Source organism: Solanum pennellii, chromosome 11, assembly GCF_001406875.1.
Source record: "Solanum pennellii chromosome 11, SPENNV200".
In the NCBI taxonomy this organism is placed as follows: domain Eukaryota; kingdom Viridiplantae; phylum Streptophyta; class Magnoliopsida; order Solanales; family Solanaceae; genus Solanum; species Solanum pennellii.
Genome location: NC_028647.1, coordinates 38,361,522 through 38,425,053, shown reverse-complemented (window position 1 = coordinate 38,425,053; position 63,532 = coordinate 38,361,522). Strand labels below are relative to the sequence as shown.

The 63,532-nt window shown below is 34.0% G+C and overlaps 1 long non-coding RNA gene and 2 pseudogenes across 10 annotated transcripts; 1 reads left to right on the top strand and 2 right to left on the bottom strand.

Annotated features, from left to right (window-relative positions):
- Positions 1-18,722: 18,722 nt before the first annotated feature.
- On the bottom strand, positions 18,723-29,882 carry LOC107005056. 10 transcript variants are annotated; one of them, XR_003575237.1, is made up of 9 exons: positions 29,695-29,864; positions 29,430-29,577; positions 28,819-28,967; positions 28,474-28,503; positions 27,917-28,229; positions 27,687-27,779; positions 27,172-27,243; positions 19,796-19,867; positions 18,723-19,320 (listed from the first exon to the last, which is right to left on the bottom strand). It is a non-coding gene; the product is annotated as an uncharacterized LOC107005056 (long non-coding RNA). The 10 variants fall into 10 exon arrangements; XR_003575233.1 differs by having other exon boundaries at positions 27,172-27,779; positions 27,917-28,033; positions 28,126-28,229; XR_003575234.1 differs by adding an exon at positions 21,793-22,037 and having other exon boundaries at positions 27,172-28,229; positions 29,695-29,866.
- A 2,752-nt stretch (positions 29,883-32,634) lies between these two features.
- Positions 32,635-42,878, bottom strand: LOC107003830 (annotated as a pseudogene).
- Positions 34,597-35,286, top strand: LOC107003544 (annotated as a pseudogene).
- Positions 42,879-63,532: the final 20,654 nt, after the last annotated feature.

Genomic DNA, 63,532 nt, shown 5'->3' with positions numbered 1-63,532 from the left:
CACAATATTCAAATATATTAAATAAGAATTCATGTACTTAATTCATTGAGAAAGAGTAAAATCCAAAAGTTTGCTTGATTAATCACCACAAATCACCAACAATCAATGATAATCAAAAGTCTAACACTAACACAAAGAGTCTAATAATATGATGTCTAACCTAACAGAGTCTAACAGTCTAAGAGTCTCTCAATCTAAGAGTCTCTCAATCTAAGAGTCTAACCTATAATACCGAGTCCAACCTCAAAAATGAGGTTTTTCAAACTATTTATAAAAAATAAAAACCTAATTAAACAAGGACTCTATTTGCTGGAAATCTGCCAAAACGCGGCTGGGGCGATGGACCACGCGACGGATCGTCGTGGACACGACGGACCGTCATGGACTCCGTCGTCCCATACTTGCGCAATTTCTTCTGCTGCTCTCTTCACCACCCTCGACAGCAAGTATGACGGACCGTCATAGACACAACGGTCCGTCGAGGGTCTTCGTTCCAAAACACTTCAACACTTGGAATATGGGTACTGGGATTACTTCTCTGAACTTCATGACAAACCTTTAGGACGGACTGTCATAGACACGACGGACCGTCACAAGCTTCGTAACCCCACACTTGGTCAGACTTCCCCATCTTCCTTCAGCAACTGCACTACGCTGCCACCTACGGACCGTCACAAGCACGACGGACCGTCATAAGCTCCGTAGGTGGTCTCTTCTGCATTTCTTCGCTCAAAATCTCCGCATTCAGCTTTGGACAGATTTCCTGCAAAACAAAGAGAAACTTATATAAAATCAGCAAAAAAGACTTTCGGACACACTAAACTTAAGGAAAAAGTATTAATTATACCGTGAAACCACGGTATATCAAGTACTCCTTGGAGTTCACCAAATTGTCAAAGTATTCTCCTTTCAGGTGTTTACCAAAGGTATAGGATGAGTCGCTTTGTTATGCGAGTGTTAGATGGTTTGATGGCAGAGTGTCATTCGGCAATGCTCCATGACAGTATGGATATTTCTAGGTTGATCGTTTATGCTCAACAAGCTGCGGACACTTGACTGAAGAAGATGAATAAAGAGTTTAAGAGGGCCAAGTCTTATAAAAAAGGCTGAATATTCCTCCACGGGAATTCAGCACCTTTCATTGTCATGTTCACTCGGTGCTAAGCTAAGTCACTTTTTTAAATGTCTTTATTTAAAAATCATAACTTAGATTAGGTCATAGGAGAATAGCCCCTCGTAGTCATAGTCATTAGCATAATAGGAATTGCATGAGAATACCCTTTCAATAAAACCCTCATATGTGAGATTAGCACATTAAAATCATCATATCATAGTAAGGCACATAGGTGCATCATAACCAACCTTATATCATGAAATATTTAGCATAATCTCACAATCACATAATCAAGACATTTCAATTGCATCATCATACCACACCTACTTAATCCAATTGCAAAACATACATCAATTGAACTTCCTTACCAAGTACAAACCATCACAATTGAAGTAAAGGCTTAGGATAACAACTACTTACCCAATCTACTTCAAAATTCATCATCATGTTCTTAAAATCAACAAACAAATTTCATCCAATAATAGGTGTAGTAACATCATTCCATAGTAAATAATACAATAACAAGATCAATTGAATCATCACTACCCCAATTAACTTCAATTCATAACCAATGGTTATGAGAAATAGGGTTCATTATAAATTCTTCAAGAAATAGATCCAATCCCAACAATGAGTTACCCTAGGCAGTCCGTAGATGAATTATAATAGATAAAACAAGTCTAACAATTGATAGATTATCAATTCCCGTCAATTTATAAGCAATATCAAAAATTTGGGGAAATTGGGGAAAAGGACTTGATATACATGAAATTACATCAATTAAAATCAGCTATCCAACAATCGACACTTGATTAGTCATAGGCAATCACAATTTATCATCAATTTGAAGTTTAGAAGAAAACCAATTAGAATAGGAAAACTCTTTGAATTGGGTGATTTAGAAATAAACTTTGAAAGGATCTTGGGGATAGGAATCCCAAGATTGAAGAACTCAAACCTCAATGAAGATTAATCCATTAAATTGGAGGGAAATCGTAGAGAAATTGGTCTTCTTCTTCAAGCTTTCTTGCTTATTCAATGGAGGAATTCATGATAGAGTAAGTAGAGAGAGACGAGAGATTTTGGATTTTATTTTGATATTTATGTTTAGGTGAGTAAAAAGGACTTAAGCTGACACTTAGGGTATATATAATAATCCACTAAATTACCCAAAATATCCCTCACATAATTGGGTCTTTTTGTATCGCCAAAATGCTTTAAAAACGATTTCAACGAATCTGGCAAGTGGTTGCGCATTGCGTGGCTAATTTCACATTTTATTTTTGAAATCCAGTTTTACTCACTGAGTCTAGTGGAGTTCACGTGTCGCGAGACAACTTTTTTCCTACCACGTGTTGGATGCGTGTAGCCTGCTTGCCCATGTTAGGGTCCTCCTCAAGGACCCTTCGGGTGGTCCTTGGTAGGTCCTTGCCGGACGTTTAGACCCTATATACTATATTTTACTTATTAAAGTCATTTTACTAGATTTAGACTTCATATTGCGCTCCTAATCCTTCACCAAGCATAGGGATATCAACTAGTTCAATTTAGCTAGTTTCCGGACAACATGGATGTTTCTTGACGCCTTGGCTCTAAAACTTCATAAATGGTTTATAATTTTTTTTTGGATTAGAAATAGTGTATTAATGTTTAGTTTATCATGTGATCCTCTATCTTAGTTCATGGACTTTCAGAGTGTTACACATAGGAGGGTTCATCCTAGTGAATTCCCTTAAGCTGGAAGTCGTGGTACTGGCATTTTGTGGAACTCGGGGTCCAACCTCCCTATTTGATTGATTTGCCATGGCTTGAGCTTGAGTGGATACCTCTTGTGCTTGGATATTCATAGATTGAGCCATAGTCAAAAATGCTGACATTATCTCTCCATCCGTCATATGTTGAGGAATGACTGGAGCTTATTATTTAGGACGCACTTGGTTGCTTTGGGGACGGACTCCCGCATTAGCCAAATCTTCCTCCACTCTCGTTCTGGCTGCATGTCTTGTAGTCATATCCTTTATGCACAAGAAAAGGAAAGAATAAAGAGGACACAACACAAGTTTCATGATTACCAATAAGTGGGAAGTCCTAAGAGTTACATAGCCTCTCATTCAAAAGTCTAGCACGCTTCAAACCCATGAACAAGACTCTACATAGATATGATTCAATGAGACATCAATCCTAAGATTTCCTCAACCTCATGCTCTGGTACCATGTGTGTCACAACAAGGGAACCCCCCTAGATATAACATGCGTCGTTGTCCTCGGTAAGGAATAAGACTAGCCTCTTAGCATTCATCATTACTATTCATAGGTTAAAAGGTGCAGAAAATTTAAAAATTTTCATACATGTCTATGTAGTAAAGTTTACATATACCTCTGGCATACTACATAGGGAGTTTACTTAGACTCCTCACATATGAAGCTTACATAGGCTTCTCATTTAGACTACATAAGATACATCGAAATTAGTCTAATACTTCTCTTCACATTGAATCATGAAAACCTAGTACAAATGTTGGACATAGCCAATATAAAGTCAATACGCCATTATAGACCTACATAAATATTCAAATGATAAAGGAGTTAACAATGTCTTTATGACAATACAACTTCAAAGCTAGATCATAGAGAAGGTAACATCCTCAAACTTGAGGACCTACCAATACTTGGAGGAATGAGTTCAAGTCTTCTTCAATCAGCCTCTTAGAAATTCAATGAACGGAAGCTACATATTTGCATAAAACGTAGAGATATGGGTTAGTACACCACTTCTACTAAGTATGGAAACATATGAACATCAAACATTGAAATTATGCTTAAAGGGACATTTGTTCAAAACAATGTTATTTTATTTTGAAAAGCCTTTATGCACAATCAGGAGCACATATGAGCCAATGAACACATATTCATAAAGACAAGACAATATAGAATACAAGACTAGCATTATCAAGTAAAGTCAAGTCATAATGTATAGTAGCATATTCGAGTACATAACCAAAACAACTCCAACATAAGGTCTTTAGAATTAAGCATGCATAAGAGTTCATAACATTAGAACATATGCAAGACCAACACTTATAACTCATTACCAAGCTTACAAGTACAATGATCAAGTGAAGTCCTATCACCCCACACAACCAAGTAAACCTAAAAAAGGATCACAAGCAATGTCCAACTTCATATAACATAGCATTATAAGTAGTAATCATCATATTTAACAATATAGATCAGTAACATGTTCATAAGTGAGATTAACATCACATAGGTCATCAACATGTAAAATGAACATGGGCATATCATTAGAGTCATAATAACATAAGAACATCTTCTTAAGATTTCCCTCAAGGCCAACTAGTGCAATTCATAGGTAGAGTCTCATACCTCTCCCTAGGCTAAGAAAAACCCCTTGAGTCATCCTAGTTAGAGTGGATATTATTACGTTCATTTTACTTTAGGGAACAATTGCTTTAATCGACATAGACCACATGATCTAAAAGTGGAATTCGGTGTCATGGAACCCTACATCGAAAGAAGGTAGTCTACTTGCCAAGGTGCAACAAAAACCTTTACACAGCATTCTAGGTGGATCCACTAGCTAGTTTTCCTATGGGGGAAACATAGTTAAAGAACTAGGAGACATACTTAAGACCCTCTTTATGCACAATTGCATTTTAATATCTATCTCATGAGAATCATTGTCAACCTACCTTCCAACGTTAGGAAGGGATACCACTAATAACTACTTCACTCGATGCTAAGCTAAAGTCCATTTTTGAAATTGCATGAGAATTTCTTTTCAATACAACCCTCATATGTGAGATTAACACATTATCATTATCATGTCATAGTAAGGCACATAATAGATCCACAATCAACCTTATATCCTCATACCTTAATCATAATCTCACAATCCATATAGTGAAGACAGTTCAGTTATATTCATAATACCATCACCTATCTAATCTAATCACAATTAGTACTTTAATTGAACATCATCATAAAGCACAAGCCATAATATTTGAAGGATTCAAGATAATAGGTCTTACCAATTTACCTTTACAAGCCTTCTTCCATGATATTACCGTTAAACAAACATATTAATCCATTATTGGACTTATATAATCATATAATATTAATTAACACAAGATCTGTTTCAATTGCATCATCACTATTAAATTCAACATCAATTCATAACCTCGGGTTAGGAAAATAGGGTCAATTCATGATTTCTTCTATAGATTTAGGTCTAACATAAAGAACTACGCGAATTCACAAGTAATAAATCATATTATATCCATAATGATCAAATAAACCTATAAAAATACAATTTAAAGATCAATTTCGGATTAAGAATGAAACCATGTTTTATCAATTTTTGGAAATCAAATTTGAAGAACCCTTTGGGGAAAGGAGTCCCAAGGGAGAAGAGATTCCATACCTTATATATTAATAAATATTGATGGAGAGAAAGCTGAATCTTTGTGCCTTGGTTACCTTGAATTGATCTTCAATGAAGTCTTGAGAAGAAGAGAGAGACAGTAGAGAGAAGGAAGAGGATCTTCAGTTTGGGAATTAAAGTGTGTTAGGTTAGTTTAATGAGTGTTCGATCCTTATATAGTCTCTTAATCAACTAAACTAGACACACCTAAAACTTAATTAACCATCTAAGAACCTAAATAATTAAATTACTTAGATTAAAATTGGATAGTTATATCAGAGCTTGACCTCCGAGACCGCGACCTACGATTCGTAAGTCCGTTGACGCCCCGTGCTGCACAACCATCTATAATTCAAGACAATTGGTTTTTGGGGATTTTTGAAAAATATAAGTCATTAACTACGGATCCATTGATGCCTCATCGTCCAAGCGATGTCTCATCTATTGGTTTCGTAGGTAGACACTATCATTTGACATATTTTGGGTCATTTTCGATGGGTCCTCCTCAAGAACCCTTAGGGTTGTCTATGGGGAGTCGTACCCGAAAATTTAGAACCTAAACACTTTCTAATACGTATTAAGCATATTTTCACCAAATTTTACTTGTTTCCGACTCTTAAAACCTCATGACAGACGCCAAGGCACACTTATCTCTATTTCACAATTCACCGGATGTCACCAACATTCCATGACATTTTGACTCAAAAACTTACTAAATGTTTCAAATACATAATTTATGTCTTAAAACAGTGTTACATGGACTATTTCATTATGTCATGCTCTAGATTGGGTCTTACACTCCCTGAGTGTTACACTTGCAAGGCCCAAAATGTTGAGACTCAAAAGTTGTCAAGTTCCGCCAAGGACGAGATGAGTGGATAATTGCACCCCTGGATATAATTAAGTAATAGGTAGTTATTTTAGGTTGTTTGATGTATTTTAAGTTAGTTTAAGCACATAGACCAAGAATTAGACTTCATTTTTAAAAATAAAGATCCTCCCCTCCCAAAGTTCTCTCAAAAAAACTCTATGGAATCTTGAAGTCAAGATAGAGAGACGGTTGTGGATTTCAATGGCTTTCTTATTCAATTATCTTGAGATTTCTTCTAATAAGGAATGAGATTTCTTTATCTCAGACTTTTTATAACCTTAGAGCCAATTTAAATGTTGTTTCAAATGATTTTAATGTTTAGCAAAGATTCAAATTTTCCTCTAACCAAGGGTTCTTGCATAAAACGATTTCAAATAACTACATATTATATTATTTATGTGAAATTGATATTTCTCGATGAAAATCTCCATGAACTCTTGATCTTCTCAAATCCCTAATTTGTCTTATGAAGTGGGTTTATTGCCTATGATCTAATGTTGATACAATTGAGTTTAGTTTATGTTGGATTATTGATTTCTATGGTTATCTATGCTATTATGTTGTAAATTGCTTTAAGATGTTAAGGAATTTTGATCTTTGCTATTGGAAGAGGGTAAGTTGACCTAATTCTCGTACTAATGTAGAATTGATATATAAATGCTATTGTATGGTATGGTAAACTTATGGTGACTGTGTTTATTTGTTGTTCTTATAGTGATGATGGCCTTGGTCAGCATTATTATGTGAATTATAGTAGTATCTATCATGTTACGGTATCTATGAAGGTATATTGTGATTTTGTTTCTGTGAAGTAATGTTTCTATTTAGAAGGAGTTATGTCATATATGAATGTGTAAAGTTAAGGATAATGTGACGTATGTGTGTTCTTGTATAATGTAGATATAATGTTATGAAAGTATATTGTCTTTTATTGTTAATGTGTAATGTTGATGGATTGCTTAGAACCTTATATGATGATGTTGTTTCTTGATTTAGTAGACTTAGATCCCTCTTCTCGATACATGAAAGCTTATATATTATGAACTCTTGCACTTGGTAGAATTAGGTGTGTTAGCCTTCATGTACGAAAGTTATGTGAATGTGAACTCTTGACTTGGTAGGTTTAGACACCTTTGCCATGTATGTGTGAATGAATGAAAGTCTAGGCTCGGTAGACCTAAAGTGGTACCCTTTTATGAATGACTAATGTGAAACCTTGAACATGGAAATAAGGTTAATAACTAAGCCTTTGAGTGGTATACCTAAATGGTCCCTTATTGAGTGGAATGATGTATTTAGAGGTATGTTGGACGAAACTACATGAAACCATCTTTAAGGAAGTCATATTAGCTATCCAAATTAACCTTAGTTTGTAGCCCTAGTTCACCCATCTTTGGAAATGGTATTATGAGTTGGTAGGGCTTAGTGATGCTACCTTCTATAATACAGTTCTGTGAATGAACTTAATGTATGATAATTAAGGCAAAGCACCCAATAGATATGCTTAAGGGAGTAACTCTAGTGAGTATGGGGCAAAAGTACAAAGAAACCTTTTGATATCACCTAAACCATGTGCATACATAGGATGTGTCCTTGTTCTACCCTTGGCAAGTAGAACACCTTCTATGGTGTGGGGTATTATGACACCAGATTCCATACGTAGCTAGTATGGTCTATGACGGTTAATGCCTATTCTCATCACGTGGGATGTGCACTGTAGGTTTGGATAGGTTCTACAACGTGTAGGTCGTGGAATGGGACTTTACATACACATGGAACGAGTAGGCTTTGTAGATACTAAAGTAAGTTTCCTATGTATTCAATAACCATTATGTGAAGTTCCATATTTTCTTAGTTGTCTCTTAAATGATTTTATTGAATAATGTTCACTTAGTAAAAGTATGTTGAATATAAAGGTTCTTATCTAGGGTGGATTTGAGGATCACTTAGGTGTATTTGAAGAGGTTGTATGGGTGGACTTTTCATGACTTACTTAGGTGGGTGTTAGAGTAACCTTAGGTAAATAGTTTAAATAGTGAAAAGGCTTCCTTGATGAACAAGGAATTGAGTCTTATATGTTGGTGTTAAATGAATATATCTTATATGTGATTGTTCAGTTGTATTATTTCTCTTGAACTCTTATGATGAAGGTTTTTTTTATCAAAATATCATGAAAGCATGTTTCTATAATAAATGTCCCTTTTAGCATGGTTGTTGAATCGCTTCCACACTTAATGCCCAAATGTGCTAACCCCTTCTTTTCCATTTTTGACAAATGTTTAGGGATCAGAGGTTTAGTATGCTATGGATGATGGATACGTTTCTAAGGGTTGAAGATGGTGTTTTAGTGAGTCTTCATAGATTCAAGGACAAGATCCACATGTTCCTTTTATGGTCTTTTACTCTTGATTTTAAGTATTGTATGGGATTAGTCCAAATGTTGTACTCTGGAAGTTATTAGATCGTTTCATGAGATATATTGTAAAGTTATATGTTTTAAAAGTCTTCCGCTTTCTTTTTAATGAATGTATTATTCGTGTGTGAATAATGTTTCAAAATTCTTACTTATTTTTAGTATCGTATGCAATAAATGATCTGTGTGGCTTGTATGAACCTTTGAGAGGTCGATTATGCCGGTTATGACTTGGGGGTACTCCTAGGTCGTTAAAAACTTTGTATCTGTGTCACGACCGGGAAAACCTATTAGATGTAGCACATCGTCGTCGACCTCTCAGATGTCTAAGATAAGCCTCTTAGCATTCATTAATTTCCTAAGCATAAAAATAGCAGAAAATTTAAAACTTTTCATAGAACATCAAATGCTAGAATGTCACTTAATATATGTATTTATATATATATATATATATATATATATATATATATATATATATAAAACATCATAAGTACATAGTCTAGACACTAAGTCTCTTTTGTCAACTTAGACTCAACAACATTAGAGTAGAATAGGGACAGGACCCTTAACAACATAAACTATAAGTCTAAGCTATTAAATAAATTTAAAGAACATCTTGACATATGAAATCCTTGAATCATAAGAATCCCTTTCTTTGAACTTGGGAGAATTATCTAAGATCTTCACTTAGGAGACCTCCTCTAGCCATCAACACCTACATTTTGTGTAAAAAGATAAATAAGAATAGCATTATTAAAAGAATGCACTAAGTATGGAAACCATGGGAAAACATGAATTTAAAGAGGACATTTCATTTAAAATCATGCAACATGAATTTTTAGTAAACTTCATCCATTGGAACATAAAACCACAATGTAGTTCACATACATAAAGTAGACATGGATACTATTTATAATCGCACATAAATTCATTTATCATATTTTGAGGCACATTCAATACATACAATACATTAGTTCTCTCTTTACCTAAACTTTTTTCCTTAAGAAGACCTAAAGTGTACTTAATACAATGTATCACCTTGAAGCCATCTAAGATAGTCAATCATAAGTATGCTTCATAAACACAACCACGTATATTCACAAGTCATAAGCACATCATAAACATAATCTTCACAAAATTCATACCATCTAAGACAACCCCTAAGTCACACTTCTGCAATGTTGTTGTACCATCCCATAATACATCTTCAACCAAGTGTACCTAAGAAGTCACCCTAGACTAGGCATAACATACTTGACAAGTCATAACTCCTTCATTTATAAATAGACATAAGGCCACATACTTCATAGCATCATGTAAGGAATCTTTCCTTTACTACAACGTTAGTCATAACTCACTTAGTCCATACCATAGGTAAACCACCCTTACAAACTTCTTAACAAGCTTACTTTTTCAATGTACACATGGAGTCCCATACCCCCATCTATACTATGTAAACTCATTTATAAGCCATAAGTGCAATTCACACACACACACATACGCATAATTCATGTCTTGACAAAGCAAACTCACTTAACATGAATTCATACAATTTATACATAACAAAACATAAGTATTACTTTTATAAAAGTCCTAATCTGATCCGTTCTTGAAGTTCACTTGTTAAATACATGGATAGGGGCCATAGTCCTACCTATACTAAGTAATCATATTAAGGAGTTGTTATTAGAGTCCATATTCTTATCGTAGTACATTTCTTACATTGGAAGACTTAGCCATAGTCCACATAGACCATGTCAGCTACATGAAATTTGGGTTCTCCTCCCACACTTAAAAGAGAGTGTTAATACTTGCCTAAGGTGTAAACAATGGTACATAGTTATATAAGTGTTTATCCACAAGCTATACCCTACAAATCACGTAGTTATGGAACATGGATATTGTTTCTAGAAACTGGACTTACTAGCGTGGAGGTTCCCATCTCATGAGACAACATCTAGGTTGGGAACCCGGACTTGCTAAACGTGAAGGTTCCCCTATAGGAAGACGAAATTACTAACGTGAAGCCCCCACTATAATTTTTCATGTTCACATTGTACTAGGCTCAAACTCCCTTTTAAATATATTTATGCCTTTAATGCATTGGTTCATAAAAAAAAAGATTAAGGATCTTGCTCCTTCACACATCATATAGCTCAAAGGTTTCAAAGATGAGAATATCGTTTCATATTAGATCCTACTTCATGTGTGAATGTCCTTTTACATATTCATACAATCATACATCATGTGTGTGCATACTATGTGAGATCTACCTTTACATAACATCTCCAATCACACATGGTCATAACTTCATTAATCATATTACCATTTACTTATACATCATGAATCTACCTTACTCATAGTCATGCATGAAGTGTTTGTACATTGGTCGACATGATCACATAATGTCTTAACACATAACATTGAGGAATCCACCGTTTAAAGATCACGACAAATGTACAACATTCCTCAAGTGTTAAGTCATACACAAATATAGAGTATTAAGGACTATAGAATACAGACACTCACATTACTTTATAGGAGACAAGAGCATATTCAGTATTAGAATAGAGGACTGCTAACATACTTCGATCACACATTCATATAGGGTTATATATGTAGGGGTCACGCTATAAGAGTATTCATCATCTTTAACCATCTTAAACCACACCTAACCCTAACATGATCATCACATACACACAACATCATCCACACATCTAAATCATGAAACTAGTGTAGAAGACCATTTATATAACATCACATAACAACAATTCACTTAGGCCTGATATTAGATTCTCGGTTACATCCTTCAACTTTCTAAAAATGAAATCATCATTTCAATTCATATTGCATCTAATGCCTTCAATGTAATGATCAAAACACATAAACATGTACAAGAATGTAAACACCACCACCATCACTGGACCATACCAATCATCACAATTCAATGTACATTCTAAGCCAATTAGAAGAAATTGGTCAACTTACCAAATCTCAAATCTAATCATCATGTTTATCAATTCCGAACAATTCATAATCAATTGACGTAAAGGAATATAGAATTAAGCAATTCATTATAATCCAAACATAATCTAATCATCATGTCATCAAGATCACAAGACCCACATTATAGGCCAACTTGAGAAATTAGGAGGATCATGGATTCTTCATAAAAATGGATGGAAATTCATAATTAAAACATAAACTAAACATAAATCCATCAATAGAATGACTTTGAAATCAATTTGACAATTCACCCATGGCTAGATTGTAACATAGGATTTTTGACTTAGAATGTTTGAAAAGCTTTGAAAGGACTCCTTTGATGTATGGTAAACGAAGTATAAAGTATTATCATACCTTATTGATTGAATACCGATGAAAAATTTGAGAAGAAACTATAAAAATCCAGCACCTACCTTGAACTTGAGTTTTGGTCTCCAATGGAGGTTTAAGAGAATTTGGAAGAGGAAAGAGTTTGGGGTTTTGATTTTCTTAATGGGTGTTGGGATTTTTAATTGGGAAAGGGGTTAAATAAAAACAACTTATAACAAACTCCCAAATTTACCAAAATACACCCAAACTTATTTGGATTTTTATACATGTAAAACTTTACTTTAAAAGGACACAACTGAATCTGGGAAGTGGTTGTGCATTGCGGAGACAACTCCTAATTTTTCCTCACTAGATTTTTGATAAAGTGAACCTCTTTTAGGGAGCGTGACGCACAGTCACACTCAGTGCCTTGCGAGCGACGCATGACAACATCCACATCTTGCGTCTTCACACTGCCTTAGGCAGCTTCCTTGTCCAACATTTCAGTCCACCTCAAGGACCCTTAGGGTGGTTATTGGGGAGTATTACCCAGATGTTTCGACCCTTAGAATGTCTATTAAGATACTAGGGTCAACTCCAAACAACACATAAAACAAGGCAACCCTTCAAACACACACTAGTACGTCTAAAGACTAGTTCTCGAACGTCTTGGACGTGCTTGGGCGTTTCACCTCCAAACCACTTCAAATCAACTAGACATGCTGCAAAAAAAAATTATTTACCTTTTAATAACATTTTTAGACACATATGAGGCTCTAGCTACCTTAGTTCATTTAAAAGTTCTTGACAATCAAATCATAAATTTATAGGGTGGTCTTAGGTTGTCTCATCTAGTAAAGTCTTGTTCATAACGTGAAGTGCGCCAAATTATGAATAGGATCCTATTGGGTTCTATCAAAGTTTCACTTCTTCATTATTCAAGTCGTGCCTAAGAGTTTTGTTCTATGTTATCTTTACCTTTTTCCTTATATAATGGTTCTTAGAGTGTGGCTATTGAGAAGTTGGTTTTAAAGGTTGAGGGAGATAAAAGTTTATGTGTTACTTTATAGATGGGATGTAAAAGGTTGTGATGTTGACCTTAGGTTGGATGAGTTCCCTTATGATTGTGATTATTGGTGGAAGAACCCAGCTTGGGGTAATTTGTTCTTTTAATGTAGGTTGGAAGAGATGATGAAATATGGTGTTAGAAATGTATATATGTGATGATAAGAAGTTTAATGTTGTTTTTCTCTAACCTTAGAATGGGAGGAGTTGAGGTTTGAAAGGGCTAGTAGGAATTTCTCCTATGTGAGGGATTTTATGGTAAGATTATAAGGCTTTTGACAGTCCTTAGTGATTATAAGTTAGACTTTGTTGATGTTTCCTTGATTGATATCTTTTGTGGAACGTTCATTTTGTCCTTAGATGGGTTTCTCCCAAGAAGGGGAGTATGGTGAACAGTAAGGGTGTCGGGAGTGAGATATTCTTATCATTTCCTAATGTTCCTATTCAATCAAAAAACTATGAGTTCTTAATATTTTCGTTCATGTTGGATTCTTTTGGGAAAAATGAGCTTCCAAATATTCATCTTATGATATGCATGTTTTGGTTAGATTCTTGTATTCCCTCGTGTTCATGTGAAGTTAGTATAAATTGTCTATTTTATTCATGATGTGAATTTGTAATAATGCCTAAATGTTACATGATTTGACTTTTTAAGAATGCCTAATGAATTATTAAGAATTTTCATGTTGTGACTTTATGAGAAAAATTGTTTTAGATATGCCTTATTGAAAATGTTGCATGACTGTTCTTTGATGAGAAATTGCATGATGTTCTAAGTGATATTTAAATGAGCATGTTGTAACTTGGAGAAGGAAGTTCCTCAAATATCATGAGAAATGGTAAAGCATGATGCATAAGGAGTTTGTAGGTGTAGCTTTAATTGCTTGAATTGTATGAAGTTTTTTGGGCTTTTTATGTGGAGTGATGTCCCTCCTAACTATGTGTATTGTTTACAATAGTGTATGCATGGATATGGCATGTTTTCTTTTGTCATTTTCCCTTTAAAGTGCTTAAATGTCATTCGAGGATGAATGTTTCCAAGTGTGGGAGAATGTTACAACCCTCAATTTAATTAGGATGAACTAGAGCTTCACTTGTGGTTTAAGGGCCGTTTACTTGTTAATTTAATGAATAAATGAGTTTATAGGTCAGTTATGTTGACCTTGAGGTCAAACGTCAAGGAACGACCAATACATTCGGATACTAGTCGTCTATGTGCTAATGTTGCCAATGTGTTTTGATGAAGTTAACTGTGGGGTTTTAGGTCTAAGTTAGTGGTGATTACCCTAGAACCTATATGAGCATGTTTTGGGTTTTAACGTCCTTGTACGACCTCCCCTAGGACCCACGAGGGGCCCTGGAGGAGGACCCCGTCCTCTGGCAAGAATCTGCAAGGCAATATCAATTAAATACACCAAGTGACAGTTCGTCAACAGTGGGTATCAACCAAGGATGAAAGGCCTGCAAATGTTGAGCCTAAGTCACAAAAAACGGACCTCATTAACGGTTCGTCAATTGGTGGGCGTCGAATAAGTCTGCAAAATCTGTCAAGGTCGGCCGAGTAAGGGGTGAGTTGGTAAATTCACCCCAGATTCTAATTAAGTGATAGACGAATATTGTAGGTGTTTTAATGTATTCAATTTTAGTTTAAACACCTTAACCTAGAATTAGACTTCACTTTTGAAAATAAAAACCCTCTCCTCCCAAAGTTCTCCCCAAAATCACCCCATGAAAGCTTGATGTCAAAATAGAGCTAGGTTTGTGGTTTCCAATGGAATTCTTCTTCAAAAATATTAGGATTTCTTATAATAAGGTATGGGAGTTCTTTAGCTAAGGCTTTTTATCACCTTAGAGCAAATTTCAATGTTAATTCAAAGCTTTCAAAGTTTATGGAAAAGTGCAATTTTCACTCTTACTCATGGGTCCTTGCAGGAAACAATTTCAAATCATTAGATATGATATGATTGATGTTAAATTTATGTATTCCAATGAATATCTCCATGAACCATTGATCTTCTCAAATCATTAAATTTGGCTTATGAAGTGAGTTTATTGCTTATGATCTAATGTTTATAGAATTGAGTTTAGTTTATGTTGCATTGTTTATTTCTATAGTTATCTATGATATTATATTTTGAATTGTTGGAGATGTTAAGTAATGGTAATTTTGGCTATCAGAAGAGGGTAGGTTTATCTTATTCCGTTACTGTTTCAGAATTGATATAGAATTGTTATTGTTGGTATGGTCCACTTATGGTAGCGGTGTATACTTGTTATTCATATAGTGATCATGGTCTTGTAGGCATTAGTATGTGAATTGTAGTAGTAAATTCAACATAACGAGCTTCCTCTTTTTGATTCATCAAGCACACAAAAATTATTATTTTGCTTCCTCGGTTAGCTGCTTTGTCGATATTTCTATGCATTCAACATCTCTCGATTATAAATATGTCATTGTCGGTATTACATTTTGGATAACATGCACACATATTTTATCTTCTTCTGCAATTCGTTCACTGCCTAAATGCAGATGTCGCAAGAGAAAAGGCTGAACTTGCCACATATTCAGAGCAAAAGAATGAACATCCATGTTTATTCGGTACAAACACTTAAATAAAATTCAATCGTCACAAAAAAATAAAGAAAATTTGCAAGCTAAAAAAGAGGCATTACTATTACAAATGCGCACAAGAGATCATGACTCAAGAAGACCTCTTTTACAAGTTTGTGCCTTCAATAACTCTGTAAACTCAATATTTTCCACATCTAATTCATCATTTCTTCAAAATAGTCCTCTCAAAATAAGCATTATGTTACGTCAAAAGAAGGTCAGCTAGTTAACTTTATGGTCTTTACATACAAACATCTCTCCTAGAGAATATATTATTTATGCATATGAACGTTCTGGTTTGACGCATTTCATATTTATTTGTTAGCTACTACTTCAAGGCTCATACATTGGTTGACACTTCTACAAAAGGGGAAAGTTTGGTTCCTCCTTTTTGTGTCATTGAAAGAGACGAGTATAACAATCATATTTTTTTTTGTTAGCTTCTACTACCGTAAGGAGTTTGGAGAAAGAAGCGATTCTACGGTAAGAAGTGCTTGGTTCGCCTACATTCGAGAAACTGGAGAAATATTTTGAAGAATTTTGTCATTGTGTTGAGAAAATAGGGGATTTACGAGTGTGGATATGTGTTGTAACAACGAAGATAGAGTCTATCACTATGCTCATAAATTCCAAAGTTCTTCTGTTCATCAGTATGCCCTGTTGTTGTATTCAAATATCATAATTTATATTACTATCTTTTCTTTTTATGAGATTTTGAATTTTTAGCTGCAATTTGAGTTAGAAATAATCAACACATTTTCTAAATTTGAGTTACATTATGTTACACATAGTATCAAACACGGTGCACATTTATATGACTTCTGTTCTTTTTTTTTCTTTCATAGTTTTTAGCCATAATATGGAGTAGCTTTCTGATGACTATAGCATATCTTGCAGATTACACACTGGAACTTGTTGTTGAATTCGAATCTGCTGCACAATTGAGAGTTTCTCAGTTTTCATTTTTCCAGAAAAATGCATGACTTGGTATTTTTGTTGCACTTTGTCATTTCTTGCTTTAGTTACCTTGCTCATAGAAATTTGCTAGCTGCATAAAATATTCATCATTTCATGATTTGTTTATAGACATTATGTTTTGACGAAGTTGTGAAGAACAGACTAATGTCAACTCACCTGAATTTTGTCTTTTAGATTTGTATGGGATTAATTTTAGACCTGTCTCTCCCTTTTAAAGTGCTAGTAGCAAGTAGTTTCTTAATCGGGTTTTGATGGCCAGGTGCTACCAGATGAACTTGTTTTTGAGGTATGCCTTTGTTGAAAACACTGTTACGCTAGGAAGCAGAAGCATATTGATAAAACATACAATAAAGCTGATCTTGTTATACCTGGTTCATAACTTCTGTATATTTCTTTCAACAAGAATTCATCACAAAAAAGTCAAGGATGTCGCAAAGTACCTGAAATTCCGTGCCTCAAATGCTTATTTGTGTTTTTAAAGGGGAGTCTTACATACTATTAGAGGATAAATTAAGTCAAATTCTAACCTTCCTGTAGAAGTCAATTTGTTTCTGGCAGCAATTTCGTTATGCATCGTTCAAATCAAAATAATGGTTCAATTATCCTTGCTTAACTTGATAATGCTTTTGGAATTTAGTTGATATATGTGAAGCTAATTTTGAGAAGATATCTCTCTGCCTTCTCATTTGCAGATTGAAGCTGCTCTAGCAAGCAGTTTGAATGTGTATGAAAACGCAAGTCATAAAATTTGATGAATAAAGGCTCCAGGTAAACTCAATCAATTGGAGCAGATGATAGTGTTACATAATTGCTATTAGATATGGATGAATACATTGTGAAATATATTGCAACTACAGCTAATTGAAATATTCCTTTCTATGTATGTAGTACAACGCATGGTTTTGAAGGTTATTGTAAATCAATATATTGAACTATTTATTAGCTAATTTGATGTTTGAGATCATTTATCTTATACAATTGTGTTATTAGTGAATCTATCCAAACCAATTATTGTTTTTATTAATAATTGTACGTGGCTATAAAAATTCGAGACAACATTGCCACACATTAAATGTTTTGCTATAGGGATGCCAATTTTATTGCTAATTGATTATAAAATTTAGAATATACATTTGAAAAGGCTACACTTTATAAGTATTAATGTTGACGATTTATAAAAAGCTACACTTTTAAATTGTGGCCATTAACAAAGCAAAGGCCACGCTAGAAAGTGTAGTTTTATCAAGTAAAAGTGTTGCCAATGAGATGCTACAAAGCGTGGCCTTTGTAACTCATCAGCAAAAATTTTTAAGCGTAGCTGCTATAGTAAAACTTGAAACGTGTAGCATAAGGTCAAAGGTAACACCTTTTTAGCCACCCCTAAAAAGTGTTGCCTAAAGTCAAAAAGTGTTGCTTTTTATTAAAGGCCATTTTTTTGATAGTTTAGGCCACACTTAAAAAGTGTGGCTGAAAGCTTAAAATGTTCTAGTGACAAAAGATGTTTATGTCAAGTTGCCTCACACTCTATAAAGTTCCCTAAGATCATATCAAGAGAAAGCTTTAATTAGTCAATTAGAGAAATGGGAAAATCCTAAGCGTTGACATGCATGGTTCATGGTAAGCTTATCACACAAGGCAGCGACACTAAATTCAAAAAAAAATACTCAATATTGCTAATATGCATCCGTTATTATAAGAGAATAGATTTGGGAATTGGCTAATCATTATGAGATACAAAGAGTTCACATATTGTATATGCAACTTCATTTGGCCTTGTCGTAGTTGTACATTCATGTGTCTTCGATTGCATGCCCTATTCAAGTTATCAATATAGAACCGAGACTTAAGTTTGCCTAAGAACGGTCACATTTCGAGTACATAAAAGAGGTGGCAGAAATTAACAAAAAAATTATATTTTTCCAGAAGGGTCTAAATCATTTCTCAATCATAACCAAAGGGGAGATATATGCTCAAAACATCCACAAAAGCATATAAAACATTATGTAAGACATAACACCCCAAGTATAAACACAAAAGACAAATAAAAATAGCAGTCACACATAAAATGTTGGCCTTACTCCCTCACAAATAAAAAACTATTTTCCCTCAAATACATATGATCAAATAATACAGAATGTAATCTAAAGAAAGACATCAAAATCGAGAGTGAGGTAAAGAGGGGATCCTATCTATTTAGCCTCTCATCTGTTGGGGTCTTAGTGGGTGGTGTATAAATATCATCTTGGTATCAGTGACTTTTGCTGCTTTGACTTCTCCTTCTGCAACAATGTTATTTTTTATATATTTTCCATATCTTGGTCCTCTTTAAACGTATGTATTGTGTTCCTGACCCCTCAAGCCCACTAAGGAACATTGTGGTCAATGGGGATTCTCCTCCTTGTATTTCCTTCCTTCTTCTCTCTCTTTGCTTTCCCTGCACTCTTCCTGACAATTTTCTCCCTTATGTGTCTGGGTGACATGTTTCTACCTGAGATTTTTGGTCTGACAATATCTGCAACAGATCAGGAATATTAGGAGATGATCATCAAACAAAATCTATTGCCTATTGACTAGCCATTTTCAGCGAATCACCGACCACTTTCGGCGTGCAAAGGTTTATTCGCCAAAATTTTAGGTGTAATAAGGGTTTTAGGGATGTGCGTAAAGAGCGGTAAAAATTATTTTTGGTGAGTCACCTAGTTCTTTCGGAGAACTCAGCTTTCTCACCGAAAGTTACAGACTATGACAACAAATTAATATGAAAATAAGGACGAGAAACCAACAAAATTGTATTCATTAAAAAGCCAAAAATTTACGGGCATTCAATAATCAAGATAGTACAAACAGGAATTCGCATCTAAAAATTGACATTGAGGCAATATATTTATTCCTAATAGAGAGGCCTAGTGTACAAGAATACGAGAAATCCAATTTTCCATAAAAGCACAAAAATTTCAAAAATAGCCTCGGGGTTCGGGAAAACTAACCTTTTATGCCGAATGAGGTGATTTGCAATGCTATGAGGCAATGTAATCCCACGTTTGAACACAAATCGACGACTAAATTACCCAGAATGCAAAGATAATGAAAATAATTAATAGGTGCAAATTTTATAAATTGAAATCAAGGAAAAATGAAAATTTTTAAACTTTGAATCGATTAAACATTAAGACCATCAAGCTTTCGCCAATTCGACGACATTAGTCACAATAATCGAACTACTCGTCATCACACCGAGTAGTCACCTGCCTCACCAAGTTTTACAGACTAATATGCAAATTGGGGTTGAGTCTAACGGTGGTCTAATTAGTGTTCGCCGACCAGTTCGACAATTCGTGGAATGTATCAATAGATTTCCAATCTATAATTGTCGACACTCTCTACATTTCAACCTTTAAGATCAATTCACTATTATTTTTTAATAAAGCAAACATTTAAGGGTTTTGGGTTGCCTCCCAAACAACACCTTAGTGAACGCCATGGCACGGCGCAACTTTACCTTCTAAACAATATACCTTTGTCTCTCGATTTTTCATGCTATCTAAAATATCTGACTTGATTTCGAATTTCTCCATTTTTAATTTAGTTTATATCTTTTTTTTAGAGAGATTTTTGGAAGGGTTCTTATTAACTTAAGCTTTTGTTTGGCATTGCCTGCCTTTCATTTACAATTTGGTAATCTATATATACTAAATTCTAAACCAGCACATAAGTGCGCCTACTGTATACTTTACGACTTTTTAAACAAAACTTCACAAATGGCCGGCTATACGCATTGGCCTTTCAAAAAAGTAAAAGCTATTTACTATACAAAGGAATCTTATCTCTTATTTTCACATTTTTTAAAAGATATTTATCCCTTTGTCTGCCACCTTTTCTTTGTTTATAGCAATCTTTATGTCTTTTTCTTCTTTTGTCTTTGTCGTCATTTTTCTTTGTCTACTATAACTCTTTTTCTTCATCCTTATCTTATTTTGCATTCTTATCTCTTCATCTTTATTCAAAATCAACAACCGGTATAAAGTTATCTTCTCCATTGCATTTGGAACATCTGTGATCTGGGTATTTGTGTCCAATATGTTTACAATATCTAATTAATAAGTCTTCTGAAATAAATTCTTTCTTTAATGCTCGTGTTGTAGATTGTTCCTCTGGCTTTAGTAACGATAAAATCCATCGCTGAACTTCATCCATATCTGCTCTTCTTAATTCCCTTGAGTTTGAATATATCATAACTTGATCTCTAGCGTAATAGCTCCATATGGCATTTCCATTTAAATAATTATTTACTAATTCTTGTAGGATAGTTGATATACCAATTATTCTTTTATTGGCATAAAAACTTGGTATTTCTATCTTTGGTATTTCATTCTGATGCCCAATATCTTCTGGTATGATCATATCTTTTGTTAATCCTATCTTAATAACTTGAATTGGAGATTTTACCTCATATAATATTTCTGCTGGTGCTGTATAAAACTTAATATAAAATAAGTTTTCTTTTGTAACTCTTTTATATGTAATAAATGATTTGTATAACTGTGGTATTCCACTGATTTCTTCTCCGTCATATGTATATACTGTACTTAGTAATCCATAACTGTAACATGTCTTAACTAGATTAGCACTAGTTTTTGGTTGTGCTATAAGTCTATTGTATCCTTGTAATTTTTGAGTTATATAGTCTTGACTTGGATCTTTGGTTTGGTTAGATCTGGGGTTGAGATTTAAATAAGTTTGGATTTTATATATATTTTCAATGTAGGTTTGTGTAATATAATTGTATCTTTTCTTTTCACTCTGATTTTGTATACTCACTGCATAGGTAGAAGTTCGTGGTTCTATGGGTATTTGTTTTGGTGTATTTTGAATAAATGGTTTTGCAAATAACTGGTTTAAATTTGTATTTCGTGGTTTTTCACTAACTTCTTTGCTTGTACCTGCAGCTGTATTTAAACAAACATTATGGGTTTTAGGGAGTTACCCATCGTCTCCTTTTATCTCTGGAATTTTACCGTCTTCCGATCGACGTAGCTCCACATTTTTATAGTCATGCTGCTGATTTATATTAGCTTTAGACTTCAGGTTATCTTCATTAGTCTTTAGCTTTTGTATCTCATTTTCCATACTATCCACTTTAATACAAAGTGTAGTAATGGCTTTGAGTAGCTTTTCAATTGTATCTTCGTCTTTGTTCTTAGTCTGAGTAGCTTTGTCTTGATAAGTAGTCTGCAACACCATTCTTATTAGTCTTTATCACTTCAATTGTAAATGTCAAGTTTAATATATTTAATACCAATCTTCTAATTTCTTTTGTTGTTACTGAATCTTGTATTTTTCTGGTTAACCACCATTTTACTTGTGTATTATCTGTTCTTACAATAAATTTGTTATATATAATATATGGCTCAAATGCTAATAAACATTTATATACTGAAAATAATTCTTTTCTATTTATTTCCCATTTTATTTCCGTATTTGTATATGTGCCTGAATAATATCTACAGTGATATTTTATATTATTATCATTATATTTATGTTTTAATATTTCTCCATAACTTTTTTCACTTGCATCAGTTTCTACTATATAAATAATTTTTTTATCTTTATCCGGAAAATATAATATTGGTAATGTTTTACATAATAATTTTATCTTTTATATTTGTGTTTGATCTCTATTATCAAAATGATATTCTACATCTTTCTTTAGTTTTTGTTGTAACGGTTTTAAATTTTCTGCTAATTTTGATATATATTCTCTTACTTGGTTAACTAATCCTAAAAAGGATTGTAATTTTTTTTTTGTATCTAATTGTTCATTCGAGGTTATTATTTTTTGTACTATATGCGTTTGCATTTTTATTCCATTTTTATCTATTTGTATTCCTAGGAATTCTATTTGTTTTTTCATTATTTCTGCTTTCTTTTTACTTAAACTTATTCCTGAGTGTTGTATTATACGTATAAATTTTTCTAATAATCTTATGTGTTCATCTTGTGTTTTAGAATATAATAATATATCATCAATATATACTACACAATTTTCTAGTTGTTTAAAATAGTTATCCATAAAATGTTGAAATCTACCTGGTGAACTTTTATATCCAAATGGTAATACATTCCATTCATAAAATCCTTGTGGTACTGTGAATGCTGTAAGTTTTTTAGATTCTTCTTCTAACTTTAAATGATAAAATCCTGATTTACAATCAAATTTACTAAAGTAATTATATCCTTGTATTTGTCTTATCTTTCATATTTTATTTGGTATTGGATAATTATATGTTTTAGTTTTTGCATTTAAATTTCTATAATCAATTACCATTCTACTTTTTCCTCTTTTTTGTTCACTATATTTATTAACAATAAATGCCGGACTTTTATGTTTACTATTACTTTCTTGTATATATTCATTTTTTAGTTTTTCACTTATATGTATTTTAAATTCACTTAAATCATTGAAATTATATTTTAATGGTTTTTGTGTTATTATACTATTTTCATCAATCAGTTCAATTTTAACTTCTGTTTTATGTTTTTTCCATCCTTGTAAAGGATCTTCGTTATATAGTAATTCTAATTTTTCTTGGATTACTTTTACTTTATCTATGGAAAATATAATTAATTCTATTCTAGGGTCTTCTTCTTTTATATTTTCTAATTTTTGTGTAATTTTTTCACTGCCTTTAATTCATTATGTTGTTTTTCTTCTTTAGTTACCTACTCTTTTTGCTCCTATCTTTTGTTTACATGGTGTTGTGAATCACCAGTGTGTTTTTGTTATTATATGTGGATATAATTTTTCTAAAAATGGCATACCTAATAACATATCCTTTGTTGTTAATTCAAAATTATATATTTCGTCTACAGTTAATATTTTATCTCATATTTGTATTTTTATATTTTTTGCCTTGTACGTGATCATACTTCCTTCATTATTAAATCCTGTTACTACTATTGGTGTTTTTAATTTTTTCCATTTTTCTTCTGGTAACAATTGTATTTACATATATTAGCTTCTGTTCCTGTATCTATCATTGGTGTATGATATCTGTTATAATATCCTTCTATTATTATCTTCGCGAGTATATATATTTTTCATATATTTTTTTATATTAAAATCCTTTTTATTATGACTTTTTTATTTTGATAATTTATCGTTAGTTGTTTATCCTCTATATTATATGGTTTTACTTGTTCTAGCCATTTTATTCCTAATGTTATATTTTCATTTCCTTGATATATTTTAAATTTTATTATCATTGGTATACCTCCAGTTATTATTTCTTGTTCCGTTGTTTCTTCAATATTTATTAATACTTTCTTCTTGTCCTGTATTTATTAGTATTAAATATTTTCTTTGCTCCATTATTCCTTTATATAATAATGATGTGGTTTTATTTCTTCTTCTATTAATTTTTGTGAAATTATATTTATTCTTTTGGAACTATTTGAAGTACTCAATTTTTATGATGTTTGTGGTATATCATTATTATTTATTCTTTTTTATGTGCTTAGTCTTTCTTGTATTATCTCTAAATCTTCTTCTATATCAATTTCATTATAACTATAGTCATTATTATCTATAACCGTAACTAATTTTTCAAAGGGGTTTTCTATTTTTATTTTATTTATTTTATTTTTTGCTGTTATTTTATGTTTTGTTGTTAAAACATATAAATTCTTACATCTGGCTGTAAATATTTTACTTCCAGGTGCTAGTTCTATTCCTGACATTTTCCAATATAATATTAATGATTTATCTATGTTTCTGTCATTCATTGCTACTGAGTAATTAGCACTTATTATAAATTTAAATTTTTGGTATATTAAATTACCTTTTACTGCACTTATTATACTTTTTTCTATAGGTTGTATAATTCTATTATCTGCTAAATATATTTCTATAGGTGTATCTATTCCTTCTCTAAAACATGCTTTTATTAATATTTCAGTTCCTCCTAAATGTACATATTTAATCGGGTTTTTTGCATATATTTCTTGTATTTCTTTATTAATTATTCTCTTATTTATTATTGGTATTTTAGCTTTTCCTTTGGTATACTTACAATCTATGATATGTTCTCTATTTGGCTTACTACATAATATTCTTCTTTTTGTCTTTTAAACAAATTTTTTATTTTTGGTACTTCTAATATTTTTTCTACACTTAGATCTAATTCTTTTCCTTTTATTTGTTCAAATATACTATTATCAAATATTATTTTTTGTTCTAAAGTTTCTTCATCTTGACATTCTTCTTTATTTATTATTTGTATATCTGCTTCAGTCATTTATATTATAAAATTCATTATCTGATTCTAATTCTATGTCATTATCTATTTCATTTTCTGATATTTCATATATATACTATCTTCACTTTCTAAATCATAATCGACATATTCTATTTGTGTATATTTTTCATTTTCCATAATTATTTCTGATATCTGTTTCCTCTTTGGATTTTTAGGTAACTTACAATCTTTAGCTATGTCCTAGTTTTCCACAATTATAGCAAGTACATTCCGTCAATTTTCTTTTTGGTCTAAATGGTCTTTTAGTTTTGTAATTTTTTACATAATATCTCTTTCTTGGTTTTTTATATTTATAAGTTGATCTATATTTTTTATAATTTTTATTTCTATTATACTTCTTTTTATAATAACTATCTGTACAACCAAATTGAGGTGCTATTTTATTTTTACAATATGCTAAGTTTTTTACTAATAATTTTTCCATTTTTACATCTTCTTTATGTTTTTCACATAGTTCTGTAAACCATCGTTGTAAGAATTTCATTCTAGCTCCTAAAGTATCTGTTAATTCTGCTTCATTCCAACTTTTTATTATTTTTGAACTAAAAGGTTTTGGTAATTTTGTAAAATATAATTTTCTTATTTCCTTACTTTCTTCCATGTTATATGTTTCTTTATAATAATATTCTCTAAATGCATATGTATATTCATCTATATAACACATATTACATATTGCCAATTTTGCCATTAAATTTCTATTTATAACTTTTTCTTTATTTTGTTCTTCTACTTCTGTTGTCATACTACTAAATTCATTTCTTATAGCTATTTCGTATTTATTTAATATTTCCATAGATGTTGTAGTTGTTTCTCCATTAAATTTTTTATTATTTCTTAAAGTCTTTATACTTTCTTCCGTTAAATTTTGTAACCATAATTTTACTGTTCCTATAAGTGTTCTTTCTATATATCCTGGTGTTTCTGTCATTCCTATTTTGTTATCTATTAATTGTTTTGATATATATCCCATCCATAATTGAATTGTATTATTTATATCTGCTACACAGTCTAAATCTAAAAAATTGTGCTGTTCAGTTGTTGGTCTAGGTGTCCATTTATTTAATCTTTTATCCCATAAAATTTTTTCTTTATCATATTTTTCATAACTTACATTATAATATGTTGGATTTAAGTATTTTGGATTTTTTTCTCCTGATGTACTAGGTTTTTCATTCATGTCTATATCTCCCGTATGTATTTCTATTTTTTTGTTCTTCTAAATCATCGTTGATATCATCAACTCTTACTTCTGGCAGATTAGTTAGATTATCTTGATTACTTTCTTCTGATTTATCTTCTAATTGCAATCTTTCTTTAAATTTGTTTATCTCATTTGCTAAGTTTCTTTTCTGTTCTTTTTCTTTTTGTTTTATTTCATACATTTCTTTCAACATTGCTAATTCTTTTTCTAATTCTAAAATTTCTTTATTTTTTACTTCTTCTATTTGTTGTACTTCTTTTTTCGCTTGATGTTTTATTTTTTCAATTTCCATTTTTCTATCTATTTCTTCACTCAACTGCAGACACCAAGACCGGTAGCAGTCGCAATCACACAACTGTAAATCATTTGTGTGATTCTGAAATTAATGGTTTAGAATCACCTTGTTAATTAAAACAAAAAAAAATCTCGTGCATCCCTATTGGGCATAAATGCAAAACTATCAGACCTTGAATACCAATTGTTAAGGAGAACTTAAAAGACATACTAAACATTAAGAAAATAAAGCGGAACGGAAGAAAACTGGACATAATCCATTCTCACAAGTATAAGATTTAAAATGAAAGCACTAGAGACACAAAATGAAATCTAAAACCTTGACGTCTCGACCCACTCATCCAACATAAGGTGTAGGAATCAACAACGTAACGTCTAACATAAAACGCTATCACAGAATCCCAACGAACAAGAATAAACCAACACAGGAAGAGAAATTTGAGACCAAATGAGATAAATATGAGTTGCATATCTAGTGAAAGCCTTGCTTGTCATAACCAACCTGAACATGTAACTCAATCGATAATTACCATTTTTGTACTAGGTGAATTACCTCATTTTGCATGTGACGAAGTTATACCAGTCATGTTTCCTGTACTTCTTAAAGATCCATTTCTGTTTGTATCTGTAAGAAATGTATACGACACAAATTGGAAAGGTTAGCATTAAAGAGTATATGCACAAACTAAGCATAAAAGAATATACATAACGACAGAACAAGCTAGAAATTAGAAGACAATGGTCCTAGATCATTTTCTCCTTTCTGAATTAAGCATCACTCTCAGGATATTAGATACTTAACTATATCTTATCAAGTCATATGCTTGGATTGGATTGTAGGTTCAAAGGTATCAACTTAAAATGTTTTGGCAAATACTTCAGTGTAAAAGTAAACCTAAGGTAGGATACAAATATTGGACGTTTTCAGTTTTTTCAGATGCCGCTATATTTCTACAGTTCTCAGATGACAACAATAACATCAGACTAGTTCACTCAGATGATGTCTAAAAGTAATTCATGACTGGGTTAGATTACTTTCGTATAGCTAACATAAAGAACATGTCTCACGTAAGCCGCTGAGCAGCAACATAGTCCGATGTAGTAAATGAACTAAAAAATAACAGATCTGTACGAGTATCATATGTCAATATTGCTCCTTTCCTTGTGACAAAAACAAGAAGAAAACAAATAACAAAGATTATATCAGAAAAAATAATTTTAAGTCTCTCCCAATAAGACATTGAGATCAAGTAAGAAAACATGTGATGTACTAGAATATTCAAAATGAAATAGTGTACCCGTCAACACAGTCTGGATTCAGTGTGCACAATGATTCTGACCCAATAGAAACAATGTGAACAATGCACATCTCATGCAACTCTAGATCAGAACAAGTACCTCTTTATCCAGCCAAGCTGCTTTTTCAAAGTAGTTACATTGAACAACCGGTACATTTTGAACACGATTAGAAAGTAAGGAATTTTAAGAGATGGATCAGAATTATTACCTCTTTTCCCCATTCTGTTTCATCTTCATAGCAACAGCTTATTACATAAATGCACTCTTTTAGTAGAGAAGTTGTACTAGCACTTTTAAGAGTCCCACCATTTTCTACCAGTGTTAATACAATAAAAAAAAGAGATTGCCCGAATTTAGTTTCATACTTGTGGTCAAGAAGCCACTTAGAAAAGTGATTAGGAATCCATTAGACAACAAACCAAATTTCACATATTACAGAGACTAGCCACAAACCGTACGCATCGTCAATAGGATGAGTGATTTTATAATGAAAGAAAAAACCAAGAACAATGATGATTCTGTATGGATTGATTAGGTTAAATGAATAGGAAATCACCTTGATAATGGTTGTGTTGCTTCATTTAACCTAATTCCACAAAAGTAATACAAAAATCAGCAATATGACAATTCCATAAATTTTTGGATATCTATCTGTCACTTCAAAACATAGAACTAACACATTAAATAGTACTACTTCTTAACTGCTGCAATATAATTGAAACTAGTACTGAGTTGGGAGTTACATAAAAAAATTAACTAGAAGGTTTACTATAGCTATGCATGTTACACATATTATGGAAACTAAATGCACATAATACAAATTCAACAAGTTAAAGATGTTGGATTCTGCAAAACATACACTGATAAGTATTTTTATTAAACTGGTAATGTTAAAACTTACAGTGATAAATCAAATTCATCTTCGCCATCCTCTCCATCTTTTTTTCATATCTTGCTTTTGGTTCCAACTTTTCATTCTCTCCTTCCTACCTATACTTCCATATCCATAAACAGCTAAGTCCTTTGAAGGATCCAGAGACCTTGGTGGCACTGCAGAAGAAAAATTCAAGAATTCATCAATATCCCTACAGATAGTATATATTCCGAGTTTTGATTGAATGTCTTATTGTAGTGTATTACCTCTGGTTTTGTAATTGTAGGGAAGGGCATATACCCCTTTGCCACCATACCCTACTGAACCAATCGATACTAATGCCTATTTATCTAGATCGATATCATTGCAAAGCAACGTACATGTGTTACCTAAGTCTAGTTCATCAATATATAATCATAGCTAAAAGAACCATTACATGATAATATATATGCATAAGACTGGCCAGTGGAACTTGTGAAAGTAGATGTCTCGAGTCACGAAAAGGCAAGTCTTGCTCAAATTACTCAAACCAAAGAGGACAACGACTCCTTCTAACAACAAATAAAAAGGTATCAAAAATACAAGAATACCAAAACCCTAAAGCTAAAATTTAGAATTTCAAAGATAGAATTTGTTACCTGATAAACCCTATTCCAACAAAATCCTGTTTTCTGCGAGAACTATGATGAAAATCGTGTCCTTCAGCGAGAAGCTCTTTAGCTGTTGAGCTCTTCTGTTCTGTCTAAAATCGGGGTCTTAGCTTCAGTTCCTTATCATTCTCCTCTTCTAAACACAAAACAACAAAAGCAATCAATAACAAGAAGACTATTTTTAGTACTTACGGAACAGTGAATCGGACTCACACATGATGAAATTGTTATCGGAAAAGAGAATCAAACTCACGCTTGATGAAATTGTTATTGGAGATGAGAATCGAACTCACGCTTGAGGAAATCAGTTCTTCGACTTCAGTTTATCATCTCTGTTCTTCAACTCGTCAGCTCATAGTTCTTCCGAGAAAGAGAGAACTCATGCGTTTCTTTTCTCACAAATGTTATATGAATTTTATTAAAATTAATGTTTTATGAATATATTTTTTTGACAAATAAAAATGAGCGGTAGAGTTAAAATAATGTTGGAGGGAAATTTTTAGTGAAGTCACACTTCTAATGTGTTGTTTTTATAATTATAAAAATAGGCTATTTTAAAAGTGTGACCATATATGTTAATAGTTGTTATCAATTATACATTAAAGAGTAACTTTTTAAATGTTGTCAGTATAACGTGTAGCTAAAAGTTAAAAACTTAGGCTACGCTTTGAAAGCGTATCCAAAAATATTTTATGCAACACTTTAGAATTGTTGTCCAGAATTAGTGTGGCCGTAGGCCTAAAATGGTGTAGTGATGGGTTTAGCTTAGTCTAGATAGGGGTATGAGACTCTACCTAAACATTGCACTAGCTAACCTTGAGGGAAGTTAAGGAGGATGTTCTTATGTATGAATATGTTTATGATGGAATATGATATGCATACGATGAACTTGCCCATTATTGATACTATATGTTGATTTGTTTCACTTATGAATAGTTGTTGGTCTACATTGTTAAAGTATTATGATATGTACTCTTAAATGTCATGTTATGTGAAGTGGGATGTTAGTCATGATTCTTGTTGGTTTACTTGATTGAGTAAGGTTATGGGGCTTTGCTTGGTCAATGCATTTGTTGACTTGATAGGATTCATGGGTAATTGCCTTGCTTTGGTTATGTTAAAATGTACTCTTATTCATGCTTGTTGAAGTTATAATTTGATGATTAGAGTGGTCTTGATTATATATGTGATTATGTTGATATGTTCAGTAACTTGACTATGTTTTGTATTGTTGGTTTTGTGATGTACATGCCTATGACGTAAGGAATATGTCATTTTAATTGGTATGGTATTTTTGAATGTGAAAAAGGTTTTCAATGGGTAAAATAGCATGTTTTCATGAAATGTTCCTTTTTAGCATGTTTTAATGATATGTCTCCATATGGTCTCATACTTAGTATAAGTGGCATACTAACCCCATTTCTTTCTATTTTTCAACATTTTAGGTTCCGCACTAAAAGAAAAAAGGCATTTTCGAACAATTATTTTTGTTGCTATATATAGGATGTTGTTACAAAAAGTACGTTTGGCAACGATATACAAGTTGTTGCAATAAACATTGATGCGAATAGTTTTTGCAACAACAAAATATATTGATGCCAAAACTAACTTATTGCAACACCAAAATAATTGTTGCCTTACATTACTATAGTTATTGCTTATAAAAACTTTTGCAACAAAATTTTAGTGTTGCCACATATTAACTTTTTTACCAACAAGATTAGTTGTTGTTAAAAAAAATTCAAAAAGTTAGTTAGTAATGTGTTAGGAAAGCTTTTAGCAAGAATAATTTTTGTTGCAATAAACATAGTTATTATGCACCTTTAGCAACAATTTCTGAGTTGTTGCTACATAAATAATATATATTTTCATTTTGCAAATTTTATACAAATATTTTCTATGCTTTTAGCAACAATTTGTGAATAACATCTATGTACACAATACACGTTTCCTTTAGAAAATTTTCACAAATATTTATATTAAAAATCATATAGATTTGCAAAGGTCAATATAAGATAGATATCCAAAGAACTAAATACTTCTACATATGTTTGTACTTGTAGTAGAAAATAATAAACAAGTCATTAGTTATATTCTAACCCTACTAGCTATTACAATTTTTCAATAGTTCGATCTTCCAATAGTACTTGTATTGAAGCGATGGTTCAATTATGCATGTTCATCCTGCAAATAAAAGATACATATAATTATAATTTAATAAAGCAAGCTATAAAACACAAATATAAATCTAAAAAAAACAGATATTCACGTGAATGCACTCACTAATACACCCAAAACACACTTTAATCTCATGATAAATCTCCTTCGTTTCCTTATTTCAATTGAAAATGACCAAAATCAGAGATACTCTATAAATTGTATCGAGAAGAGAGCGAGATTTTCCAAATTTGTCAAAGGACCATCTGTTCACTTCTTTCAACCCCAAGAATGTCACATAAACAAAAGGAAGTCAGAATTATTCTTTATCTCCTTTAATAATTTTGTCAAATAAATTTTTTAAATAGTTTCCAGATTCCAAAAGACTTCCTTTTTCCCTTCTTATCAAACCTTACCAAGAACATTGATTGTGTTTAAAAAGAGAAAATAGCTAAATGTGAAATCACAAGAACAACTCTCTATATGTACGGATTTTAATAACTCTTTTTGTTCACAATCAACTTCCTGTTGACATACTACTCTCTAAATCAGATGTAGACAATATCTAATCAAAAGAAATCGATCTAAGACAACCACCCATCAAATTTATTATTTCAAGGCTAGAGAATTTCTCGAAAAATCCTTGGTCTATACTTCTCCAAATAAGATGCAGAAATATTTAATAACCTCAGATTTGTAAACTTGTGCATTCCTATTGGCAGAAAAGACAATGTAACCTTGTATTATCACAATCAAGCAAATGCAATTTACAAAGATTATCAATATCTCATAAATCTTTCAACTCATGGCAATTTTGTAGTATTAAAGATTGTAGTTAACATAAACTATTGATGGGAGAAATCAGTGTAGCATGACTCAACTCTTAGAGCTGGAAATGTGAAACAAGAGATATTTAGCCAGCATATCTCACTTGATTTCTTCTTTTCCATCTCTACAATTTTTGCCTCAAGTGATGATTTTTCACTCAAAAGCCTCTTTTTTGTTTATTCTGCGGTACACAACATGGAACGAACTTTCAGCTCTTCATGGATCTTTTTAAAGACCTGCAATTAGTGAAGTCACATGAGTTTGTGTTTTATGGATACTATTCTGGACAAAATATAAAGGCTTAATTATAGATTTTAGATTTACCTGATTATTTGCGTCAATTAACTCTTTCGATGTAGTCTTCATCGAAGCTTGAGAATTCAACTTTGGAAGCCGTATTTCTAAGTTTCGCTTCTCCGTTAGGGCAGCCTGTAAATTAAAGAATGGAGTAATAAGATGAATGATTTTCCCCTTGACAAATCAAATTTAATCACATTTAGATAATACCTTAAGCTCTACATCTTTATTGCACAATGTACTAAATTTATCACAATCATAAATAGCCATTTCTAAGTTTTGCTTCTCAAAATTAAAGACATCCTTCAAGTTATCCAAATATTTGTCCATATGTGATTCTTGATTTTTATTTGCATGTAAACCTTCCTGTAATTGCTCATCAATACAAAGATTATAATCTTTAAGTAAATATATATCAAAATTGTGTTTGTTTGTTTTAATGAAAATGATTGATGGATATGCATAGACATACAACTAACATAAGTAGATGATTACTATACCAAACAAAAGTTGTACTAGTACCTACTAAATACTCCTAATAGTGACATTTACAAAAAGATAAATAATTTAAATAAAAATTACTTACCCAATTGTTATTTATTAGACTTGCAGAACTTGTCTCATTAGAAGTAGTTGAAGTTGTAAAGATATTGAAAATTGAAGCAGGAAGGTCATTCTATTAAATATGGTACAAATTAATAACTTAATATGTCGATAAAAGAAGAATAGAATGAGGAAGAGGCGAATATGTATGGTGAGAGTTAAAAAAATTAAGTAGTAATGAAGCATCTACTAATTTAGTGATGTATAATACCTTGGGATTCTTCAAATGAGATAGTAGCCCCATCATGCTCTCTTTTAACAATTTTTGGTCATGCACTAAACGAAATTCCATTACTTCTCGGTTCTTTTGCTTCTCTTAAAGTTGATTCTTAACTTTCATTAGCTTGATTTCTACACTCTCGTTTACAACGTTCTTCTTCTGCTTCCTTTTGTTGTGCATGAAGTTTTTTTTGAATTTCATTTTAGATATTCTACTTGCTGACTTAATTCCAGATCCTTGACCAAGAATGTACTTTGATTTTTCTCCCATTATTTCCACAAATGTAGCATTAATAATAGGATCCACATCGGTACCCTCTTCAATTTGTTGAATTTTTCAGCAATAATGTCTTTCACTTTGTCCTACAACAAGGTTATACAAACTTTAATTCTCCGTGTAACTTAAATAAACTCACTCTATTAATAAAGGTTAAAGAAAAAGTACATTCACTTCAGCACAACCATTAGTAACCCATTGCCCATTTGGCTTCATTTGAGTTATTTCCTAAAGTTTTTGAAAGTATGGCTCTTTTCCAGTGGTTGTATCCCTCTGTCAAAAAAATGAAATTATGTTATTGTTGAAATTGTAAGAATAATAGATCAAAACAAAGACATATATCTCACTTCTTCATAAGATGCTTCTTGAAAAGTTTTTCAGCCACAAATATGATTCACTTCTTGTTTTGCCTTGTTATTTTTGTTTCTTTCACTCATTTTCTGCATTGATTTTAAGTTTAGAAATTTATTTCGATCTAAACATATAAGAAGTCAAAAAAGACAACAAACAATATAAAAGGTTAAAGTTTTAACTTTTAATTGCCTTAAATTCATCAGAGCTGAAGTAGTCTACCAAGAATTTCCATTCAGCTTCATTAACATCTGTTGTTATGTTTTGTAGACGCTCTTATTTTGTAGAAAATTTCTTGAAATGATCATGATGCCTGCTCCAATTATATATACACAATTTTTTTGTTGTTTGAAGAATGGTATCACGATTGTGTTGTATGTCCGGAAGCTAAAAGGTGTCCTGCAATCAAAATAGTATAAATAATTAGTTCCTGGTGACATTGAAATTCCTGGTGGAAACAGCGTCCCTAACCACATCCAAATCAAGCTTGTAAAAAAAAGCTCCCTCTTCATTCTCAACGATCAATGCCTTTTCTCACTTTTGAGATGAAAGATCACAAATCTGATGTTATTCAAGAAGTGCCCATATCTAAGTCCTTGCAAGGTCTGATGTACTTAAATTACAAGTAGCCCTTGATATGGCCCAAGATTGCCTCAGACCCTTATACAAGTCCCACAGACGCACCAGCTACACAACTTTATGGAGAAAATGAAAAATGTCGGTGACGTCCTTAATGTTTCTATTAGCTAGTGTGCCGATCTCCATCTACAAGTTTCTACCAGCCTAATCACACTTGGTGCTGAGTTCCAGAAGCTGTCGGTTATAGGAGAACAAGCACAAAGTCCAACAGATGATCAAAATTTGTGTACTCATTCAAGGACAAGAATAGCACTTAAGTGAAGAGATGCAATGACAGTGCAAGTGAGTGTAAAGCATTTCTTCAAGAGTCTTCAGTGTCATGCAGCCAAGCCTGATTGCGCTTTCTATGGGATCGCTAAGAAAGGTGCCTTCTTAACAGTCGTATTTCAGTCATTCATCCCAGGCACACATTAAACTAATAAGGCAATCAGTCTACATTGCCGGCTACCTGTCCTTGATCCTGGAGCTAGTTGATAAGTTTCCAAAATCAATAGTTGTATTTCTTTGTCTTAGAAGTACTTTTAGCAGTTTAACCTTCCTAAATGGTCATGTGAAGACTTTATTAGTCACCAGAACATGGATTACTCATCACAATGTCCTTTCTGTATATACTTAAATAAAGACTTGATTTTCTGGATTCAAAAAACATCGTGAAAATGATCAAGTATGGAAAGTGTCATGGGAGTTAGCAGATTATTTTTATGAGCTAAAACGAGAAACGAAAAGGTAACAGTACAACACATCACATATACAGAGAAGGTAACAAGATGGAAGACTACTTGGCTAACTTTGCAATTAGTGCTACCGAGAAAAAGACCTTCAGGTCATTTGAACAATTGCCTAGTATAAAAGGAAATATCATAAACATCGAAAAAGCAAAAATACCAACCTTAAGGGTTCGCACAAAGAAGATCAGTCAACAACATGCGTAGGGATACTAACGTAGATGCTACTAAATAAGTTGGAGAAGAATTAATAGACTAGCATCCTTAATACAAAGGGAAGAAGCACCAAACCTGACAGTTAGCTGGGAAGCCACAAGTATCTGGAGGGGAGGACTACAATACCATAAATACCATTACTGGACATTTACCAACAAAAATAACAAAAAGATATAAAGATCTAGAAAATCAGAAATACGACTATGGAAAATTTACCATTCCAATAAAAGTAAACGACATAAAACACAACTAATGATTCATGCATTATTTATCCATAAATTATAATACAAAAGAAAGCCATATAGCTGAGCTTCTTAACAAGATAAAAAAGACAGAGAACTAGATAGTAAGAGATATCATAACTAACCATTTACTACTTCAACCAAAAAAAAAGACAAAGAAAAGTACATTACCAGCGTATAAGCAACAATTCTATTCTTTGCTAGATCAGGTACTCCCTTCCAATGCAACTGTTCAATCTGGAGGGATAATCACCTTCAACTTTTCATTGTCCTTTTCCTTACGTTTCTTTTGGGTTGAAAGCCCTGTTGTCTTTCCTCTCCCCTTCCTCTGTTTTTCTTTAACAATACATAAAGATATCAAAAATATATGTAAATAAGACATATATGATCTAGAGATTTTTAAGAGATACAATTTAACAAATGGATAAACTTACCTGGAGGCGGGATTGCACTTAAATCGACAATTTTCTTATCATTAGAAATATGCATATTTTCACTATGGTTGGCTGCAACCATAATAAAAATAAAGCTAGTAATATCCCTCTACATGATTAGCTGCAACATACTATAATATTATATAAATAAAAACTAGTCAAAAGTACAAATCATTAAATTAAAAGATAGCAATTAACAAACAAAACCAATGCCAAAATGATAAACTAATAAAATAATGTTCAAAATATGAGTGAAACAAGTAATGCTTCTCAGCATAAATATAAAGAAATATGGGAAAAGTAGAAAATAGAATTAATTGTTTCGGTAAGTGAAAAACAAAACTTCTACGGACAAACTTATTCAAAATTTTTTTATCTTGATGACAAGTTGAAAATCAAAACCTGTCACGACCGAAATCTAGACCCAGACGAGACCGGCGTCGTTGACCTCTCAGAGGTCGTAGACAAGCCTACATACGACATTCTTACTTCATCTAGGTTAATTTTAGCGAAAAATTTGAACCTTTTATTTTCTTATTTCATTATAAACAATTTTAACTTAACATCATAGGCGTTCACAAATCAACCATCTAATATAGACATAATCAAATGAAAGAAACAGTTCATAATTGCATTAAAAGTATTTTTGCCAAAACGACACCAATACAAAGTGTGAAATAAAAGTGGAAAGAAACACTAGTTGAACATACTCCACTAGCTAAAGCCTATATCTAAGCTAGATAATCACGGTAGACATCCTCGAAATCATGAGGGCCTACCAAGTCTGGATGAAAGCTCTACGTCCAGATAGCTGTACGCCAACCTGTAAACTCTAGCGTCCACCTGTGCCTGCACCTAAAAATATTGAGTTGTATGAGATTAGTACACACTTGTCCTAAGTATGGGTATATGCAAGCACACACCAAGGACATGCATGAGTAAGAATAGTTCTTTCCTAACAACATGATTATAGAAAGTCAAGTCAGTGGGCTTTCCAAATTAGGATTAGGAAAGTTAGTGAACTTTCCAAATTTGTATTAGGAAAGTCATGCCATGACAGTAACATGCATCATCATACTTATCATATTGCATACAACACATAACATCTTACACATAGCACACATCGTATTGCATATCGCACATAACATCTTACACATAGAACATATCATATGCCACGAGACCTTGGAATCATGGACTTGGCATTAAGACTTTCCAAAATGAGGGCTCAACATATGGGACCTCAACTAGGGAGTCATCATTAACAAACACATAGTCTGTTTCATTCATTCATACGTACTTCATTTCATTTCATTCATAGGCTAGTGTGAACACCAATTATACCGAGGATGTAGTTTAAGACATTCATCGGGTTTGCTTTGCAACAATCAAGAATAACCTAGTGTCATTACTTGAGTCTATCTCACCTCTTGATTATCCTATCCTAACACGTTTGGTATTGTTCATTTCATTATGTGCATCATTTGAGGCTGACCTCATTCATTCATTGGGAACTTTAACTTTAACCAACATAGATCATGTGAGAGTCATGAAATCGAGTGTCTCCCCCACACCGAAAATAGGTGGAATCACCGGCCAAAGTGACCCAAAACATGCTAGCGTACATGGGAATTGAACTCCGCTAGATCCCTATATTGGCGGTATAGGTTTAAAGACTAGGAGATATAAGGAGTCCCATACACTGCATGCCGGAGAGTCTCATCTCATGAGAGTTACGTGAACCTCCTCCCTTCCCGAAAGAAGGCATCACCGCTCATAGCTAGTCTATCATTGCTTAGTATAAAGTTCCATTTCATTCAAATCATACGTTATGGAAGCTGGCTTCTAGTATGAGGACATCATAGCTCAATAGGTGATTTCTCATCTCATCATAGTATTAAGTGTGTTAATCTCAATACTTTCATTAGAATGTTCATAGAGATTGGTCTCTTCATTAACTTTACACTCTCATAGGTGAGTACGTTTTAGTAACATTTACTTAGGCTCATTTGAGATTGCTCCCATCTTTTACATTAGCCTCATATCATGTTTTCACCATATTAATTAACATTAGCACATTTGCTCTTCATAATTACTCACCCCTTTTTACGTGAATGTTCATTTCATCATATGCCAATGCACTTGGCCATTTAGTGTGTTTCACACTCTTACTTAACCCTGCTAGGGTTTCATCATTTCATTGTTCATTTAATCATTTCATTATTCATTTCATCATTTCATTGTTCATTTCATCATTTCATTGTTCATTTCGTCATATGCCAATGCACCTGGCCATTTAGTGTATCTTACACTCGTACTTAACCCTTCTAGGGTTTCATCATTTCATTACATACATCTTAGGTTCACTTATTTTTAATCGTATGCTAGACTTATGGGTCTATACATATAAGCCATTAGGCTTCATTCATAGTAAGTGACTCATACATTCCTAAGATTATGTAGTACAAGACTTATGTATCTTGTATATATGCCAAGATTTTGATTTCGATCTTAGTAGGTGACATTATTCTTGAACATTTAATTCACTTATGATTTATGTATCAATACGGAAATTTGGGGCAAGGGAACCCAAGTTCAAATCCCTTGAACAACACTTACATTTTTTCTTGATTTCATTTTTAGTCCTCGTGACATTGGGACCCTATATCGAACCCCAACATCAACATTTCTTTTTAGTTCTTTTTTTCTAGAGCTTCTCTCCTTTGGCCGAGGGGTTGTGGGTTCGAACCCCCACAACCCCCTTTTTATTTTCCTATCTATTTTCCTTGTCCATTTCGGCTTAACCAGGAGGTTGTGGGATCAAACCCCCACAACCTCTCTTTATTTTTTTCTTTATTTTACATGGGACTTAGAGGTTGTGGGTTCGAACCCCCATAGCTTCCTTATTTTTTTATATTCATTTAAAAGTTAACTACTTAAGCGTTGGCAGTGAGGTTGTGGGATCGAGCCCCCACAGCCTCACTTTATTTTCTTTTTAATTTCTCTCTGTCTCCTCCTTCATCCAAGAGATGGTGGGTTCGAATCCCACTTCTCCCATTAATTTTATTAATTTCAAATTCCGCTCTTACTCTCTTGTTTGGCCGAGAGGTTGTGGGTTTGAATCCCACACCTCTCATTTATTTTTTTTCAGCTTTCATGTAGTGAGGTCTTGGGTTCAATCTCCACTGACCCACATGTTTTAAATATATTTTTAAACCTCTCAACCTCAAGTATTCTTCCTGAAAATTCAATCACCAAGTGCTGGAAATTTTATTAAATTTTCTAGCCTTTATTTAACAACATTCATCCGTTCGTTTTGAGGTACTTTCACAATTCGTTTAACACATTCTTAGGTGTAGATTCACTGTTGTTTTAGCTTAGATTTTTCCACTTAAGATCAACCACCTTACACGTCATTTAACATCACAATTTACACATCTTATGCACAATAATTCCAATCATCAAACAAGCCATTCTAAGACTTCAAATGAAGAACAACAACAAACATTTTACACATTGCACCACATCATTTTTGGTTGACATCATTGAACATGCTTACTATTTCCAAACATAAAATCATAGGAAAATCATATTTCACACTTAGGTACCAGCAGCCATACCAACAACATGATTTCTAAACTAATTTAGATTGAAATCTGAAGGAGACTAGGGACAAGGAGTTCAACAATAATGGGGACAGCCCTAGTTTCATACGTTAAATTTTGTAGAAAGAAATTTCTCTTGGAGAAAGGATTCAAGAGAGAATACCTTGTTGTATCTTTCCACACCTTTCAAGTTCTTCCCAAAACCTCCCCTAAACCTTCAACACAAACCTGTCGAGAAGATGATGCAAATTTTTCGTTTCTTAAGTTAGCTTGCTTGCTTGTATATTTTTTTTGTAAGTTCTTTGAGTGTAGAGAACTTTTAATTGTTTTCTAATGTTTTTATCTTCTGTTTTTGCATCCAATAAAAATAATTTGGACGATAGAGAGAGAGAGTTTGTGTGAGATAGTGTCTCTTAAAACTAGGATAGTTGGCAAGGCTTAATCAATTTTAAAAAAAACTTTAATTAATAAATAAATAGATAATTAATAATTAATAATAAAATATGATTTTCCTTTTTAAATCAGCCATTAATTATTAATTTATTAAATTAATTCACCAATAACAAAAATCACATTAAAACATTGCTCCCACTTAGGTTCGAACCCGGGTGGAGCAAGACTTCATTTCAAGGGCTCAATTTCGACCCTCTCTCACCAAATTGCCCATCCAATTTATTAATTAAATAATTAATTACATATTTAGGATAATTAAGATACTACCCTTAGCCAGGAAAAAGACCATTTTACCCCTAGACCCTTCAAACCTAAGTTTTGTTCTTTTTAAGTCCGATAAAGACTCCTTTGAGTAAATCTTCGTATTCGAGAGCCCTACATGGTTGGACCCAAACTTTTCAAGCTCAACTAACTTCTCAAGTTAGTTAGCTTGGCTGTAGCAAAAATTCCGAGGTGTGGTTCTACGCGCATCAATATGTGTGAACCCTGGTCTAATCGTACGCATTCTTGACACATTAAGCATTTCTTATCTTATCCATTTTAGGGTTGTTACAAAACGAATCATCATCCTCAACTTCATTGCAGAATCACTGAAGTCATCTATATTTTCGTGATCAGGCTCATCTACAACTACTAAGTCGGCTTCTTCCTCGCTATTGAGTGGTGCTTCAACACTCATTCTATCAATATATTCTCTTTCTATTCTGATGTTACCATGCTCCAACTCTAGTTCTTGAATTGTTTCTCATCTTTCAACTAAGTCAATCATTTGATATTGTTCCATTTAATCTTTTTGTTCGGGAAGATCATACAAATGTCGTGGTCTTACCCTTATCATTGAATGCCATTTTTCACTTTGACCATGTTTAATATTATACACTGATTGAGCTTGTGAGCCTAGAATGAATGGATCACTTGTGTAATGAAGTCGTGTTATATCTACAAACACAAATCCATATTCATCTTTTTTGTAACCTCTACTTTGACTACGACCTTGAGGAGGAACTTCAAACCAATCACATAGAAATAACATAACTTATTTATTGTTCATATATTGGATCTATGAAATTATCCTTATCCTTCCAAAATAATCAATATTTCATGTATGTTCATCACTCTTCACAACCACACCACTATTTTGAGTTTGCAAACCTAGGTCAGATTCCATTGTTCGAAATCGAGAACTATTCAACATATATCCGCTATAACAAAAAACTGAAAGATCTGGAGGTCTTGCGAAAATTAGTAATTCTTTAGTAATTCGGTTATCACAATTTTCCTTTAACTGTATAACCTGTAGTATTTTAATTAAAAAATCACAAATAATATTAATGTTCTTTTTTTAAGAAATAAATAATATTAATGTTATTTAAAAGAATAAATTTGCCAATCATCAAATGAATGATTTTACCTTTTTTTTTCAAACCATAAAGGAAATTCCTCCTTGTGACTCTCTGCTACATTTCTATTATTTTCCTTTGTTAAAATTTCTACATGTTCCCGATAGATTGTGGAGATATGAAAAAAAAATCAAAAAAAAATTAAACATAATTGTTAATTGTTTGTAAGAAATAGGTTTAAAGGTGAAACATATCTTACTCAATCCAAGGTCTGACTTCCTCACAATTTTGGAGAATGTAAAAATGAGTCTGATTGATTTCTAAACTATTCAAATTAGTGCAAAAACCCCCTGCTAGTGGTTTACCATGAGAACTAAATGTAGATAAGTTATTCTTATCAATGTTAGAAGAATTAGAATTCCTATCTGGACGATTTTGCGTTGTTTCCATATCTCTCAAATATCTAGAGAACAAGTAATGCATTCCATTGAAATATGACCCTCAGTAATTGATCCTTCTACACGATAATTGTTGCATACATAACCTTTTAAGGTTCGCAGAAATCTATGAAGAAAGATATTCATATTTTATTAAATATAAATCAAAAGAACAGATTTAAAAATTAAGAAACCAACCTTTCAATGTAATACATCCATCGAAATTGAACAGGAGAACCCAACTTTGCCTCATTTGCCAAATGAATTGCCGAAGGAACCATAACATCAAAGAATGTCGGCATGAACACACGTTCTAATTTACATAATTTCACCCGTATGCTTTTCTCTAGCTGATCTAGCTTCTCCATAGTTAACTCTTTAGAACACAAATCATGAAAGAACAATGAGAATTCAATTAATGGTTCATGTGCATCTTTTGGTAAAGATTCTTTAATGATAAGTGGTACTATACGCTGAAAAAGAACGTGATGATCATGACTTTTAAGCCCAAATATTTTAGCTTCCTTGATACAACGACTAATGTTAGAAGCGTAAGCATCAGGAAACTTAACTTCTTCGATGAGTTGACAAAATTGAATCCTTTCGGCCTTAGACATCGTATAACTTGATGGAGGAACTATGTATTTATCCCCCAATTTTTATGGGATGAAGCGATTTTTTCTCTTCATTTCTTGTAAGTCCAATCGAGATTTTAAGGTGTCCTTTGATTTTCCTTCAATATCATACAACGTACCTTACACACTTTCACTAATATTCTTTTCAGTGTGCATCACATCCAAATTATGTCTCAACAATAAAGTCCGCCACTATGGAAGTTCAAAAAATATACTTTTCTTTTTACAATTATCATGTCTTTCAATATCTCGTTTTCTTTTTCTTGTGTTGTCATCAGCAGACCTTTGAGAAGAGGTATTAAGTTGCACAAGCACATCTTCACCACTCAATGCATGTGGTGCAAATCTTTCTTCCTTTTGGTTATCGAATTTTTTTTTTATTTCGACGATAAGGATGATTCATCTCCAAGAACCTACCATAACCCATATAATTTTGCTTTCGACCATATTTCATGTAAGAAGAGCAAGTATGCACATGACAAGCTGGACAAGCTAATTTACCTTTAGTGCTTCAATCAGATAAAATACCATAAGCAGTAAAATCATTGATTCTCCATAACAATGAAGCATGTAATTGAAAATTTTGTTTCATAAAAGCATCATAAGTCTCAATTCCATCCCCCCCCATAAGATTTTCAAATCATCACCCAAAGGTTGGAGATACACGTCAATATCCATACCAGGACCTTTCAGTTTAGGAATAAGTAAAGACAACGAAATATTAGATTGTTTCATGCATAGCCACGGGGGAAGATTATATTGAATCAAGATAACTTGACACATGTAATATGAATTACACATTGAACCAAAAGGATTAAGACCATCTGAAGCAAATCCCAAGTCTTACACTATGAGAATCTGAAGCAAAATTTGGATATTTTTCATCAAAACTTTTCTTTGCCAATGAGTCAGCAGGATGTCGTAAAACTCCATCATCAACTCGTTCATCCTTATGACACCTCATTTCTTTTGCGGTCCCTTTTGTCATAAACAATCGTTGTAATCTAGGTATAATAGGAAAGTATCTAAGAATCTTTGCAGAAATTCCTTTATTTTTGTTATTCAAATTACCTGAAGCAACCTCACTATTGGAATCTTTTCCTTTTCTCATTGTCCATATTTTTTTGCCACATTTAGGACATTGTTCAAGATCTTCATATTCCTTTATACATAAGATACAATTATTAACGCATGCATCTATTTTCACATAATCTAAACCTAAATCTTTTATTATCTTTTGAACTTCATAAATAGAATCTGGGAGCACATTTTCTTTAGGTAAAGCGTCACTAAGTAATTTCAACAAAGATTCAAATTAAGTATTACTCCATCCATGCATACACTTCATTTGAAAAAGACGCACTATAAAAGAGAGTTTGGAGTACTTTTCACAACTTGGATAACATCGATTTTCTGCATCCTTCATAAACTTATAGAAATTCTTAGCTTCTGTATTAGGCTCTTCATGCGGAGACTCAGTTGTGTCATTAAAGTCATCACTATTGTTGGGAACACCATGATATTTATCATGCAACATTTCATTAATTGGAGCATCATCATTTACTATATTTGAATGTTCACTAAGATTTGTTTCATCATCAGAAGATAGATCTAGCTCGCCATGATGAATCCACTTTTTATATGTTTGATTCATTCCAAACCTACATAAATCTATTCTCACTTCATCTCACGTTTTCCAAAGAACATTATTGCATTTTATGCATGGAAATTGAATTCTTACACCAACCTCAAGATTAGAAAATACAAAATTCAAAAATTGCTCCACACCATTTAAATATTGTGGTAACGCTCTATTTCCAATAACTATCCAACTTTTATCCATTATATACTTACCTACAACAATTTTAAAATCAATTAATATAAAGTTATATGATTTTTTAATAAAAAAAATAAAGAAAATTTTAGTGAAAAACTTGATATTATGAAAGGTCAATATAAAAATCAGAAAGTCCTTGTAAGACTAGTAATCGTTTTTTTGTATATGTACATCTAAGAACGTCTTTAGAAATCATTCATATCTCTACAACCTCTCATACAAAAGAGTATAAAATAGAAAATATTAGAATAGCTAAACAATTTAAATTCAAATCTACATGTGATATTTCAATATCAATATAAAACAGTTGAAGAAAAAGACGGCTTAATAAGGAGTGGTGCAACTATAAATTATAGGAGTTAGAAATACATCTGTCCATATTGTCTGAGATGTTGCATTTTCATAAAACTAGGACAAATCGCATGTATCTTTGCCATATAGCAGAAATAACACGAATAAAAGTTTGGTAAAGATAGCTATGCAGACAAGTTATATGTGATGTCTTAAGTGAGAATATAACAAGTTCATAAGCACAAATGGCAACAAGTTGGTCAACTAGATCTTCAGCCAAGCATACATATGACCAAACAGTATTACATCAACATTACTGCAAAATGTAAGGAATAACTGAAAAAATAAATAAATTGTGATCACACGTGTTTACCACTGGAAACAGGTCGCAGTATTGCTCCAACACCAACAACCTTAACTTTCAACATGTCAATAGATGGAGGATAAGACCCGTAGAACAATAAACCATGCTAAGAATATTAGTATAATTAATCTAACTTTTTGATTATTCAACCAATGTTGTCATCTAATAGAAGAAAAAAAAATTTCCTCTCGAGACACCATACCTTAAAACTAATGAGGTGTTGGAATAAAGGTGCAATTTAGTACAAGGAACAAGCTTTAAGATGCTATTAAGAAAAATATACATATAGTAGCAACACAATGTATTACTTTAATTGAACTACAAAATCCATTCGCCCTTATGGACGAATCTATGTTTTATACCCCACATGCAAATCACTATAACATTCCCCTACTTCTGAATGATGTTTGCCTTTGGGAAAAAAGTTGAAATAAATTCAATTTATGATGACAAGGATATTAGATTAATTATAAGTTGAAGAACAAGACAGTAAATAACTATGTGCAGCAGATTGAAGTTTTGAACGCGGTCATGAGTATGTTCTCAAGGACTTCTCGAGGATTCTAGATAAACAAATTGAAAAGATTGTCTTATTCATGTTGCATCAACAAGGGGAATCATCAAGAATTTTATTTATTCTTGGGCAAGAGCATGATGTCCAAGTAAAACAACAAAATGGTTAAAAATTATCTACACTTGAACAGTCACAAAGAGATCGCAGAGAACTGGTGCAAATTCTTTTTTTTTTGTTGATATGAATACCATTGGTGTGAGAAAGATACTTATAAAGTTTGATGAAAGATGTGGTTATAAATTCACCAATTACTATTTCAACACTCGAGCAAATCATCCTTATTCCCACCTGAGACAAATATTTCAGTATGTGCTAGTTTCAGCTATAGTTGGAACCATATCTCGCAATCTTGCGGATCTCATAGACAATAAAGGTGTAAGACCCCGAAAATGAGAGAAAGTTTATATAGCCTAATATGTTTGTTTTAAGGTTATAAGGTCCTAAAATGTCTTATAATATGGTTTAGAGGAAGTGTGTTAAGTTTGAAGTGATTTGGAAGTCGAATGTCAAGGGACGTCCAAGACGTTCGACGATTAGTCGCTTATGTGCCTCATGTATGCATGCATGCCTAAATCTGTATGAAATGAGTCTAATAATTATTTAAATGTTTTAAAATGGCGTATAATGTTGTTATATGAAGTTTCGTGAAGTTTGGAGGTCAAACACCCAAGAACGTCCAAGGCGTTCGAAAGATAGCCCCTAAGATGTTCATCGTATGTCATGATGGGGCTTCGACTGTTTGGATGTCTTATAGGTGTTTGTTTTTGGATGAAATTTATGTTTAAGGTGTATAACTTGGTAAGTTTTGTAATCACTATGGAAATATCCGGGTACAATTTCTAAAGGGACCACAAGAGGCCCCAAAAGAAGGACCCAAAGCTGCCTAAGACACTGTCTGGGCAGTTTCCATTGACGGACCCAACGACGGATCATTGGTCCACCAACGTTCCGTTGAGCAGGTCACGTGCTTGGACAGGTCGTAGGCGAATTTTGGCTAAGTTTCAGGCGACGGAGGCCAGGCACGGCCCGTCATGGCCTCGACGCCCCGTCATTGCCATCGTCGAAGGTGGCCTGCAACTGGCAGCCTACGTGCTGTTAATTAAAGGGGTGAATGGAAAATTCACCCCACGTCCTAACCTGACCCTAATAGGTTTAATTAGATATTTTTTAGTGTATATAAGTCATCAAAAACGAGATCACCACATTCTAGAATCCTCTCACACGATTTAAGCCTTTCCCTCCAAAAATATTTCCCTTCAAACCTCCATTGTTGGTGAAGCTCAAGAACTGCTTGGAGCTAGGTTTTATATGGATGAATCATCAAGTTTTAGAAGTTTTCAACTAGACAAAGGTATGGTGATCTTCATCTCTACTTATCTTTTCATCTAGAGAGCCATTCTCAAAGATTTCAAAAGAGAAAAATATGATCAAAGTCCTTCTTCAATCTGCCATGGGTTCTTTCTAAAATGGTTTTGAACAATTGAATCATTATTATTTGAAGTTAATACAGTGATCTTTTAACGTGAATTTTACTCCAATTGCATGATGAACCCATGCTCCTTCACCAAAACAATTTAGCCTTGCATGGGCTTTGTGATCTTGAATTGCTATAGATTCAATTATGATTCTATTACGTTGAAGTTATTGTATATGCTTTTATTTACATGAATTTATGTTTAAGGATCCATGAGGATCAATGTATGAAGATTTGAACATTAATAGCCTTTGTTTCTACATGTTGCCTTGAGGTCGATTGTGAGATCGGTTGTGTAGAGTTTTAATTATGTATGAACGGCTGTAGCTACTGTTTTAGGGTGATATAATGGATTAAATTTTTAGGTATAAATCCTTAATGATCAAATTAAGAAAGGCTTGCATGAATTGATCTAGATTCCTTTAGGCTATGAAGTCAAAAAGCTAAGTGTGTGATGGATCTCGAATTCTGATTAGATGAAGCATGATTTCGTCTTGATTTCTTATCTAATTATGTAATTCCTAATGAGAATATTTTTATAAATTATGAATTATGATCAAATCCTTAGAGAGTTCATAGTATTGGCAAAGTCTTCTATACTCTACCAAATCGATAAGCCTAAATGCCTATGTCGCAACCTTAATCTTGAAGGTGTGTAATTATGATATCAACATGGTTAAATGCAGGTTTATATAATTCCTTAGACTTATAATATATATTAAATATGATCTAAAATCAATGCAAGGGAAATTGACTATATGATGGTCTTGGGTTAACTATGTCTACGTTGTATTATTATTCTATGATGGTATGTGTTATCTTATGTAGATGAAATGTATGATTTTCCTTGTGGTCCTAAGGTGATACATTTCACCAAGTATCCTTAAAGGATTACTTGGGAGGCTAATGAATTAAAAGGAAGAGTTTCATTGTAAAACGGAATGAGCTCAATGTAAAGTGACCTCAAATTGGACTTAAATTCTATATGTGCTTTTCTATGATGTTTGGCCATTGGTTGTGTTTCTATGAAGTATGAAAATGATTTAAATGCTATTGTTTAAAGGTTTCATAAGGATTTATTCAAAAAGGCATGAAATATGATTTTCAAGAAAAATGTGCCTTTTAAATGCATGTTTTTGTTTGATTGCCATACTTAGTGCATTCTGGTGCTAATCCCATTTTTCTATACTTTTTACACAAAGTGTAGGTTATGGATGCTTAAAGGATGTCTTGAATGATGAAGAGCTTGATAGGTGATTCCCAAGCTCAAGGAAAGGAATCCTTAAGTCCAAGGATGTCCTAATGTGTACTTATTGTAAAGTCTATTAAATATTGTATAGTTTTGTATTATGTCTTAAGAGCCGTATCCCTAATGTATTCTATTGTCGTTGAGTCTAATATGGCAAAGAGACTTAGAGTCTATATATGTATTATGACTTATATTTTATATGTATATGAAATAAATTTTCTAGCATATGAGGTGCTATGAGAAGTTTTAAATTTTTGATTAAATTTACTATGTCAATGCGATGAATGACAACTATGGGCTTTTATAAGACCTCCGAGAGGTCAAGTACGCCATGTTACTTCTAGGGGGTGCTCCCCGGTCGTGACAAAGGGGAACTTTACTTCAATATATGATCACTCGGGTCTACCTTTTCAGAATGCGATCATTGGTTATATTAATGAAGCAGTGGATAGACTAAATAATTCAACTATTTCCTTCACTAAATAACATTGTGTAGTTCATAAAGTAGCTTTAGAGTTAACAAAGTCCCATGAATTTGCTAGAGTCAGTCATACATTTCTTTTAGCTGGAGCATGAGGACCCTTCAAATAAATATGTATGTGAAAAAATTTAGACTACTACAACTGTAACTGTCTCATAGGAACAACCCACACAATTAGTTTAATGATACAGAAAGGGGCATACTGATTGAAAATTACATGTCAGAAAGCATTTTACTATTCACTTACAAGAAGTTTTTGACTTATTTTACATATACGTCAAGTCTTGTTTCTGTGATGCTCTCTAATAAGGCAACAATGTTTTGATTGACTTTAAGGAATGGACTGAGGCTTCTTCTATTCCGAGTGCCCTAATCCTATGCTCTTAAGGTGTCCAAAAGTTAAATTTGTTATTGTTACATCGGGTAAAGATGGTTGCATAATGCTACAAAGGACTGAAATGAGTATTTATTTAAGTTTCTGTTTCTTCTATATTTTGATCAACTTTTTTCAATTGTACACATTGATAAAGTCTTCCAAAAGATAGTGGAGAAGACTATGCAACATTTTATATGCATCCTACACACATTAATCGATCAATAAATAACAAAGAATACGCGATATTTTAAGACAAATACATTAAGCTACAACCGAGGCGGTCTTGCAAATCATAGAACTGTATAGAAGTATTGACCGATCTATCTCTTTACCACTTTGAATTCAATACTTTGCTATGCCTATGTTTCCATCCATATGCACGAGAAACTCTAACAATTGTTGATGTTAGATACAGTTTGGCCTTTGTTCAAATTTATAAACACCTTTTTTTGCAGTGCTAACAAAACAAGTCTTGTTTTTTTTTCCAGAACTCAGTACCACACACAAAACAAATAATTCAAAAACACCCAAACAACTAGTACTAGTAATTTTGTTACTAAATCGTACTAGTAATAACTAGTACTAGTAATTTTGTTACTATCTCACGAAACGACTAAATACAAAGAAATTAAACTGTAACAAAGCAATTGAAATCTTACAAAATAACCTAGAAGACTCAATCATAATATGTTCATACGAAAGAACAGAACTTTGTGAAAAGAAACTAAATCATAAAAAAACTCAACAGAGATAGACTTCAGCAGCAGTGTTCTTCTTCAGTGAACCAGAAAACCTAGTTTCACATTTCCCTAAAACTGAAGAAGCGCTACTTCTGGCAAAGAAAATAAAAGTTTGTGAACTTCTACCAAAAAAATTGGCGGAAACAAAATAAACCCGCGATTCTATTTGCAGAAAACTAAAAGAAAAAATCTATTTTTTGCCACAATGTATAAAATATTGTCAAATTAAATATATTAGCAACAATAAAAATATTATTGTTGCCAAATAATTTTTTAAAAATAGCAAAAAATTAATTAAATTGTTGCCAGTAATTAATTTGGGCAACAATAAAGTCATTTTTGCAAAAACGTTGTTGCAATTTTTTAATATTTAAAATTTATTATATTAATTATTATTAACAATAGAATATCGCAACAATACTAACATATTTGGAAACAACAAAAATATTGTTGTTAAAAATTAAAATATATACCAATAATAAAATCAAGTTGTTGCGATTTATCAATATAAACCAACAATGATATAGTTGTTGCTAAAAAGTTGTTGCTAAATCCATAATTTCTTGTAGTGCGTAGAAGGACTTTTGGAGATAACTTTGAATAAGACTCATCCAAGTTGGGTAGGTCCTCACTTTCTGAGGGCAATGCCACTATCAAGCTATGAAGTTGTTTAGTTTTAAGACTATTATGTTTCTTTCCGTTTCATTGGTATATACTAAACGTTGTATGACCTATATGTGGTGTTATTCTATTGATGTATGGGCTAGGTATTATTTGATATACTCTTATTAAATGATTATGAGATGAAACGAATATTTTGACACTATGCTATATTCTATATATCTATGTGCAAGAAAAGTAGAAGACTAAGTAATCTTCCTATAATAAGGGTCTATGTATACTCGACATATATCTATTATGTGTATGTAGAGGTCAATGTAAAAATCAGTGTAGAACTAGTAAAAAGTTTTAAATTTTTGCTAATATTTTAACCTATGAATGTAATGATGTAAGCTAAGAGGCTAGTCTTAGTCCTCAAAGAGGACGACGACGCCGGTTACGTGTAGGGGGTATTCCCAGATGTGATAAACATGATATCAGAGCATGAGGTTAAATATATTTGAGTCGATGTCTTTCTCAACCATATCAATGTAGGTTCGTTTTCATAATTGTCAAGCACAACAAACTTATGAATAGGAATCTATACGATTCTTAGGAAACTCTCACTTTCTTGGAAGTCAAATATCGTGCTTCTAGAGTGTTAGCTCTATGTGTTATTTTGCATCTAATCTTATTGTGATTATAGGAAATGAATACCTAAAGGAATGCGGCACGAATACTTGAAGAAGAGATTTCCAATGCGGGAGTTACACTCCGTGGTGATCAAATTCCTCCACTTGAGAAAGATGTGAATGATCATCAAGCCCCGGTCAATCCTCCTCCTTTGACGGATGGTGACATAAGGGCTGCTTTTATCCACATGGCACAAGCCATTACTACCCAATCAGAAGCCTTCTCTGCTCAATATCGATCCATGAAGGCACAAGCTAATCGGGAGATTGTGCCCCAAGCAAATTAACAAGTTTCTACCATGACGTCTCCTCTAAGGGATTTCACTAGGACGAATCACTATACTTTCTATTGGTCCAAGGTTGAAGAAGACCCCCATGAGTTCATTTGTAACACCCCATAGCCTAAACAGACCAATTTATTTTTTTAGAAAATCTGCAGGTGCTAATAACGGTGGCATCGACGAACCGTAGCCTGAACCACGGTTCGTCCTGCACAACCGTCGATAGGATCAAACTCCCAAAAATTTCAGCCTAGAAAAATTGGTTAAGTCTTGGACGACGGTCGGACTTACGGTCCGTAGGTCAAACAACGGTCCGTAGTCCGTGACCGTCGATCAAGACTCCCTTCAACCACTCTCTGACAAGAGCTATGGATGACCAACATGGTTCGTAGGTGGACCTACGGTCCGTAGGTGGTAAAATTGGAGCCAGTTAAGGGGAAATGCAGTTGGGTCAACCTAAAATGATCATAACTCTTAGCACAAAGTTATGCCTATTTTAGTAAAAGCCTGTCGAACGGGTCCTCATGACGGACCAACCGACAGGGCATCGGGCGCACGACGGACCGTCAATCCTGGCCATCGTGAGGCCCGACAACAACCTTCCTAGGGGTCTTTTTGACCTTTCCCACTCCGTTTAAACCCTAAGTTACATCGTTTTGACCCTAAATCATCAGATTTTAGTCAGTTTAAGCCTAGAAACATAATTAAAACATATCGAAGTCAAATCATTAAATCAAAACTTAGAAAATTAGAAGCAAGAGAGGAGAAAAAAGCTCAAGAACCCTAGTTCAAGAACTCCATAAGCTCCAGCAGTTCCAGCCCCGAAACTTAAGTATTTTTCCGTGGATTTCATCACCAAGTATGTGGGATTTTACTAGTGGGTTCCTTTCACCTATTGGGTCCTTAGTTTCAGTCAATTCTTGATTCTCTTATCATGATTAAACTTAGGGTTTCTAGAACTTTGATATAACTTCATGAATTTATTAAATATATGTTCCAAATCAGATTATCATGTTATTACTCAGATTATCGCATGAATTTCAGAACCCTAGCTTTGTATTTCTTTAGTTCTTGAATTACACATGCTAGGTCATATATTTCAGACACTTCAGATATACATGCCTCAATTATAAATGCATAATTATCAGATTAATTGTTTCATTCTCAGTTTGCATGTTTAGTTTCGAGCTATCGAGTATTTACAGAAATTTAGATATAATTAGTTAATTTAAAAAATTCATTGGGAGTAGCATAATACCGAGTTAGACTAGGGTTTAGCGTACCCAATAGTCCCAGAACTACTAGCCAAGTAGGTTGTAAGTCCCCTCTATGGTCAATCAGTTTAGTGATCACACCAGCATGCCTTTATACCTTTGGAAGGGTATATTGGGTCCTCTCGATGGGGAGTATACATCGGACTCCACATTTAGCTTATGTGGTTTTATTATCGGTTATTAGTAGCTCCCACAGTTTAGTCAGACTCTCTGCAGTGACCATTTATCAGTATATTCAGTATTCAGTTTCAACATGTTATAAATTGGTCATTGCATCCACTTAGCTTAGAAATCATCACATCACGTTCAGATTATTATACCTTTTTTGTGCTTGTTCAATTATGTTTTATTTCAGATTTAGTCTATCCTACATGCTCAGTACCATTCAAGTACTAACGCACACGTGCGCTACATCTTCTCGTGATGTAGGTTTAGGTTCTAAGCATCCAGATCACGCATAGATCGATTTCCCGATCTCCAGTTCAGCAGATTCAGTGGTGAGTCCTCATTCTCCGAGGACAACAATCATGAGTTTCATTTCAGTCCTAAGTCATTTAGTTTTAGTTTTTGCTAGATTTAGCTGGGGCTTGTCCCAGTATTTCTAGTCTAGTTTAGAGGCTATTTCAGACATAGTTAGATTCAGCTTAGTATTGAGTTAACATTTCTTTTGTATTATACTCATTGTTTTCAAATATCTAAGTTATAGAATATGGGTATTCCCCATCTTTTCATCTTAAGTATGATTTAGCTTCCGCAACAGTTTATTATCTTTAGTATGCTCAAGATCATGACAGCAAGGTTAGCTTGGGATCACTTGTGGTCCTAGGTTTCGTGTCCGCGTCTCGGGGGCAGCTCAGGGCATGACAAAATTGGTATCAGAGCACTAGGTTCAAGAGTCCTAGGATGTCTAAAAAAGCCTCACTAAGTAGAGTCCTTTTCATGGGTGTGAAGTGCACCACATCTAATGAGAGGGAGTCTTTGAAGTGTTTTAGGAAACACTTCACTTTCTTGTTACTATTATCGTGCGTAAGGTATGATCTTATTCTACTCTAGCTTGACGTTTTACGTTTCAGATCATGCCTCCTATTAGAGCTTAGGAATGGACTTCTAATGCACGCAATACTAACGTAGTTCATCTAGTACTAGATAAGGAAGTGTTAATATAGAGTTTCAGAACAACAATTAAGCTTTTGGCTAAAATTATGACAACGTGGAACAATTAGAAGGTTTGAGTTCCAACTAATAACAATGTTGGATCAGTGGCAGCTAGTATTCGACATTTGTTTAGAAAGATTCATCTGAGTTTCAGTGTCCCAAGTTGCGTGAGGACCCACAGAAGTTCACTGATGAGGTGAATAAAATATTTGGAGTTATTCAAGTAACTGGTAGTGATATGGTTAAATTGGCATCCAATCAACTTAAGGATTTGACTCACAAATGGTTTACTGAGTGTAAAGACAACATAAACTACTTTGTCTTTTGTAACTCAATATAGCAGTCCAATTTTTAGTCCAGAAACTCTCTCAGAACCTTTATCAGTCTCTTCTCTAGTCGGTGACCCAGTTATAGCTAGACGGGTATACAGAATTTACCCTGTCACAGTATCTCAAAAAGTCACCTCAGTAGATCTAGTAAAGTTAGAAATGGTAGACTTAGAAGTCATTCTAGGCATGGATTGGTCACATTGTATCTAGCGAAGGGATCCGAGTGGATTCGCAGAAGATAGAAGCAGTGAAACAGTGGCCCAGACCTACCTCTGCTACAGATATCAGAAGTTTCTTAGGTCTAGCAGGTTATTACAGAAGGTTCGTGGAAGTATTTTCATCCATAGCCTCACCATTGACTAGGTTGACTCAGAAGATGGTCAAGTTCCAATGGTCAGATGATTGTGAGAAAAGCTTCGCAGAATTGAAAACTAGATTGACTACAACTCCTGTCTTGACTCTACCAGAGGGTTCAGATGGTTATGTGATCTATTGCTGTGCATCTAGAGTTTTCCTTGGTTGTGTGTTTATGCAAAGAGATAAGGTTATATCTTATGCCTCTAGAAAGCTTAAGGTGCATGAGAAGAACTATCCAACTCATGACCTCGAGCTTGCAGAAGTGGTGTTTGCACTCAAGATATGGAGACACTACTTGTATGGTGTTCATGTAGATGTGTTGACCGATCATAAGAGCCTTCAGTATGTGTTCACCCAGAAAGAGTTGAATCTTCGCCAGAGGAGATGGCTTGAGTTCCTTAAGGATTATGATATGAGTGTGCATTATCATCCTGGAAAGGAGAATGTAGTGGCTGATGCTCTTAGTAAATTTTCTATGGGTAGTGTAGCCCATATTGAGAAAAAAAAGAAAGGAGCTAGTGAAGGATGTTCACAGGCTTGCTCGCTTAGGAGTTCGCCTTATGAGCATATCATACAACGGTGTAACAGTTCAGAATGGGGCAGAATCGTCTTTGGTAGTGGAGGTTAAGGAAAAGCAAGAGAGTGATCCGATCTTGCTTGAACTAAAGGGTGCAGTCAACAATGAGAGAGTGGAGGCTTTCTCTCAAGGGGGAGATGGTGTACTTCGCTACCAAGGTAGGTTGTGTGTTCCGGATGTGGGAGAGTTGAGGCAGCATATTGTTGCAGAAGCTCATAACTCCAGGTATTCTATTCATCCAGGTTCCACTAAGATGTACCGCGATCTGCGGGAAGTCTATTGGTGGAATGGCATGAAGAGGGATATAGCAGACTTTGTGAGTAAGTGCCCCAATTGCCAGCAAGTCAAGGTAGAACATCAGAAACAAGGAGGTATGAATCAAGAGATCAATATTCCTACTTGGAAGTGGGATGTGATCAATATGGATTTCATCACAGGGTTATCTCGTACTCGTAGACATCATTAATCAATTTGGGTGATAGTTGATAGGATGACTAAGTCTTCTCGCTTTTTGGCGGTCAAGACTACATTTTCGGCAGAGGACTATGACAAGCTTTACCTTACTAAAATTGTGAGGTTGCATGGGGTTCCTTTGTCTATCATCACAGATAGAGGTCCTCAGTTTACCTCTCATTTCTGGAAATCATTTTAAAAAGGTCTCGGTAGTCAAGTTAACCTTAGTACAATATTTCATCCACAGACGGATGGGCAGGCAGAGCGTACCATTCAGACCTTAGAGGATATGTTGAGAGCTTGTGTGATCAATTTCAAAGGTAGTTGGTATGATCACCTTCCCCTTATTGAGTTTGCCTACAATAAAAGCTACCATTCCAGCATTCAGATGGCCCCTTATGAGGCTTTATATTAGCGTAGATGTAGATCTCTTGTTGGTTGGTTTGAAGTAGGTGAAACAACTTTGATAGGGCCAGATTCAGTCCTTTATTCTATGGAGAAAGTGCAACTCATTAGAGATAGATTTAAGACATCCCAAAGTCATAAGAAATCTTTTGCAGATGTAAGGAAAAGGGAACTAGAGTTTCAAGTTGATGATTGGGTTTTTCTGAATGTGTCACCTATGAAAGGGGTGATGAGATTTGAAAAGAAACGAAAGCTCAGTCCTAGATATGTAGGCCCTTACAAGATCTTGAAAAGGATTGGCAAGGTGGCATATGAGTTAGAGCTGCCAGTAAAATTAGCAGTACTGCATCCGGTCTTCAACATCTCACTCTTGAAGAAGTGCGTGGGTGACCCAGCCTCTATAGTGCCATTAGAGAGTGTGGCGGTGAAAGATAGTATTTCTTATGAGGATGTACCAGTTGAGATTCTTGACCGTCAGGTTAGAAGGTTGAGAAACAAAGAAGTCACTTCAGTCAAGGTTTTGTGGAGGATTCAGTCCGTTGAGGGAGCTACTTCGGAAGCAGAAGCATCCATGAAAGCCAAGTATCCTTACCTTTTTCCTTCCGATTCCACTCCAGCTTGAGGTAATAGTTCCTCTTCAGTTTTACAGTCATTCATGCATAAATTTAGTATTAGAATCATGTTCCCTCAGTTTGTACTTTCATTTTTAGCGTAATTGCATGTACTCAGAACTCAATAATCAGTGTTTAGTAGTGGGGTTTATATCTCTCCCTTTATTTCAGCTAGTTTAGTCTTCATTCGAGGACGAATGTTCCCAAGGGGGAGATAATATAACACCTCGTAGCCAAAACAGACCAAAAATTAGTTTTTCACAAAAACTCTGCAGGTGCTACAAACGGTGGCATCGACGGACCGTAGCCCGAACCACGGTCTGTCTTGCACAATCAACGATGGGATCAGAAACTCCAAAAAATTTCAGCCTAGAAAAATTGCTTAAGTCTTGAACGACGGACGGACTTACGGTCCGTTAGGTCAAATGACGGTCCGTAGTCCATGACCGTCGATCAAGACTCCCTTCAACCACTCTTTGACAAGAGCTATGGATGACCAACATGGTTCGTAGGTGGACCTACAGTTCGTAGGTCTCCCTGTAGGTGGAAAATCTGCAGCCAGTTAAGGGGAAATGCAGTTGGGTCAACTTAAAATGATCATAACTCTTAGAAAAAAATGAATTAGGTCTCCCATGACCTACCCACAGATATATAATTGAATTATCTTTCCAAATCCACCAACCTTGCTGAAATCGGACCTCCGAGTAAAAAGTTATGCCCATTTTAGAAAAGTCCTGTCGAACAGGCCCTCACGACGGGGCGTCGGGCGCACGACGGACCGTCAATCCTGGCCGTCTTGAGGCCCGACAATAACCTTCCCAAGGGTCTTTTTGACCTTTCCCACTCCATTAAACCCTAAGTTACGCCGTTTTGACCCTAAATCATCAGATTTTAGTCAGTTTAAGCCTAGAAACGTAATTAAAACATATCGAAGTCAAATCATTAAATCAAAACATAGATAATTAGAAGAAAGTGAGGAGAAAAAAGCTCAAGAACCCTAGTTCAAGAACACCACAAGCTCCAGCAGTTCTATCCCCGAAACTTAAATATTTTTCTGTGGATTTTATCACCAAGTATGTGGGATTTCACTAGTGGGTTCATTTCACCCATTGGGTCCTTAGTTTCAGTCAGTTCTTGATTCTCTTATCATGATTAAACTTAGGGTTTCTAGAACTTTGATATAACTTTATGAATTTATTAAATATATGTTCCAAATCAGATTATCATGTTATTACTCAGATTATCGCATGAATTTCAGTACCCTAGCTTTGTAGTTCTTTAGTTCTTGAATTACACATGCTAGGTCATATATTTAGACACTTCAGATATACATGCCTCAGTTATAAATGCATAATTATATGATTAATTGTTGCATTCTCAGTTTGCAGTTTAGTTTCGAGCTATCGAGTATTTACAGAAAATTGGATATAATCAATTAATTTACAGAATTCATTGGGAGTAGCATAATACCGAGTTAGACTAGGGTTTAGCGTACCCAATAGTCCCAGAACTACTAGCCAAGTAGGTTGTAAGTCCCCTCTGTGGGCAATCAGTTTAGTGATCACACCAGCATGCATTTATACCTTTGGCAGGGTATATTGGGTCCTCTCGATGGGGAGTATACATCGGACTCCACATTTAGCTCATGTGATTTTATTATCGGTTATTAGTAGCTCCCGCAGTTCAGTTAGACTCTCTGCAGTGACCATTTATCAGTATATTTAGTATTCAGTTTCAGCATGTTATAAATTGGTCATTGCATCCAGTTAGCTTAGAAATCAGCACATCACGTTCAGATTATTATACTTGTTTTTGTGCTTGTTCAGTTATGTTTTATTTCAGCTTTAGTCTATCCTACATGCTCAGCACCTTTCAAGTACTGACGCATACGTGCGCTATATCTTCTCGTGATGTAGGTTCAGGTTCTCAACATCCAGATCACGCATAGATCGATTTCCCGATCTCCAGTTCAACAGATTCAGTGGTTAGTCCTCATTCTCCGAGGACAACAGTCATGAGTTTCATTTCATTCCTTAGTCATTTAGTTTCTGTTTTTGCTAGATTTAGCTGGGGCTTGTCCCAATATTTCTGGTCTAGTTTAGAGGCTACTTTCAGACATTGTTAGATTCTGCTAGTATTGAGTTAATATTTCTTTTGTATTAAACTAATTATTTTCAAATATCTTAGTTATTGAATATGGGTATTCCCCATCTTTTCATTTTAAGTATGATTTAGCTTCCGCAATAGTTTATTATCTTTAGTATGCTCAAGATCATGCCAGTAGGGTTAGCTTGGGATCACTTGTGGTCCTAGGTTCCTTGTCCACGTCTTCGGGGTAGCTCGGGGCGTTACATCATTGATGAAATCTACAAGATCCTTTATGCCATGGGGTTGACTACTAGTGAGAAGGTCGAGTTAGGCACTTACCAACTTAAAGGTATAGCTTAAACTTGGTATGTCCAATGGAGGGACAATAGGCCGTTAAGGGGTGGACCAATTACTTGGGAAGTGTTCAAGAAGGCTTTTCTTGATAGATTTTTTCTTAGGGAGAAGTGGGAAGCTAAAGAGGTGGAGTTCATCAACCTTCGCCAAGGAGGTATTAGTGTACTTGAATACTCCTTGAAATTCACTCAATTGTAAAAATGTGCTCCTTCTTTGGTTTTCGACCCTAGAGATGAAATAAAACACTTTGGGATGGGAGTGTCGGATGACTTACAAGAGGAATGTCATTAGGTTATGCTACAGGAAAATATGAACATTTCTCGTTTCATTGTTCATTCTCAACAAGTTTAAGAGGAAAGGGCTAAGAGGAACATTAGAGATGCCAAGAGGGCAAGATCTTTTGATGGTGGTTATTCCAAGGGTAGGCTTTAGATTTAAGAAAAGCCTAGGTTCAAGAAGAGGGTTTCAAGTAAAGCTCTTTCCAAGTTCCCTAAATCTAGGGATGATAGGGTATCTAACCCTAATCCTTAAAAGGGAAGGGATACTAGTTCACCAACCAAGAAGCCAACTTGTGCAAAGTTTGGCAAGAAGCACTATGGTGATTGTCTTATGGGAACGAATAATTGTTTTGGTTGTAGTAAAAGTGGGTACAAGGTTAGGGATTTCCCTAATGTGATGGATCAAGACAAGGGCAGTGGTCAAGCTCAAACAAGTGGTTCTAATGAGGCTCCAAACAAGTATCACTTTTATGCTCTCCTCTTTAGGGGTGAGCAAGAGATTTATCCCGACGTGGTGACCAGTATGTTGAAAGTCTTCTCTTTTGATTTATATACCTTACTTGATCCCGGTGCTACCTTATCATTCGCTACTCTTCTAATAGCTAAAAAGTTTGACATTTTTCCCGATATCTTATATGAACCTTGTATAGTGTCTACCCCGGTAGGTGAGTCGGTTGTTGGAAAAAGGGTGTATAGAAATTGTCCTATAATGTTGCCAAATAGAGTTTCTTATGTTGAACTAGTAGAACTTGATATGCTTGATTTTGATGTCATATTGGGTATTGGTTGGTTGCATGCTTGCTTTGCCTCTATAGATTGTAGAACTAGGGTGGTGAAGTTTAACTTTCCAAATAAGCCATTTTAGAGTGGAAGGGGGGAAACTCTATTCCAAGAGGTCGTATTATCTCTTGTTTAAAAGCATGCAAAATGATCTCTAATGGGTGTTTATACCACATAGTAAGAGTCAAAGATTTAGACTCCGAAATTCCTCCCATTTATTCGTTCCCCGTAGTGAGGAAATTTTTAGGGGTAATTTCCTAATGATCTTCCTGGTATCTTCTCGAATGGGAAATCGATTTTCGTATTGATTTTTTACCGTATACAAATCCCATTTCAGTTTCTCCTTATAGGAGTGCTCTGGCCTAATTGAAAGAGTTGAAGGCTCAACTCAAATATTTACTAGACAAAGACTTCATTAAACCTAGTATTTCTCCATGGGGTGCTTCGGTATTATTTGTGAAGAAGAAGGATGGGTCCCTTAGAATATGCATTGATTATCACCAACTCAATAAAGTCATTATTCTGAACAAGTATCCTCTCCCTCGGATTGACAACTTGTTTGTTCAACTCCAAGGGGAAAGTTACTTTTCTAAGATTGACTTGAGATCGGGGTATCACCAACTTAGGGTGAGAGGTGAGGATATACCAAAAATGGCATTTCAGATGAGATATGGTCATTATGAGTTCTTAGTAATGTCCTTTGTTCTCACTAATTCCCCAGCCGCGTTTATGTATCTCATGAATAGGGTGTTTAGTAGTTACCTAGATTTATTTGTCATTGTCTTCATCAACGACATGTTGGTATATTCAAAAAATGAGGGTGAACACATGAACCATTTGAGAGTGGTAATGCAAGTGCTTAAGGATAATCAATTATTTGCCAAGTATAGCAAATGTGACTTTTGGTTGAGGTCGGTGACATTTCATAGTCATATCATCTCTAGTGAGGGAGTTGAGGTTGATCCAAGGAAAACCGAGGCGGTCAAGAATTGGCATAGACCATTGACTCCAACCGACATTAGGAGTTTCTTGGGTCTAGCGGGTTATTATCAGAGGTTTGTGGATGGTTTTGCGTCCATTGCATCTTCCTTGAGTACTTTGACCCAAAAGGGTAAAAAATTTGAGTGGTCGGAGGCATGTGAGAGAAGCTTCGAAATCTTGAAAGATAGGTTTACTTCCGCTCTGGTGTTGACTTTACCATAGGGTACAAAGGGCTTCGTTGTATATTGTGATGCATCTCAAGTGGGTTTAGGGTGTGTGCTTATGCAACATGGAAAAGTAATAGCCTATACTTCTAAACAAGTTAAGGTGCGTGAGAAAAACTATCCAACACATGATTTTTTGTTAGCGGCCATGGTATTTGCCTAGAAAATATGGAGGCATTACTTGTATGGTGTCCATGTTGATGTGTATGCCGACTGTAAAAGTCTCCAATATGTGTTTACCCAAAAGGAGTTGAATCTACGGTAAAGAAGGTGGTTGGAATTGTTGAAATATTACGACATGAGTGTTCTCTATCACCCCAACAAGGCCAATGTGGTTGCGAATGATATAAGTCGTATGACCATGGGTAGTGTGTATCATATAGAGGAAGATAAAAAAGACCTATTGAAAGAGTTCATAGTTTGGACAGATTTAGTGTGAGGTTAGAAGATTCTTTGAATGGTTGTTTTATGGTCCATTAGAAGTCCGAGTTATCCTTGGTAGTTGAGGTTAAGTCCAAACAACACCTTGATCAACCATTGATGGAGTTGAAGAAATCAGTTCTTGGTAAGCTTAATGAGTCATTCTCCTTAGGGCGAGATGGTATCTTGAGGTATAAAGGAAGGTTGTGTGTTCCCTAGTAGATTATTTAAGGAACCGAATCCTTGAGGAATCTCATGGGTCCCGTTACTCCATTAATCCGAATTCAACAAAAATGTACCATGAACTAAGGGAAATATTTTTGTGGGAAGGTTTGAAGAAGTACATAGCGGAATTTGTTGTTATGTTTCCAACTTGCCAACAAGTGAAAGCCGAACATGAAAAATTAGGTGGTTTACTACAATAAATCCAAGTTCCCACTTGGAAGTGGGAAGATATCGATGTGGATTTTGTGGTTGGTTTTCCTCGGACACAAAAGCAATATGACTCTATATGGGTGGTTGTGGATAGTTTGACCAAATTCTCTCATTTCATTCCCGTGAAGTCTACTTATTCGACGGAGGATCATGAAAGGATCTTCATAGATGAGATTGTGTGTCTCCATGGTATTCCATTATCCATCATATTGGATCGGGGTGAACAATTCACATCTAGGTTTTAGACGTCATTCCAAGAAGGGGTGTGTACTAAGGTGATGCTTAGCACCGATTTTCATCCCCATACGGATAGTCAAGCGGAGCATACTATTCAAACCCTTGAGGATATGCTTAGGGCTTGTATTATTGATTTAAAGTGAAATTGGGATAATCATTTGCCTTTGGTTGAGTTTGCGTACAAAAATACTTTCCATTCATTCATAGCCATGGCTCCTTATGAAGCCTTGTATAGTAGGAGGTGTAGGTATCATATTGGATGGTTTGAAGCAGGTGACCTTCGCTTTTTTGTCTTAACTTAATTTATAAAACTTTGGAGAAAGTTCATATCACAAGAAATCGCTTGCAAACGTCCTATTGTCGGCAAAAGTCTTATGCCGACCATAGGATAAGTTATTTAGAGTTTGAAGAAGATGATACGGTGTATTTGAAAATTTTACCTGTGAAAAGGGTGGTGATATACCGTGGTTTCACGGTATAATTAATACTTTTTCCTTAAGTTTAGTGTGTCCGAAAATCCTTTTTGTGCTAATTTTTATATAAGTTTCTCTTTGTTTTGCAGGAAATCTGTCCAAAGCTGAATACGGAGATTTTGAGCGAAGAAATGCAGAAGAGACCACCTACGGAGCTGATGACGGTCCGTCGTGCTTGTGACGGTCCGTAGGTGGCAGCGTAGTGCAGCTGCTGAAGGAAGATGGGGAAGTCTGACCAAGTGTGGG